This window comes from Silene latifolia, chromosome X (assembly GCF_048544455.1).
Source record: "Silene latifolia isolate original U9 population chromosome X, ASM4854445v1, whole genome shotgun sequence".
In the NCBI taxonomy this organism is placed as follows: Eukaryota; Viridiplantae; Streptophyta; class Magnoliopsida; order Caryophyllales; family Caryophyllaceae; genus Silene; species Silene latifolia.
In genome coordinates, this window is record NC_133537.1 from 345,216,598 (window position 1) to 345,287,290 (window position 70,693).

Below are 70,693 nucleotides of genomic sequence, written 5' to 3' on the forward strand. Positions count from 1 at the left end.
ACTTCACCCACTTCAATTCCTTCATAATAATGCTTTAACCTTTGCCCATTCACTTTCAAAACTTTCCCGGTCTTCAAACATTTGATTTCAATTGCTCCATGTGGGAAGACACGAACCACTTCATATGGTCCCATCCACCTAGATCTCAATTTCCCGGAGAAAAGTCTAAGTCGATTTTGGAAAAGTAAGACTTTCTCTCCCACTTGAAACACTCTTCTTGAAATCATATTGTCATGCCATGCTCTTGTTCTTGCCTTGTAAATGGAAGTATTCTCATAAGCATCATTCCGGATTTCTTCCAACTCTTGTAATTGAAGTTTCCTATGAAGACCCGCTTCATCCAATTGCAAATTGAACGACTTGACCGCCCAATAAGCTCGATGCTCAACCTCCACGGGTAGATGACATGATTTCCCAAAAAGTAAGCGGTAAGGTGACATCCCGATTGGCGTTTTGTAAGCCGTGCGATAGGCCCACAAGGCATCATCTAACCTCAAGCTCCAATCCTTGCGGTCGGGATTCACCGTCTTCTCAAGGATGGCCTTAATCTCCCTATTAGAAACCTCGGCTTGACCATTGGTTTGAGGGTGATAGGCGGTTGAGACCTTATGAAGTACCCCATACTTTTTGAGAAGAGCACCAATGGCTTTGTTGCAAAAGTGAGTGCCTCGGTCGCTTATCAAAGCTTTTGGAAAACCAAATCGAGAAAAGATGTTGGTTTTGATGAATTCTCCAACCACCTTTGCATCATCGGTCTTGGTGGCCTTAGCCTCCACCCACTTGGAGACATAATCCACCGCCAAAAGTATATAAACATTACCACAAGAAGCGGGAAATGGTCCCATGAAGTCAATACCCCACACATCAAATATTTCACAATAGATCATGGGTGTTTGGGGCATTTCTCCTCTTTTTGAAATATTACCAACTCTTTGGCATCTATCACAAGTCTTCACTATGGCATGAGCATCTCGGAATAGTGTGGGCCAAAAGAAACCGCTATCCAACACCTTTCTAGCCGTTTTCTTGGCTCCAAAATGTCCGCCACAAGCATACTCGTGACTAAACCGGAGAATTGACATGATTTCGGTGTCCGGCACACACCTCCTTATCACTTGATCGGCACAAAATTTCCACAAATAAGGATCATCCCACACATAGTACTTGGAATCACTCTTGATTTTGTCTTTTTGATGTCGAGTCAAACCCGGTGGAAATTTGCCCAAAACCAAGTAATTCACGATATGTGCATACCAAGGTTCGGTGGATATCAAGGCAAGGAGGGCTTCATCCGGGAAGGTCTCCTTTATTGAGCTTTGTGGTACCAAGGAGTCTTCTTGGATGATTCTACTAAGATGATCCGCCACCGTGTTGGTGGAGCCTTTCTTGTCCTTGAGTTCAACGCCAAACTCACTCAAGAGTAGTACCCATCTCATCAAGCGGGGCTTGGATTCTTTCTTTGAGACAAGATGCCTCAAAGCGGCATGATCCGTGAAGATGATGACCTTGGCTCCAAGGATATAAGATCGGAATTTCTCTAAGGCAAACACCACCGCAAGAAATTCTTTCTCGGTAGTTGTATAGTTCCTTTGAGCCTCATTCATCATTGTCGATGCATATTGAATAACATGAGGTGCTCTTCCCACCCTTTGGCCAAGTACCGCGCCAAGGGCATAATTGCTTGCATCCGACATAATTTCAAACGGTTCATTCCAATTGGGAGGTTGAATTATAGGTGCCGAAATAAGCTTCTCCTTGAGCATATCAAAAGCTCCCTTGCATTCTTCACTCATGACAAATTCACAATCCTTTTGAAGTAGCTTGCATAGAGGAGCGGCGATCTTTGAGAAATCCTTAATGAAACGCCGGTAGAACCCGGCATGACCTAGGAACGACCTCACTTCACGCACATTAGTAGGATAAGGCAAGGTGCGAATGGTATCGACCTTTGCCTTATCAACTTCAATTCCTCTAGAGGAAACAACATGTCCCAAGACTATTCCTTCATCAACCATGAAATGACATTTCTCATGGTTGAGAACGAGGTTGGTATCAATACACCTCTTTAAGACCCAAGTAAGATGACTCAAACAATCCTCAAAATATTGACCATGGACGGTGAAATCATCCATGAATACCTCAATAAAGTCCTCAACATGGTCCGAAAAGATACTCATCATACACCTTTGGAACGTCCCCGGGGCATTGCAAAGGCCAAAGGGCATCTTTCTATAGGCGAACGTTCCAAAGGGGCATGTAAAGGTTGTTTTTGTTTGGTCCTCGGGTGCGATTGGGATTTGAAAATACCCCGAGTAGCCATCCAAAAAGCAATAAAAGGCCTTTCCCGCTAACCTCTCCAACATTTGATCCATGAAGGGAAGCGGGAAATGATCTTTTCGGGTCACGGCATTGAGCCTACGGTAGTCGATACATACCCTCCACCCATTTTGAACTCGAGTGGGGGTCAAAACACCTTCATCATTCTCGACTACCGTTAGCCCGGATTTCTTTGGGACAAATTGGGTTGGACTAACCCATTGACTATCGGATATAGGATAGATCATACCTACATGAAGAAGTTTGAGTACCTCTTTCTTCACCACATCCATCATTGGAGGATTCAAACGTCTTTGAGGTTGTCGGACGGGCTTTGCTTCATCTTCAAGGAGAATTCGGTGCATGCATAAGGTGGGACTAATGCCTTTGATGTCGGCCATTGTCCACCCAATTGCTTCCTTGTGTTGCTTAAGAACCCGGATGAGAGCCTCTTCTTGCCCCTTAGTAAGCTTGCTTGAAATAATCACCGGTAAGGTTTCTTCATTTCCAAGAAATGCATACTTCAAATGACTTGGTAAGGGCTTCAATTCAACAGTAGGAGGCTTGACAATAGAGGGAACAGGTTTCTCCTTTGGAAGTTCTTCTAACAAACTGGAAGAAAGGAAGAAAATCTCCTGGACAGGGCATAACTCGCACGGTGCGAGTTTCCCATTCCCAGAACTCGCACGGTGCGAGTTCTCTGTTGTAGTCCGGGTTTCTTCCTTTTCTTCCCATTCTTCCATTGGGGGATTTTCCTCTAAGTCCTTGATTGTTTCCTGCACATCACAAGACAAAGCATACCCCATATCTTCTCCAACCAATCCATTAGTCAAAACAACATTTAATGGATCAACTTTGCACAATTCATACACGGTTTGCACAATTGGCTCAAAAATTCAAGAAAACACAAAGATGAAGTCTCGGATGGGTATTTCATGGCCTCATGTATGCTATACTCAATCTTTTCCCCCTCAAATTCCATTGTGAGGCGGCCACTAGATACATCAATCTTGGTGTTTGAAGTTCTCATGAAAGGCCTTCCCAAAAGAATGGGAGTGGAGCCTTTCTCGGGTTCCATTTCAATCACATAGAAGTCGGCGGGGAAAAGCATTCCCCCCACCTTCACCAAGACATCCTCCACAACCCCTTTAGGATAGATATTGGACCTATCGGCCAAAGAAATGACCGTACGAGTCGGTTTCAAAGGTCCTAACTTAAGTGACTCATAAAGGTAGTTGGGCAAGACATTAATGGATGCACCTAAATCAAGCATAGCATGTTGACAATCCAAATCACCAATTTTACAAGGGATGGTGAACATGCCCGGGTCACTACACTTTTGTGGCAACCGTTTTTGAAACATTGCCGACACATGTTCACTAGCCCTTACCTTTTTCATGCTCTTAGCCTTGTTGGTCCTCTTAGTAGTGCACAACTCTTTCAAAACTTTTGCATGCTTGGGCACACTACTAAGAAGATCAAGAAGAGGAATGTTTACCTCCACTTTACGAAAGATATCATAAAGGCTTGAAGTCTTCTTGTCAACTATCCTTGTATCATTCAAAGCACTTGGAAATGGAGCTTGTGGCTCATATTCCGGAAGAGGTTCATGTACCCTTACTTGTTGGGGTGAAGATGCTTCCCCTTGTTCCACTACCACTTCAATTTCATCTTCAACCACATCTTCCACTTCATGAACAATAGGAAGTGGTCTTGTCTTCTTAGGAGCTTTGGGTGCCTCTTCCAACTCTCTACCATTCCTCAAAGAGACCGCTTTTGCTTGTTCCTTGTTCGGTGGAGGGATGGTGTGAGAAGGGAGACTCCCTCCTTGGTTGGGTTGGGAATTGAGTGTAGTGAGGATTTGACCAACTTGGGTCTCAAGGTTAACAAACCTAGAGTCGGTGAGTCGGTTTTGTTGAAGCACGGCGGTTTGAAATTCCTTGGTATTTTGTTGCATTGCCATTTGATTCATGGTAAGTGTTTTCATCATTTCTTCCAAGGAATTTTGAGATTGGTTTTGGCTTTGATTTGGCTTTTGAAATGAAGAGTTTGAAGCCCCTTTTTTATTTTGATTTTGGTTTTGATTTTGGTTTCCACCCCACCCCATATTTGGATGAGATTTCCAACCTTCATTGTAAGTGTTAGAATAGGGGTCAAACTTCCTAAAACCAATAGCTTTCACCGCTTCAATTGCTTCCTCCGTTTGCAAAGATGGACACCCATCGGTGGGATGAGTTGGGTCATTACAAAGACCACAAAATTTCACATGAGAAGTACTCCCACCACCTTTTGTAAGTTCCTTCACCAAATTAGTGAGAAAGTCAACTTTCTCCTCCATATGGTTTGAACCTTGCCTTGAAGAGAATGTTCCACTTGTCTTCTTAATTCTCCTCCCAAAATTCCTAGAGCTTCCTACCAACCTTTCAATCAACTCATTTGCTTCTTGGACCGACATGTATTCAATTCCACCTTGGGTGGCGGCTTTAATCATCCTAGCATCATCCTCAAGTAAACCACCACAAAAGTTCAAGAGAAGGTCGTGGTCGGTATACCCATGGTATGGGCAACTAGCAAGAAGTTGTTTAAACCTCTCCCAATACTCATACAAGTTCTCTCCATCCAATTGCTCAACATTACTTATTTCTTTCTTCAATTGAGATGAGAGACTAGCGGGAAAATACTTTTCTAAGAAAGCCCTCTTCATTTGATTCCAAGTGGTGATGCTCCCGGTAGGGAGATAATAAAGCCAATCATTTGCCGCGTCCTTGAGTGAGAAAGGGAAGGCCCTTAGTTGAAGTTGCTCATCGGTAACCCCATTAGGCTTCATGCTTGAGCAAACAACATGAAATTTGTTGAGATGCTTGTTGGGATCTTCCGTGCTAAGCCCATGAAATTGGGGCAATTGGTGAATTAGCCCGGACTTCAACTCAAAGGTGGCATTTTCCGCCAAGGCCGGAAAGGAGATACACAAGGGCACTTGTGTGAGATCCGGGGCGGTAAGTTCCTTAATGGTTCTAGGCCTCGGTGGCCTCTCTCCATCATTATGTGGTTGTTCATCCATGATGATTTGAATGGGTATGGGTTCTTCAAAAGGGATGTTGTTATCTTTTCTTTGGTCTTGTTGAAAACCGGGATCAATTTCTTCAATAACCGGGTTGTCTCTTCTAATACCTCCTCCTATCCAAGCAAGTGATCTTTGAATCTCCGGATTGAATGGAAAAAGTGGTTCACTTGAATTCCTAGTATTGACCATAAACAATTCTACACAAGAGCACACAATCAAAAAGTTCACAAAAGTAAAGAACAAGACACTATCAACAAGAAACAAAGACTACTAACACAACTATCCTAAAAACACAAATAACAAACACTAGCAAAACCGTTACCTTCCCTAATCAACGGCGCCAAAATTTGACACGCCTAAAATGTCGCACTTAAAGACGGCCAAATTAACAATTTATATACCACTAAACACACTAATTAGCACTAATTATAAACTAGTATAATAGCAAGCTAGGGATCGAACCCAAGAGAAGATGGGTTTTGCCAAAGTGAAATTAAAAGAGTATCTAGAACAATTGTGACAACAATAACAACAAGTAAATAAAAGGGGGGGGGGGGGGTTTGAGTTGAGTTTTCAATTGTAACCAAAGCAAGGGAATTCAAACAAGAGTGTAGAACAAGCAAACAACCAAGAATTTAAGATGGAAATTAATCAATATTAGGGAAGACTTAACCCGACTCAAAGCTAGGCACTTTAGTTGACAAAATCCTTCAATTAATCCTCCAATTAAATATTATCACCCTATTGTGAAGATAAATCCTCTAAATCTCCTTAATAATGGCCAAATGACAAGGAAATCACACTTAATCAAATAACCCAACTTATCAATTCTACCAAGTAGAAATCACATACATTGGACAAATTAATAAGAAGATATGAGCACAAGAGATTCAATAGGGGTAATTAGACACAATGAAATCACAATTAATGCCCAATTACAAGTTAATCCTTTACTTGCTAATTAAGCCAAGAAGAAATCACATTCATTAACTTAATAACAAGGTGTTGCAAAGATGAAATTACAAGGAAAACACACTTAATAATCTCAACAACAATAAATTAAGGAACTTGATTAATTAAGCAACAAGGAAATCACACTTAATTACTCAACATAAACAAGGATTCCAAAATTCAATCAATAAACACAAAAGGATTAACAATGATAATTAAAATTAAAGAAGGATTAAAGGATCTTACAACCAAAGTTTAAGCCTTGAGCCGGATTAAGATTGGAGATTAGTTCTCCATAATTAAATCTAATACCCAAATTAAAGATGAAATTCCCAAATTACAAACTTGATTAATAAAAGTGACAAGATGATTAACCTAACTGAAAACATTGTATTTATAGTCCTCCGTAACCTAGCAATTAGTGGGCTTAATAAGAGAGAAGGCCCGTAACAAAAACGCTAACAAAACCATCAAACCCAGAAAAAACTACGCGCACCGTGCGAGTTGGGCTTGGGAAACTCGCACGGTGCGAGATTGCTCCTGTAGTCCGCCTTTCTTTCTTGATTCCTTTGCTCCCTTGGAAGGCCTCCTTAGTCATTCCTCTTCTAGCTTGTTCTTGATCTTCCTTGGTCATTCCTCTTCTATCTATTGGCTTCTTGATCTCCACTTTGAACCGTGCTAAATGGCAAAGCACTCGGAATTGGTCAAACAATGTAAAAATCGTCACAAACCACCCCTAAATGTTACCAAATGAGCTCAAATTAGTGCCAATATGTAGTAGAAATGGGAGCTCATCATTAATCTTATTAAAAATTGAATAATCTTATATACAAAATACAAATATTTAAACAATTACCCCTCTGACCTCTGTCCCAATGAATTGTTTAAATTTGCTTTATTTTGTAAAGGAAAAATAAAGTAAAGATATACTATTGACTAAGACGGAGTTCGGGGGAGTATAAATTATTTACTCAGTCAACCCTCAATAAAATGACATGGGAGCTGAGAAATTAATAAGTGTAGTAGGACGACCTAGTCATGGACGAGAGTTTCTCTAGGACCCAGTCTATGGTTGATACTAATGACGTAAGGTGGGTATCTTTAAGCCTAAGCAATTGACAATGTTATTAGTACCAAGTTTATCATGATCATATGTTTACCTTTGCATGTGTGACCCGAACCCCTTTTATATAATTTACATTACAACCTTTGTTAATCATTAAACAATCAAACCAAACTAAAAACGAAATCGACCTTGATAAAAATCTCTCCATAGCATTTCAACGTAATTCCCGTTTCCTTGTGGTTCGACCCCATTACTACATTTATTTGTGTTTAGGGGATTTATCTTTACATAGATACACGACAAGCCTATCAGAATTACATAATGAATTACAGAATAATTGAAATTAACATATTATCGGAATGAATTACATAACTAATAATAAAATTACATAATTACGAGAATAAATTACATTACACTACGGAAATGAATTACACATATTGGTAACGAAAACAATAAACTTATGAAATTAATTATTACAAACAATGTGAATAAATTACATAATTTATTAAACCAGATAAAACGATTTTTTTAAAACAAATAATCCTCTCAGATCTGGCGAGAAAGTTATATTCTCCTATACAACTCAAACCTTAACCAATCAACTTCTCAACTCGTTCACGCCCTCCAATGATACATTCTCTCAAAACCGGGTTCTCTTGAACAAGGGAACTATCCTGCGGAATAAAAGGAAGGTGTCCACATGGACTTTATTATAAGAAGAAAACGAACCTAAGATGAATCGGGAGAAAGAATTGAAAGGTAGTTACCAAGGCGAGAGAAGAGTAATTTGAAAGACGAATAAACAACGAGATTGGAAGACTAAGGTACGATTGCATTATCTACATTTATTGGAGAGCCATCTTACAAAAGAGAAAATCAATTAGTACCTAACAATTAGCAATCACAAACAGACTACCACATAAAATCCTAAATCTACCCATCCTACCCATCTCTCAAGTTTATTATTTAAAGGTCAAGTGATTTTAGGTGGGGTGCACAAACGTGCGTCGGGAGCAAATATGCTCTGATACCAACTGTGACACCCTTAAATAAACCGATAATTAAACGCGTAAATTCTACAGAAAAACTGACAGGATATGTTTGTAATTGGTTCAACTAGACAAAACCTGTAATTTTTAAAACTTTCCTAAACCAACCACAAACATTTCCAACATTCCCAAGAGGAGGGTGCCAAAACCTGCAATGCTAACAAACTAATTTACATGCCATAGCTAATCTATAAGAAAATATAATGATACAACCCAAAATAGAAAAGGGAGACATATGTCCCTTCAAATTATATACAAAACCAAAAGTTAAAAGGTTTACTATAAGAATAGCCAAACTAGGTCCAAGGTTCCTTATGCTCACACTAGCTGCCTCGTGACCCCATCTAAATCTTCAACCTGTCAATCGCATTTTATACAAACACGAAAGCCACAATTCAGTGGGGAGTAACTTCGAGTCCTCCCAGCCACGAAACGTCAAATTTAATGTAACATGTAATGAAACATGTAATGAAAATGAAAATTTAATCTAATTTCCAAGTATTCTAACATATGAATGCTAAATTGACTAATTTAAACTATCATGTGAAAAATATAACAAGTAGTAATCCAAACTCTATCAACCATAGCCGGCTTGCATCTCACCTTCTATGATTCATAGAATCATCAAACAAGAAAGGGCAATATATCAAAGACAGGCATAAGTTCTTAGTACCGTCAATAGTCACTCTGTAACTCGAGTCTATACCACGAGGTAGGGAAGGTAATCGAACCGGTATCTTGGCTCAGCGGTTAATATTAATAAAACATGGCCAAGACACAACACAACCCTAGCCTAAAATGTAATACCCCGTATTTTTATATAATAAATTAAACGGATATTATTGAATTAAACGGACATTATTAAACGGATATTATTATATATTAATTATTATACATTTTATATTACTAATTAAGGCGGGATAATTGCTGAGTCGATAATTACGTAAATTATTTTAATTAACCGCGTTGTATCGATATAAGTTAATTGTGACGGGTTTATATGGAATTCGAAATGTGAGTCTAACCTTTCTCGACCTATCATATTTTGACAACACATTCTACTTTTATTAAAATATATCTTTATTATATATATTATTATTATTCTAATATTATTATTACATCATTACTACAACACACCATGCTTCCTTTTTCTTTCTTCCTTTACTCCTTTTTCCTGCAAACTACTTTCCTCTTTCCTTCTTTACTCTTCTTCCCATGTGCTTGTCCCTCCCTTTTCATCAGCCCAAATCTCAACCCTCACGCATAAAGAGAGATAGAGAGGGAGCTTGGGTGGTGACGGTGCAGCAGGGAAGAGATATGAGCGGTTGGCGACGACCTAGGGTGGTCGTGGTGGCTGTTGTGGTGGCAGGAAGGTAAGCACTCAACCTCCCTCCTCTGTTTTTGTTTTTCTGTCGAGTTATTGGCGGCTGTTGTGTGTCTTAGGGAGGGGATAATGGTGGTTGGTGTCGGGGTAATAGAAATGGGTGTTAAGTGAGGAGTGTAAGGGTGGTGGTTAGGGTGGTTTAAGGTGGTGGTAGTGGCTGTGAAAGGCGGCTTTGACAGGGGTGTAGAAACGGGTTGTATACACGGGTTTTCAGACGGGTTTAGATGGGTAGCTTTGGGGTGGTGCCACCGTCGACTAGGGGGAGGTCGACAAGGCGGTGCTGGGTTGTCTGTGTTCGTGGGCTGACGGCGAGCAAGGGTGTGGTGGTTTGGCAGGGGTAAGGTTGTTGGTTGCGGTGGTGGAAAAAGGAAAACAGGGGGGTGTTGGTGAGCCGTGGTGGTGAACCAGGCCAAATGGCGGCCATGGTTGGACTCACCGGCGACGGTCGACCCTGGTGGGGGTGGTCGCTGGTGGCTGGGTCAAGTTGGGGGTTGGGACTGGCGGTTGTCACGGTGGTAAGGTGGAGTGTGGGAGTGCGTGTGAAGGGGCGAAGGGATGACGGGTTGTTTAGTGTTTGAAACGGGTTTTTGTCATAGTTAATCATTAGGATTCGTTAATTTATCGTATTCTAAATTAATTAATTCAATTTCCGAGTTGTTTAAATGATTAAAGACGGGTTTTTGAGTCGGGATGTTGGAGTTGTTTAAAGTTTGATTCGGGTATTTTCTTAATCGAATAATTCGTTTAATCTTTAATTATCATATTGGTTATTCAATTTAATTCCCGAGTCATTTAAATTAATTATTTAATTTAACTCCCGAGTCATTTAAATTAGTTATTTAAATTAATCCCCGAGCGCATTAAAATAATTAAAGACGGAATTTTGAGTCGGGTTTGTTAAAAGAGAAAAGTTACTATATCGGGAAAGTTTCCATTTTTAGGAAGTCCTATCATTAATAACCCTCTATGTTGGGAACGGGAATAGTTAAGTAATTGTTATCATTATTTATCTTTCAGAGAACGATTTTATGATGGAATATTATTGGACATCTGTCCATTGGACTGCTTAACTGCTTAATTGGATTGCTGGCACTTTGAGGTAGGGAAATACACTTGTCCTATTATCGTTATTGATCGAATTGTGTTAACTTGTTTCATGGTGGTTGAATTTCGTTATCATTTATATTCGGGAAGGTGATTGATTGATTGATTTGATCGTATTGAGTATGATATCACAACATCGGGTAACTGGCATGACTTTATGATTATCAGTTCAGTGATTTATATACATATTGCATTGCATAAATTACTGTTGAGCATTTCATATGCATTGGAGTTGGAGGATGATGTGGTGGTGACAATGTTGAGATACGATGTGATGTTGTGATAAGGCCCAGGCGGGTTCTGCAGGACTTGCCCTGGTGTCCTCGGTGTTGGTGGCAGATCGGCGGTCGATATATAGTCTACCGGGGATCGGTATGGCTGGGCGTTTCGGGGTATGAGATGTGTGTGATGAGTTGAGATGGAGATGGAGGTGACGGAGTATCATGCATATCATATTTTATTGTTTATTGTTTTCCCTACTCAACCTCGTGGTTGACCCTGTGTATTCGTGAACACCTGTGATGAACCGTTTTATGGGGAGCAGACTTGACTTGGAGTTTAAGAGATAGGACGGGAGCTGGATGGGCGTGAGACACTGGATCAGACGACTTAGTAACTAGATCATCATCTAGAAGACTTCACTTTTATCTATGTCAGTTCTTGTAATTTAATTTGAAAAGAGAATTTGTAATAATTAAGTTAAAATATTATATAAATTGCCTTGGAGTTTAATTTGTTATTCACTACCTCGGGAAACCGAAATGGTAACAGTCCGTTTTATTCAGGAATGTCTTGACGAGGACTTCTTTTATAAACCGGGGTGTTACATAAAATCTGCGCAGACCTAGACATGCGGATACACACCACCGCACCCAAGACCCACAATTTTTCTAAAACAAAGTGAGTACTCTAAGGAGTCCACCAAAGGGTTGGCTAGTACTTAAGCTGACCACTTACTATCAAAATAAGTAACGAGGTCATGCCCCAACTTGGATATAAATCCACTAGTCAGGAACACAAAGGCTATTAAGCAGTGAACATATACTCGTCAGAGACTATAAAGACCTATCTATGACAAACACAACAACAACCTGCAAGAGATATCCAATACCCATTCCAATTCTAGCAATTTTAACAATATTAAAGGCTTTAGGGGAAATCTAGGGCCATTTCTATAACATAAGATACTATTAAATTCAATCAACTATACATGTGAACTAAAACTTGATAAATGGCCCAAAACAAGAAAAAGGCCGATTATCCAATTCATATAAAATTTCATCCAACCGAATTTTTACCCGCAACCCCAGCCCTGCGACAGGTACGGGTTAAATTGCGGCTGACCAATCACTCAATTAACTGACATCGAATCAGTCAAAGGGACTAAGGCTCAGTTTTCGGCACAATCATCAAAACATTACAATTATAGCTATATAATTCATTTTGAGCCTAATTGTTACAATTTCATTTCATAATTTGCCCTAACATGTGCAACTACCAATATAAACCTAATTTTTACCATTAACATAATTTTTACTACTAATACGATTTAATTCAAAAGTGTACTCATATGTATTTCATACTAACTATAACAATAATGATTCTGAAATGACAAATATTGCATGAAAAACCGCGAAACAAGCAACGGGTGACCGGGCCACCGTGGCTGCGGTCGCTGCCGAACTCCGCCGCCACCCCCACACCTCCATTTTTCCATTTTTGTTCAGTATAAGACCGTCTGAAACATAATTAATCGTCCCCAATACTAACATATTAACTTAAACTATCCAAAGGACATGAATTAAACATGCATGCAATCATTTTAACATGTGAAATTAACTACTTAATTAAAAATCACAAAAACATACAAAAATCAAAGCATGTGACGATTATTCGTCGAGTAACTCGAAATATGTTACCTTAAGCTAGAAAATGAGCAATTAGCACCTTAAAACCCAAACCCCAACAAGCAACTAGCCGCTATCCTCGACAATATACGAGTCCTCAAACTCGTCCCCCAATTCTTCACCTAATTAAACAATAAAAACACAATATATAAGTATAAATACCGAAATTTGCCAAAATTCGTCTTAAAACAACTTCAAGAAAACTGAAATTAAAACATACTAGGTTGTAGATCTCGACGAGAGGATTCCGGAAATATAAATTATGCGAAAATCCGTCAAGAAATGCGAAAGTTATGATGATTTTTGGCTTAAAAGCTTAAGTTTTATTAAAAATGGTGTTTCTTTGGAATATGGAGGAAGATGATAGAGGAAAAATCAGAAAAAAGAAGGGAGGGGGAGAGGTGTCCGCGGGAAAGGGAAAGGAGGAAAGGAAGGAGCGGGTTTTTAGTCGGGATTTTACGAGTCGGTTTTGACTCGTTTCGATAATAATTAAATCCGCTTGTCAAACGTAAATTCCGACAAGACCAAAGTTTTCAAACATGAGATTACAAGAAAATTGAATACTCATACGACCCATTTCCAAACTCGTTTACCCAATGTTCAAAAGAATTGTCATTTTCCCCCCGATATGCCCTTATTTCAAAATAAAAAGTTTTTACACGGTTTAAACTATTTTTAAACATTTCGAAACTATCAAAATAAATACTTTTCTTCAAAATATAATAAAATTATATTTCTTTGAATTATTTTTACTTTAAATACATTAATATCAAATTTTATTTGATTAATAAATTACTTCCGAAATTTATTAACGGTCCTAAATTACGGGGCGTTACAGGCTGGATGTAAAATGAACGTGTTGAGCCTAATTACTAAGGTTGTAAGGCCAAAAATGATATCATGTGGCCCTTTTATGTTTGTTCGGGATTTATTTACATACGGTCCACGTAGTTTATAATTTGAAAAAGTACATTAAAATATATCAGTTACGGGCGAGAACGGGAAGAGAAAAAAGACAGCCGCGATTCTCTAAAAAAACGTGCTGGTAATGTTAATAATGACGTTTCTCAAACTATTATTAATTGTACACCAATAACCTCCAACGTGTCATGTATATATCTTTAATTAATTTTTTACATTTAATATTTATTAACTTCATGAAAGTCTTAATTTTTATTAAAAACGTTGTGTAGAACGTATATGTAGTCCGACCGATGTTGAGCGCTTAGTGAGAGATCTACGTGCTGAATATGGTGAAACTTTTAGTGAAGTGAATCCGTCTGTAAATCGAATTGAACAACTATCAAATAATTACAATAGAAATGTACAATCAAAATATTCATAAAAAAACATTCATCGTCCTAAATACATACCCGTGCATTTTTGCACGGGTTTAAAACTAGTAAATTTGATACTACGTGTAATCAAACCACTTAACTTATAAATGTAGCAAATCAACCCCATAAGTTTTTTTAATGTGAAATTAACCACATATCTTATTTTTAAGAATAAAATTTGTTAATTAAATATTTTACGATTATTAAAAATCAAAATTGTTGATTAGATTTCAATCCTAAAATTTTTTATTATTAAAAAACATGTTCAAATTTTATTTTTATTTTGGTGAAAAATATTCATAATATGAGAATTGTTAATGATGTTACAATGAACCAAAATTTTGTTTATACTAAAATTAGTTCGCATTTTTCTTGAATATGTAAATATTATATTTAATTAAATATATTTATAATAGAAAATAATAGGTTTTAGCTAAAAAAAATGGTAAAAAAACTTGATTTGTGCTTAATTGCACATTTTTGAAAAGTTAAAGAGCTAATTTGCTACAGGTGAAACTTAAGGGGCTGGGTTGCACATAGTTTATATTAAGTTGTTTTATAATATATTATTGTAGGACTATCAATTGTTTATTGAAATAAACATTTCTCCATACAATTTTATGTTAATATTTAGGTAGTGTAAGGTATTTAGTACATGACTGGTGAAATAACACCGAAATATATAGAAAATGAAATTTTATGTTTAATTGTCAAAAAATTCAGACACCTTTGTAAAACTAATAAAATACGAGGTATTTATCAAGAATAATTTATAGTTTATGAAATACATTAAGAAATATATCTACGTAATATAATGAAAAGATAAAAATAGATAGTTACTAACTTATTCATTAAACGAAAATAATACTACCTTGATTAGATATAATATAAAAGCTAAAATCTAGTGACTTGAGTTTGTTAGATAATGTTTATCATATAAGAAAATGACACCAAAATGATTGATTAGGCACGGTTTAGTGAACACCGTAAATTGTATCTCATTAAAAAAGGACAATGTTTAATTTTAGAATATTTTGTTTACCATGAGAACGATTGAACACATGACTAGCGTAGTTATTTACCTATAAATAATAAAATTCGCTAAAGATGAAACTATATTGTGAGATACTAATGCCTAGCATTGTCTTTCTCTCTTTCTCTTGTTTTCTTACCTCCATGTTAATATAATTTAGCACAAAAGTTATTGATAACATTCTTTAATGGCACAAACAATTCATTCACAATTTATAAGATTTTATTTATTGATCCTCGTTTATCTCGTGACAATTTTTCCTTTATCATCTTCATTAACAAATGAAGAAGCTTATTTAATTACTCGTCGTCAGCTTCACACGTTAAATGAAAATGGGCATAATCTCCTTGATGATTACGACCAAAAAGTCGATGTGCCATTTAAATTTGAGAATACAAGACTCCGTAAGGCATACATTGCCCTTAAAGCATGGAAATCAGCTATATACTCTGATCCTTTAGGAGAAACGAAAAATTGGGATGGGCCAAATGTTTGTGACTACAATGGAATTTTTTGTTCTCCGGCCACGGATGATGAGAAGGTCACTGTAGTCTCAGGTATAGACCTTAATCACAAGGACATTGCTGGTTATCTGCCTATGGAACTGGGTCTTATGACAGACTTAGCTCTATTTCATATTAACTCTAACCGATTTTGTGGAATTATTCCAAATAGTTTCTCAAATCTTAAACTCATGTATGAGTTTGATATGAGTAACAACCGCTTTGTGGGTTCTTTTCCAAATGTCGTGTTTGAAATGAAGGAACTCAAGTATCTAGACTTACGATTCAACAACTTTGAGGGTGGTTTGCCCCCTAAGCTTTTCAACATACATTATGATGCATTACTACTCAATGATAATAGATTTGAGTCCACAATACCAGAGACCCTTGGAAATTCAACTGTGTCACTTTTAGTTCTGGCAAACAACAAGTTTACTGGTTGCATTCCAAAGAGCATTGGCAACATGAATACAATAGAAGAGATTGTTTTCCATGGGAATAAATTGGGTGGATGTATACCTGAGGAAGTTGGTTTACTTCATAATTTAACAATTCTTGATTTGTCCAAAAACTTTTTTGTTGGCTATCTTCCAAAATCTATCTCTAATCTCCAAAAGGTGGAGTCCTTAGATGTTTCCGACAATAAGTTGATCGGATTTGTACAAGAAGAAATATGTAGGTTGCCCTCTTTAAGTCAAATTACATTATCCAGTAATTATTTTAAGGGTGTAGGTAAGGCTTGTGACCAGGTTGTGAGGAAAGATGTTGTGGTTGAGGATAAGAAAAATTGCTTGCCAAACAAACCCAATCAAAGATCACCAAAAGAGTGTTTTCCTATGATGGCGACCAAAGTTGAATGTGATAAGGTTATGTGTGGAGAATCAAGTTCTAATAACCAAAATTCACCGAAAGACAGTGAGGAACAAGACAAGCACAATGATGAAGAGCCACTGGCACCAAAACCAGATAAGAACCTTGAAGAGCATAAGCAAATTGCTCCACCGATTGATGACCACAAAAGATCACCACAAAGATCATCTTCACCTCCAAAACAAAATCCATCAACATTATCACCACCACCAGTATCAGATGAACATAAAAGATCACCCACTAGACCATTAAATCCGCCATCATCAACCACAACCTCTAAAAAATATGAAAACTCACCTCCCTTAAATGACGTATCGCCGTCCCCTAAGCCAGTTTCATCACCCCCACCTCCAACAAAATCACCTCCTCTTCCACCACCTACTTCGTTTTCACCTCCACCACCGGCCGTATTTTCACCACCACTACCACCACCACCACCACCTATCTTTTCATCTCCACCACCAATTTACTCATATCCACCTCCTAATAATTCTCCACCCCCAGTTTATTCTCCCCCACCACCTTCTGTTCAATCACCACCTCCACCTTATCCACCTCCATCCCCGGTACATCCTTCACCTCCTTTGTCGCATTCTCCACCTCCAGTTTATTCTCCCCCAACACCTTCTGTTCAATCATCACCTCCAACTTATCCACCTCCGTCCCCAGTACATCCTCCACCTCCTTTGTCGCATTCTCCACCCCCACTACTCATTCATCCACCACCCTTAAACCCGTCTCCTCCTCCAAGGTTCACCAACATTAATCTTCCACCTCATTTAGGTTTTCAATATTCATCGCCTCCTCCGCCAATATTTCCAGGATACTAATTAGTACACGTAGCCATATCATAGAATTACAATTATTGATGCGACATTTTCCCTCAACTAGATTCAAATTTTGACAATTTTGTATATCAAGAGAAAATATAAAAACATGCGCAGTTGTAGTTAGGCGTGTAGCATTGTACGTAGTTGTTAGTGTTTTTTATATCTAATACTTTTGATGTTCGCATGTGTACTAGCTCAATGATAGGGTGGTGTTATTAATGATCATAATAAGTCCATAGGTTTTAACTATGTTAAAAGATTTCGATGGAAAAGAAACGATACTTGCCATGACGGTTCTCCAGTGCCTGACATGTCTCTATAATATCTAGTTATCTACTTTTGTTTATGAGTTATGTGTATAATTTTTTGAAAATAATATGAATAAGCAGATGTTGAATGAATGCTGAAAACATGCTCTTTTACTATAAAAGCAAGTGAAAATAAAGGAACATCGTCTTACTCCCTCCTCTCCTATTTATTTGAGACCCTTACTCCTTTGGAAATTGAACTTGAATATGTTTTGTCTATAGAAAAAAATGTAAACTTTGAATTTAAAAAGTTATATTCCCTCCGTCTTATTTATTTGACATTAGTTATTGACATAAAGGTGAGGGAAAAGGAGGAGGTCAATTAGCCATTAATTAATAAGTCAAAGTGTCTTGTTTGTGACGGGTTAATCCCGTCACAAACTTGTGCTTCCCCACTAATTTTTTATGGGTATTTTGTGAGAGGAAACGGTATCCGCTTGTGACGGATATGGCCGTCTTCAATGACATTTTGCGTTAATAAGTAGTAGGAAATGTATGCAGCATCATCATCATTATCATTGTCATTTGTCAAGTATAGTATAGCCGTCAGCCAAAACCAATTTTGGTATCAATATTTGACACCAAACTCATTTACTACTCTTTATTTGTGTAATTGTCTACATTCTATGAATTAACTCTGTTATAAATAATCTGCATGTCACCCATTTTATTCGACACCAAACTCATTTACTAGGAAGATGGCGAAAATAGATCCAGCATATATCCAACCAATACAGCACAGGCCTACTCCCGTCAATGTCATCACACAAGTTCATCATGGAATTCCCACCATTGATCTCATCTCACTTTCCTCTTCCACAAATCATCACTCCAAATATTCTCCTCTCATAACATCCATACGCGACGCCTGCACCAATTGGGGATTTTTCCAAGTCACCAACCATGGTGTTCCCCTCAACACCCTTCACAATCTCAATCATGCTGCTCTCACCTTCTTCTCACTACCCGACGACGACAAGCGTAAGGTCAGTAGAGATGAGACCAACCCACTGGGATACTACGATTCTGAGCACACCAAGAATGTCAGAGATTGGAAACAAGTTTTCGACTTCACTGCCAAAGACCCCACTCTCATCCCTGTTTCTCCCGATGACCTCATTCCCAAGCAATTGATAAATCGGTGGCCTCGCTTTCCTCCTCACTTAAAAGAGGCAGCACAGACATATGCAATAGAGGTTGAAAAGCTGGCCTTTAAACTCATGGAGCTTATAGCGGTTAGCTTAGAACTAGAACCAAATAGGTTGAATGGGTTCTTTGAGGAGGATCATACAAGCTTTGTTCGACTCAATTATTACCCACCCTGTCCTTCTCCTCATCTTGTTCTAGGTGTAACTCGACACAAGGATGCAGGTGGGCTAACAATTCTAGCACAAGATGATGTTGGCGGACTCCAAGTCAGAAGGAAATCAGATGGTGAATGGGTGAGTATCAAACCTGACCCTGCTGCTTTAATCATCAACATTGGTGACGTCATACAGGTTTGGAGCAACGACAAGTATGAGAGTGTGGAGCACAGGGTTGTGGTCAACTCTCACAAGGAAAGGATTTCTATTCCCTTCTTCTTCAACCCAGCACACTATGTCATGATCAAACCCCTCGAAGAGTTGGTTGATGGTCATAACCCTGCAAAATACAGAGAGTATAATTATGGAGCCTTTTATGCCACGAAAAGGAATAGTAACTTGAAGAAGTTGAATGTGGACAATCTTCAGATTTCTCACTTCAAGATAACTGAATAACCACCCGGGCCCCTTCACACTTAACATACGGTATTATATTATATACTGTATTATTCTGTAGCAAATAAGGATGCTAGTATGCTACTTAATGTAATGACAAACAAATACTGATTAATTCAAACAAATACTCCGATATTGCCAAATGCAGGGACTTCTATTATTAAGGTTTTAGTTCTATTTACTGCATTTCCCCAACTTTTTTGGTGTATGTGTCTCAGCTTTTCACAGTATTTTAATCCCAGGCTCTCTTGCTTTGGCTACATGAAAAACAGCCAAGAAGCAAAAGTTACAGCAGCAGCAGCTTAGCTTTCACTCCACCTGAGTACATGAGCACAGCTAATAGTTGTGTTTCTGAATAGGCGTCAATACTAATATTGAGAGAAAAGGTTGCATATTCACGACCAAAGAAACGTCTGCAAGCTTTGTGTGCTACGTCTGCTTTGAATCTAATATTTATCGCCTTTGTCCTGTGCATGCTTTAATTTCTTGTGGAAGATGACACACGGTTAATTTCAATTGACAGGTAGAATTTCCCATCAAAGTGTGATTTACAGTTTTGGGACTTTACTGCTTCATCTGCTCAGTAGAAAACATATACCGCCCAGCCATGTAAATCTGTCTTTGTTTCGAATATCATATGTAATAGGAATATGTATAATAGTTGGGCCTCAACCATCACCTTAAGGTTTTGGTTGAGTTGGTTCATCTATCAATATGAACTTTTAGAGACCTCTTTCATATCGACATGCTTTTGCTGCAGGCTAACTAATTTGGTCCTCTATGTGCACTTAATCTTTAGATTTAATACCAAACCCGTAGGGATGCTCTTTTCACTGCTTTCTTTTCATTCTCGTTAATGAATTCTTCATACTACTTTGCATATTATTTGTATTTAGTGTCTGCTTTGTCAAGTTGTGTTTCACCAACATGAGTAGTAGAGGGTTTATTTGCCAAAATTACTTCTTATTGACCTCTACCAGGACTCATCATACGGTCAATTATAAGCTACTAGATGAACAAACAACCATGTCTTCCTATATTTTCGGATCTGATGTGCAACTTTTAGCTACTACATGAACTAAATAATATACTCCTACTTTCTATCTGTTAAAGATTTCTCTACTGCTATCAAATGTTACACCCAGGTATCCAACTGTTACCAAAATGCCAAAAAAATAAAAAAAATAAAAATAAAAAAAAAAAAAAAATAATAATGACCGCAAGAAACATGAAAACTAAGCCGACCTGAAAAACCGACCCAACTCGGAGTTGGAATCCAATGTAACTTGAAGAATTATTGACCGAGTTTGCCTACTAAACTTGACAACATCTACTGTAGTTATGAGCCTCCAAACATATGAATCACACTAAATATTTACTCAAATGTACAACTACTAAAAACTAGGTGACATTCAGAAACAAGACAGATATGGCATGGCATGGCATTAAAAATGATAGGAGAGAGTCGTGTTTAAGACGACAAAATCACAGATGGGATAGACATGTGCAATCAGAAACATCCAAAAAAGCTCACATTGAACAACCTTCCCCTGTCAGTTGTCACATTGGTAACAGAAAAAAAAAAAAAAAAAAAAACATGCAAAGACAGTCATAAATCATAATCATAGATTCATAAAGCATCTGAATTCTCAAATCAGGAAAAAAACAGAAAGATGATGGGAGATGTTAATCCAGACTTCATTCAACCAAGTGATGAGAGGCCAAGTCCCAGCATAAGCCTTGAAGACCAACAAATCCCAGTGGTTGACATCTCCTCCTCACTTAGTAATGAACTTACTATAAGAGAGATCAAAGAAGCATGTCAAAAGTGGGGCTTCTTTCAAGTTATCGGCCACGGGGTTTCCCTGGAGAAGAGACACAAAGTTGAGTTGGCGGCAAGGCAGTTCTTCGCCTTGCCTCCCGAGGAAAAGAATAAGGTGTGCAGAGATGAATGCAACCCGCTTGGGTATTATGATTCTGAGCATACCAAAAATGTTAGAGATTGGAAACAGATATTTGATTTCACTGTTTTAGACCCTACTTTGGTTCCTGCTTCCCATCTCCCTCAAGATGAGGAGATCACAGAATTGAGGAACCAGTGGCCTCTTTATCCTTCTCATTTTAGGTACTTTTTCATTCATTCATCCTTCTATTTTAGAATTGCATTTGATGAGCAATTTGATCATTCACCCTCAATTTGGACCACTTGTCATCTTATAATTATAATTAGTCATCTCCTCTTTCCTTGGTCTTTGAGCCAAAACCAAAGATTAACAATTGACCGGGAGAGAGGAAGTATCTTTGTTGCAAGGCCGACCTATATATTATTGTTTTTGTTTCAAATGTTTACATTGAAGCCCCTATTTATGATTATTGCATGGAAGTAGACTTGAGTTTGGGGTAGAAAAATGTTCTATTCATTTTGTATTGGTTTTTCAGTGAAAATGAGCATTGGGAAACTCTAGTTTTATTCCGTCATTCTCATTGAAAATGGCCACTATCCGTCCCAAGCTGAAGACGGATAGTGTCCTCTCACAAAATGCAAGTGGATGGATGGGCAAGTGGGGGTATCCATTTCCCCCCACTTGCACTATCCATTTGCATTTTGTGAGAGGGACACTATCCGTCTTCAGCTTATGACGGATAGTGTCCATATTCAATGGGAATTTGTGATTTTTGTTAGCGTTCCACTTTTTAGGCCCTTCCACTTGTTAGACCCCGGTTCTGAGAACTTAATGGAATTCCCTGCACGTCTGCTTTTTTGTTTGCCGACTGCGAAGTATTACTCTAAATTCCTAAGCTTAGAGTTGTTGTGATCAAGGATATGGTTTACATAATATTAGGTTAAAGTTCTAATCAACTTATTTATATCGTGCTTTGGCTCAGTTCATCATAGATTGATCATAGCTCTTGATAAACTCACGGTCACAGCTTGAGGATTTTTCACCAATACATATGTCTGCATTAACTAGTTGTTTTAGCCATTAATAGAATGCAATATTAGAGAAAGCATCAAACTGGACAGTCTCTTTTTTTTACTGCTTAAACCAGGGTGGCCTGTGAAGAGTACACCCAAGAAATGGTGGAATTGTCTTTCAAGCTGTTGGAGCTTATTGCATTAAGCCTAGGTCTGTCTGCAGACCGTCTTAGCGGATATTTCAAGGACCATGCTAGCTTTGTTCGCATCAACTACTATCCATCTTGTCCCTTTCCTCACTTGGCTCTTGGGGTTGGGCGACACAAAGACTCTGGGGCGCTAACCATCCTGGCACAAGATGATGTTGGAGGACTAGAAGTCAAACGGAAAATGGATGGGGAGTGGATCCCTGTGAAACCCATCCCGGATGCTTATATAATCAATGTTGGAGATGTTATTCAGGTTTGGAGCAATGACAGGTATGAGAGCGTGGAGCATAGAGTGAAAGTGAACCCTGTAAAGGAGAGACTGTCGATTCCATTCTTTTTTAATCCTTCATATTATGTGATGGTCAAACCTTTGGATGAGCTTCTCGATAAGGAGGAGAATGCCAAATACAAGGAGTATAACTATGGGAAGTTCTACAGTAGAAGAAGGCTCAGCGACTTTAAGAAGCTAAGTGCTGAAAATATCCAAATTCATCATTTTCGTATCCTAGAATAATCTAGGATACGAAAATGTAACTGTGAGAATGTGCAGTGTTTCTGAAATTGTCCCTATGGTATCAATTTTCTTACGGTAAATCCAGGCATCTTTTGAACGGAAACTTACACTGCGAATGCTCAAGCTTGTGTCTGAAGAATGTAGGTGAGGTCACGATTTCAGTTACGTAAGGATATGTTCCAATTTACGAATAACAAAAAATACTGTTACTAAAATTTGGAAGCATTTGATGTGTCTGGCTTTTGTTAAAGTTAGAGGATGTCTTAGTGTAATTTGTAAAACAAGGAGAAATTGTGAGAATAAAGGAGGAGCATGATTGTGCGTTGAGATGAGTAGCGGCAAGCAGAGGCGCCTTGTTATTGAATTGCGACAGTATGTTCAGAATCCGGTCCATTTGCAGTATCTCCCTCATAGACCCACTTGATGAAAGGGTGTTCATAATAGCCTATTACAGTACTAGCTTAATTATGCACCATCGGCCTTACTTGACAATCTTGAAGAGGTGCCTAATTAAGTAAAATACAACTTGGTATTAAAATTACAGACTTAATAATAGTATTCACTTAAAATTAGTCTTGTTAATGAGCTAGTAGTACTCCTATAATAATAGAGTATGAGGTGATTGCTTATAGGGTGAACTATTAAAGATTGATTAAGATCCTTCCAGAAAAGTGATCCTAACTTAAATAATGAATACCCAATATGACGACACTTTAGTTTTATAATCCAACTTAATACTAAAAGTACTAAAATAGTGTCGTCCAACCTTATCTCAGGTTCTCAACTCATAATATGAATAATGTAATACTAATAATACCATGTTGCTTATTATGTTTCCCACTAGTTGCACATAATACTACGAAGTACTTTATTTGTTGACTAGATCAACATATATACAGGATTACATACTTGTCCAAAACTCAGAAATATGCTAGCTAACATTTGAGAATGGGAGGACTGAAGAGGAGGAGGGTGAAATAAAGGTAAAGAGACGCAAAATGAAAAAATGAGTTTTTCCTATGTATTACCACGAATTATCGTTATGGGGTGCCAAATTTTAATTAAAGATAGACAAATTTTTCATTGTTCCTACTTATTTACTACTCAGTATTATTCTCTCTCGCTAGCTCTCTTTTGCTCTATCACTGTGTATTATACTGTTTGGGATTATATATTTACGTAATTTATTTTCGCAGTACAATTTTTACTCATCATAGTACTTTTGTCACCAAATTTTCCATTTATCTACCCCTAACTAAAAAACTTCAAACCTAATTCTCTCTACCTTAACCTCCTCCAACTTTTTTCAAATTCTTCAATTATGAATGACTATTCTAGTATATAGCATGTATTTAATTCATTAATCGATTATTACTAATTAAATTGACTCTTTATTACTTACTTTTTTTTTTATCTTTTTTAATTAGGGTTTATGTTAAAATTAATTGGTGTACTTTTCAAAAAAAAAAAAAATAATTGGTGTAGGATTGTGGGTGTATTGGTGTATTTGATGTCACCGTCGATATGGGTAGGCGTAGGCGGCGAGAAGGCCATCAAAGGTTATCGATCACCTGGCTGTTCGACAAAGCTACATTTTTTTGTAAAAAAATAGCACTCATCGTAGCGATGTCGTACGTAGTACAACAATTTAACAGTAGTGCTATATGTAGTAATGGCAGTAATGCTTACGCAATACAAGAATTAATAAACCCCTCCCCAATTAAATAACCTACTCGGTCGTCGAATCACGGCAACCACCTCCCCACAATGTCGACAATAATAGTCATAGGATGGTGTAATTTAGAGGAGAATGGGTGTGTAAATTTAGAAATAATAGATTAGAGAGGAATTAGAGAGGGAAAAAGGGAGGGGGAAATGAGAGGGGTATAATTATCAACAATTTACTGCGATGAGTAAAATGTGTACTGCGAAAATCAGGACCCTATATTTATTTACTTATATCCAAGTCCACATCGATTACATAAAAAATTTAGGAAAGGTTGCACTTAGTCAGCTGAGGAACATGGGGGGCCCGTTTGTACAAAAGTGCACACTTTATTATGTCAATTATTGGCACTTTAGTTGAGTTGAGTAGTTTTATAATAATAAAATATAATAATGAAATCTTATCAAGTACTACGTGTACAAGATTTTGGGTAAGATACGATGCGTTTTATGATCATAATTCATTGGTTGATGTTGATCAATATTTCAATATTCAATATACAGTGTGTGCAATAATTCATCTACGGAGTATAATAAAAATCAAAAGTATTTAAAAATGGTAGTATTATTAGTAGTAGTAAACTTGGATGCATGATGAATGGTTGTCCACTTGTCCAGTCCAGTTGTCCCGAGTCCCGACTAACATCACCATGCCACGCTTTTCAAATTTTATTAATCGTTCTTTTTCTACACCCTTAGACCATCCCCAAGCAAAAGGTCGACTTAATCGGGTCAATTGGAATTTTTCTCTTAATCACAACTTATTAATCTTGACCCACTTTCACCCTCCCAAGCAGAAGGTCACGACCTAGGTCAATAACCCAATCATTTTTCCACTTTCCAACATTTCCAATCATTTACCATATTCACTACCCCACCAAAACATTTCTCTTACTTCCACTTTATTTAGTTTTCTCTTTTTTGTTTTGTTTTAAATGTTCTAACCAATAAAAATGACACATGTATAAATCAATTGATGGGTCAATTTACTCTACCTTAGGTCACAAATTGACCTTCTCTATCTTAGGTCATCCTAATCCTCCTCTTAATTTGTAATTAACTTGACCCAAGCAAGGTCATGACCTACCAATTGACCTTGCTTGGGGATGGTCTTAGGCCTTAACTAATGCTTTATTTTATTTAATTTATCATTATTCAAATTTTCAAACTCTCTGTGTGTATGAGTTTATGACTATGTAGCTAGCAGCTACATACCTGGGTGTTTACACCTGAGCTTACTTTCATGGTTAAGTCTTTAAGATACCAACGTAACTAGTAGGTAGTAACTAGTAACTACTCCCTTCCTCATGCTCATTTTATTTACCTTTTATATTTTTCATTAAAAATATCTTAATTCAAGATAAATAAATGATTAAGACAAAAATCCCATAGTTGGTAACTTCTGAGCAAAATAACGTACTACGTACTTAGACCATCACCAAGCAAGGTCACCGACTGGGTCGTGACCTTGTTGGGTCATGCTAATGACTCCTTAAACAAGGATTAGGAAGACTTAGTTGGTGACCTTGAATAAGAAAAGTCAATTTGTGACCTTGAATAAGAAAGGTCAATTTGTTGGCCACCTTATATGTGGCACCCTCTAATTGCTTGGATGTTAGTAAATAATAATTGTAAAAGTAAGATGAAGGTTTTGGTGGGGTTGTGAATGTGGTAAATGATTGAAAATGTTAAAAAGTGGAAAAATAATTGGGTTGGTGACTTAGGTCGTGACCTTCTGCTTGGGAGGGTGAAAGAGGGTCAAGATTAATAAGGTGTAATTAAGAGTAAAAATTTTGATGACCCGATTATATCGACTTTCTGCTTGGGGATGGTCTTAGATAACTTCAAGTCCAGTTACCAGAACATGTGAGAGAGTGAGAGGGTGAAAAGGTGGAACCAACCAAGTCCAAACCTCAGACTCTGAGAGCCGAGACATACAAGCTAAGCTGAGAAAGATACATAGAAGAGAGGTTTCAAGTTTGCGATTGCACATTGTAATAAGATGAAAAATGGAAATGATGCCCTAAATAAATAGGGAGCAAATATTATTTCTCCCGGCCAATAAGTTAGATTGGCGCTCTTTGTAGACTGATTTTTATGCCAAAAAATACAAGCGGGATGGGAATTCTCCATGTAGCTAGTGAAACAAGTAGGTCTAAAAAAGGAGCGTGAATTATTGGTTGATGCGAACAAATAAAAGCGAAAAAGCAATAAGTAAATGAAGCAATAAAGAGTGGAGAAGATGAGAAAAGGAAGTGGAACGTGTTAAATACTCATCATTTAAAACTAGACAAAAGGAGTACGTGATCCACCATATCCATGTATGGAGGATGTAAGTTTACAAGGAGTGATCCATAAAGTAGCAAAGAAAAAGAAACAAAATTGTGTGGGGCCCGGCAACAAAGTGGCAAGCTAAGATGGGAAACAAAAAGAAACAAGTAGTACTAGTTACTATACAATAATAGTGCCTGGTACGCATTAATTTACACAGGAGCTGAATATGATGAATCTAATACTCATAATGAATGAATCAAGGGAGAAGGCCGGGGTAGGGGAAAGGAACTTGGTAATTGTATAATGAATTACAATTACGTATATTTGTGTCGAGCTGATGTTGTGTTGGTGTTAAGTTGCGGTGCATCGCCGTCTTTATTGCCTGTGCAAATACCTGCACTAATTCCACACCCAATTTCACCATCTCTATGCATATTTCCACTTTGTTTACCACCATTTTTTTACTTTTTATTTTCTCTCTTTCTTTCTTTCTTTTGGTTGCTTAAAGTAGCAGACAGAGTACTCCGTATTAAATAGATAAACAAGGAAGATGTTTTTGTTTTAGGATGAGAATAGGGGTATTAAGCTGGACTATATATAGGGAGACCCCCTTAGCTTGTATTTTAAATGGCTACGCGTACAAGTAATATGGTAGGTAGGGATTACTGGATAGAGTTTGAATGATTGTGACTTGGTACTTTATGCCTCTTCTCTCTTCCCAAACGCCATTTTTCTCTTCTTATTCCGACCCTTCTCCCCTTATTTTACTCCCTATATGGCTATATCACATCTATTCATCCTTCCGCCATTTGGCTCTCTTCATCACCTTAGATTTCCGACTATCTCTTGCTTAAAATCGTCTTCATTTAAAAAAAGTCTCATAACCTCATGTGAAATTTTGTTTCAATTGTCTTAAGCCCTGTTCTTTTGGGATGAAACTGAACTGAACTTACTAGAGCTGAATTTGACTGAATTGAACTGAATTAAAAGTTAATTTGTGAAGAGAAGAGCTAAACTGAACTGAATTGAATTGAATGAAGATGAACTAAACTGAAACGAGCTGAAATTAAGTTTAAAGGAATAGGGTCTTACTAAGTACATTGTGAATATTAATTTTTTATAATTTTTTGGTTACTATTAGAGGAAATACTATATAGCTCTATTTTTGGTTACTATTTATAAAAATAGGACAATTAATTTGAAATATCAAAAGTTAAAAAAAAAAAAAAAAAAAAAAAAAAAAAAAAAAAAAAAAAAAGATGAAATATCATTTCACCGTTCCGCTCTTTTAAGTTAGGGAATTGAGGCCAAGGCCCAAGCGTAAACCTATAAAATGCCCCTGGACCTGGCACCATTCAAATAGGATCTTACTTTAGGCCCGCGTCAATTTCTGTTTGTATGGCCCATGCCTCAAGGCACCTTATAACGGGCTGTCTACACCAACTAGGGATATCACGGAAGCGTATACAAGCTTCACTGAATAACTGGATATGGTAGGGTCGTTATCCGAATTTGTCTCACTCAAGTATGACCCGTAATTCAAATTGACCAGCCCAGACCTGGATCTTGATTGACCCGACCCAAAACCAGTCATCCGTAATTGAGCCAAACCGAAATGATCTGAAGTGAGCTAAAACTAGGTTATAACCCGTGAAATTCACGGGTCTGCTTTTATGATTTTAGATGTATACGCTTAATAATAACAAAGATATACATATAGTACAAAGCTATTATTTTCGAATTATTAACTATACATGAACTATGTATACATATATTGTGTTTATTAGTATAATCACGACTTTGAAATTTCAAGATAATGATTTGTAGATGACGATGAGCGACTGCGAGTGACGGTTTAGAAGTGGTTTGGAAGGGTGACTGGCTGGTGAGGGACTCATGGTGGTTTGGAGCTTAGGGGAGCTTTGATCCGTCTTGTTCTCAATCTTATTTCCTGCTTAATTTTGATGACGATTTGACGGGGTCTATCCAATTGCTGCGTCATTGCGTTGCTTAATTAGTGTAGTTGGAAGTATCTTCCTCCTTGACTTCAAGTTCAACTCAGATCTCTCCCGATCATTTGAATGTTTGATTGTTCAATTAATCGGCTTCGGTTTTTTGTTTGATTAATATTTGTCAACATTTACTACACAATTTGGTTAAGTTTAAGTTTAGTCTACTTATAAAAGTTGGTTGAATTGAAGTTAAACTATTGACTACTAAATGTAAAACTAGATTAAACTAAGTTAACAGCCAAATGCAATCTAACAAGATGGTTCAATCTTCTGAGTGTAAGATACACTTTTGTTTGAAGATGTGTTATATAAATCCGTACATACGTTTTACATTACATCGAGTTATTTTAGGAGAATTGAGAAAATTATTATTTTGGTTACAAAATTAAAGAAATGGGTTTGAAATTAGTTGAAGCCTTGACTTTTAAGCAATCCCTTAACTCATTCTTACCAGGCGGAATTCAAAATGAGATGGTCGTTAGAGCCCTTAGAGGGATTGATCCTAATTTAAGTGATTGATTAATTAAAGAGTGAAAGGCCAACTGTGGTGTTTTTATAGGAAAAGAAAAAAAAAAAAGAGAAAAGAAAAGAAAAGGAAGCGGGGAGGAAGAGGGACCGTAGGATGAAGGGATTGGACATTTGAAATTGAAGTAATCCCGAGTTCCAGTCCCCACCAGTCACCAGTCACCACCCAGTTGTTTTTTCAAATTTCTCAAACTTGAAACTTCAAACGTTCACAAACAAAAACACAACAGCAAAACAGCATTAGAGTATGCTGTTCTAGATTCAAAGTTTTAGAGAGAGAGAGAGAGTGAGCGAGCGCAGTGATTGTGATTGTGGTATGTTACTTGATACATACATTGCTTCTTCTTCTTCTTCTTCTTCTTCTTCTTCTTCATCCCACCATTTCAGCCTCCGCCAATCTTAAGCTACTTCCTCCTTGTTGTGTCTTCCTTTTCAGGTATATCTATCTATCTATCTATCTATCTATCTCCCACTCCTTGTTTTACTTTATTCATTTTACTACATTTTGGATTTCAATTCTCACCAACCCCTATCATTGGCTGTGCTTGCTAATTCAAATTAGGATGATGCGCTCTGATTCCGACGAAATTGAGAATGTACCCTTCAACCCTAACCACCACCCTCCTACTACTAATACTACTACTAATACTAATACTAAACAACCCCCTAAGATTGATAAAACCCCTCTTAAATCTAGACCTATACCTCCTTCTTTCCTTCTTCGTACCCCTGAAAGGCAGGCCTTCAGTAATGCACCCAAGAATAGATTCGGTTTTTCTACTCTCAATGAATCCCGTGACGACCATTCCTCCCGTAATAATCACTCAGCTTCTCTCAACTTGACACCTAGGGTTAGTGGGAGGACTACTTCCACTGCCACTTACAGTGACGTTACTTCCAACCAGACTACTCCTACTAAGAGCGTCACCAAGCCCCCTAACCCTGCTTACTTGTACACCACCTCTCGCAACCCCGCTCATGCCTCCGCTCGCCCTGCTTCCCATTCCAGACCCTTTTCCTCCTCTTCTACTCCCCATCCCTCTCTTGTTAATACTGTCGACGTCTCCCACTTTGATCTCAAGGAGGATCCTTCTTTTTGGATGGATCATAATGTACAGGTATTTATTTATCCTTCTCTTTTTCACATACTATAGCTTCAGCAACCACTGCAATTTCCAATTCTCATTACTTTCTTATATATACAGGTTATAATAAGGGTGAGGCCTCTCAACGGAAATGAGAAGACTATGTACGGATACAACAGGTGTGTCAAGCAAGATAGTGCACACTGCATTACTTGGATTCCCCAACCTGAAACCAGATTTACATTCGATCATGTTGCATGTGAAACCGTCGACCAGGTACTTTTCCTATCTCCTCTAACTCTACTCCATTACCTCAACACCACACACTTTATAATATGGCCTCTCAAAGTTTTTCGACTTTGCAGGAGATGCTTTTTAGGATGGCTGGTTTACCCATGGTAGAGAACTGTTTATCTGGATACAATAGCTGCATGTTTGCTTATGGCCAGGTCAATTGCTTATGCCCCGTCATCCGAATTTCTCATTATAAAAAATTATAAACAATTCAATCTATTGCTCTTTTCTGTTGACTATACTTATCTTATTGCATCATGTTTGTTTTCCTTTGCATTTTAGACTGGAAGTGGTAAGACGTACACAATGCTTGGCGAAATGGAGGATGTTGAATTTACTCCCAGTCCCCATCGTGGAATGACTCCAAGGATTTTTGAATTCTTGTTTGCTCGTATCAGAGCGGTAAGCATATTTTCACAGTTAATTGCACTTCTCAGATGAATTCTTTTTTTTTTTTTTTTTTTTTTTTTTTTTTGTCACAGAATCCAAGAGTTTGATCCTTATGTTTGTTCAATTCAGGAAGAGGAAAGTCGAAGGGATGAGAAACTCAAGTACAGCTGCAAGTGCTCTTTCTTAGAGATTTATAATGAGCAAATCACTGATCTCCTTGACCCATCATCCACAAACTTGCTTGTATGTAATCTTGATTTTGAATAGTAATGCTCCAACTTTGTGTACGCCAACCCCAATGCCCATTCTTATCACTTGCAGAAGCCCTCAAGCCATTGGGCAATGCTGTTGCAACACTACAAAGTTCTTTATTCTCATGACTTTCTAATACAATGTTATTTGTTTCCAAATAGCTGCGTGAAGATGTTAAGAAGGGTGTTTATGTTGAGAACCTTTCCGAATTTGAGGTGCATACAGTCGGAGATATCCTAGGACTTTTGATCCAGGTTTGTGTTTCACTGTATCACAAGTTCACAACAATTAAGAACATAAAGCAATCAATCCTTTCGCCTGAGCTGGCCTCTTTTTACTCCATCTATGGTATACTATAATCCTCATCTATTCGACAACAGGGATCCTCTAATAGGAAAGTCGCGGCTACAAACATGAATCGAGAGAGCAGCAGGTCACATTGTGTATTCATATGCATCATTGAGAGCAAGTGGGAGAGGGATTCGGTTACCAACTACAGATTTGCCAGATTAAATCTCGTTGACCTTGCTGGTTCAGAAAGGTAATACATAGTCATTGAGCACTCAGGTTTTTGTTTCATAGCTTTTCTAGCACCTGTTTAGTAAGTTTCCATCTTGCTGTTTCTTCTGTCTGTCTTACACAGGCAGAAATCATCTGGTGCTGAGGGTGATCGATTGAAAGAAGCTGCAAATATAAATAAATCCTTGTCGACATTGGGGTAATTTAACTGATACTGTCTTTCTCTTGGGTAATTCGTGCAATTTCTCTTCCGTATGACCGCAGGACTGATCCTTCATTATATGATAAACATACTGCAGTCATGTAATAATGCTTTTAGTAGATATTGCTCACGGAAAGCCCAGGCATATTCCTTACAGAGATTCAAGGCTAACTTTTCTTCTTCAGGTTTTATACGTCAGCTTTTTCACTGGTTAGTTTCATCCTTGTTTATATTCTATCTAAGCTTAAGACATTATTCTTTCCAGGACTCGCTTGGAGGTAATTCAAAAACAATGATAATTGCAAATGTCAGCCCTTCTATCTGGTAAAGAATTTCACATTTAAAAAAGTCGTTTCCAGGAAGCTATATCACTATTTTTGTGCTTAACCTTGAAATGGCTATCTTCTTGTTCAGTTGTGCTGCTGAAACACTAAATACACTGAAATTCGCCCAGAGAGCAAAACTTATTCAAAATAATGTACGTATCTGACTTCTCTGGCTATCTTCATTTGTTATTTCATATTTTATTTTTCTTAATCGTACCTTTTGTGTAGGCTGTAGTGAACGAAGATTCTTCTGGGGATGTTGCTGTGCTACAGCACCAAATATGGCTTCTAAAAGTATGATTTGTAATATGGGTGGTAGTAATATTCAAAGTATTATTTTTGCCGTTTTTGTAAAAATAAATATTTAATTATTTTGTTCCAGGAAGAACTTTCTGCTTTGAAATGCCAAAATGTCTCGAGAACTTTGGCATTTGATCAATCAACTAGCATCAGTAGTCAGGTGAACAGTGAAGAAGAAATGAGATCAGAAAATGATCAGGTGAATGCTTCTGAAGACTTGGTTGAATCTGAATCAAAGGGCGGTGTACGAGTTTCTTCCAAACAGGTATACAACCTTATGATGAAGTAATAAAATAAACCGCATTTTTACAATGATATGATTCATATCATTAAATAACACAAAACACGTGCTTGCAATGCTTTGATACCATGTTTTTGTTGTTGTTCAGAACTTGAGTTATGTCAACTTTTTTTAAATGATATGTTTGATTATGATAGTTTAAATCCTTGGAAATGATGCTTGCCGGAGCCTTGAGAAGGGAGCAGATGGCAGAAACTTCCTTGAAACAGCTTGAAGCTGAAATTGAGCAGTTAAACCGCTTGGTATTTTTTCTATGCCATGAGCATCAAGCTGCAAAAGAACACAGTTCAGTTTTACTTGGTTTTGTGAACTTGAATACTGTATTAACTTAATGCACTTTCAGGTACGTCAAAGAGAAGAGGATACCAGATGTACAAAAATGAAGCTGAAGTTCCGTGAAGACAAAATTCAGAGACTGGAGTCCCTTCTTGGAGAAATGAAGCCAGTTGATGCTTATTTACTTGAAGAGAATGCCACTCTATGTGAAGAGATTCAAATGCTGCAATCTAAAGTTGATAGGAATCCAGAAGTCACCCGGTTTGCTGTGGAGAATATTAGACTACTGGAAGAACTTAGAAGGTGCCTGCTTTTAGAAAGAAACTTTGCTTAGCCTTAACATTGCTAATTAACTAGGTTTTTATTTGTATATCTTTTGGTCATTTATAGGTTTCAAGATTTTTATGAGGAAGGGGAGAGAGACCTTCTAATGAATGAAGTATCTGAGCTTCGTGCCCAGGTTTGTGCTACATGTTTCAAGAGTTTTATGAGGAAATTCCTTTGCAGTAGTTCCTTTTAATTAGCATTCTTGTGAGATATTAATCAAGTTAATTGTTTATCGTACAGTTAATCCGCTTTCATGATGATAGTATGCAGCAGCATATTGTTTCTAATATAGCTCAGGTATGTGTGCTTATTCTGTTGTCTTTTCGGCTACTTAAATAGACTAAATTTTTTGTCCCGTGTTCTGATTCTCTTCACTATAACAAATTATGTCCTACGAGTAGTTATTTATGAAGAATTTCATATAAACCAATGTTAGCTTGAGATGGTTACTTATTGATACAAAGCTTGAGATGGCTGTTAGTCTGTTACTCAAAGTTTGGATCAGAACAGACAAATAGTAAGACAATATTTACTGTTTTCAATCTCTTACGAGTGTTTCGGACACTGTTTATGTAGGATGCAGCAATAGACAGGAAAGAACACGAATCTCTCACTTTTAAGGTTTCATTTCCTGTTCCAGCTTTTATTGTTTTGGTCTTTAGGTTCATTTCTTACTATATAGTATCTATTTACCATTTTCCTGTTTTCTGGTAGTTGACCAATACGACAAATGAACTAGCACAGTGTCAAACTAAGCTAAAGTCTTGCCTGGAAACAAATTCAAAGTTAAGCAGGTAATGGTTTTGTGTTTAATCCAGAACACTTCTAATTCTGTGAACTGTAATTACTTTTCCTTCTAGTTGACTGTGCAGTTATAGGAACGTGTTTCTTGCTTCTTTCTTTTCATTTTGCTTTTCAATTTTCATGTATTGCAGAGAAATTGAGGAATTACATGCTCAGTTAAGAAACAAAGACTCAGAGCTTATTGCTTGCCACAACATTCTTGATGCAATGAAGGTATATTTTTGCATATTGTAAAGTTAGAACATGAAAATTTTATTTCTTGTTTTAGCCACAAAGAGTGCTAACCTGACATGTCTGCTAAATTATAAATATTGCTTCCACTGTTAAATGTTATGCAATATTTTGTTATATGAATAACAGGATCTACAAGTGCCAAAAATTCCTTCTCAAGCACATGGCAGAGTTGTGGATGAGAATAGAATTAAGCATGGAGATTTGGTGAGTGCGGAAGAACTAGTGAACTTGGAGTTGGAGCTGGATATATTAAAGATTATTCTGAAAGAAGAGAAGCAATCACGTTGGGAAATGGAAGAGCTGGCATCTTCCTTGACTAGAGATGTTCAGTCGGCAGAGCAGCAAGTAGCTTGCATAAGCAAGCAACTTAAAGATGCTGAAGTGGATTTAGCTGAAACAAAGTCTGTGATTCAAGCACTCGAGTCTCAACAGCTTCTATCCACCGCTGAAATAGAGGATCTTAAAAACCATAATTTGGAGCTTTTACGTAAGCAGGAGGTTCAGATCTCTGCACTAAAGGAGCAAGCTTCTTGTCAAGAATCTAGCTCGTGCCTAAAGAACTCTGACTCTGAATGTACAGACTCACCGTTGCAAGAGCAATTGAAGAGAATGCAAGCTTCACTTGATAAGGCCAAACGTCTTAATATGTGGTACCAGAGTGATCATGCTTATCAACGATCCAACGAGGAAGAAATGGATGAAATACGCAGACAAGCTGAGGCAGAAACAGCTGAAGTCATTGTCTGCTTGCAAGAAGAGCTTTCCGTTCTTCAAGAGCGTGTGCATGAGAGTGATTTGAGAGAGAAAGAGGCAGAAAATAAGCTGCTCATTCTTGAGACAGAAATGAAGGAGATGCATGAAGCTTTTGACAGGCTGTCTTCTGACAACCAAGTTTTATGTCAAAATCTTCAGCAGAAAGAGATGCAGATAAAATTGCTTGCAGATGATTGGGCACTTTTGAGCTGTGAGATTGAAGCAGCTCTGATTGAGGGGCATGAAGCCTTAAGAAGTGCATCTGATGAACTTGATTCTGCTTCTACTTCCAGCCAAAGGGCATTAATTTCTGAACGAGTGGGTAAAATGATCAGACATATATCTGACCAAGAATTACTGATACAAGAACTCAACACCTATCTAGAGGAGGCAAACATTAAAACAAGTGACTTGGAACACATGTTAATGTCCCTTAAAGGTGCAACAATTGTAATGTCAGAGGCTCATCAAAAAGAGTTTTCGGAGAAGGAGAAAGAAATATTGCAGCTGAAGTCAGAACTACAGGCTAGCTTCTTCACTGAGAAGGAAGAGATGTATATGTCTGAAAAGAATCGTCTCGAAAGCATGCACATTGTGGAAGTTGGAGTGCTCAGCCTACAAGCGGCTTTCACTGATTTTGAAAGACAGTGTCAAAGTAAATTCCTGGCTATGAATCATAAACTGAAGACGCTTGAAGAACATGCCAAAGAAGCCAAACACTCCTGGCTTCAAACAAAAGAGGTATCTCATGCTTCAGAAATGTGGGTTAAGGTTTATTCCGATTTCTAGTCGATGGTTTTGTATCTTAATACACCTTCTCATGCAAAAGCTCATGGCTTGAAAAGTGGATAATGCACATGGCCGCCCATACTCTGTGCTTAAATTTTTACTTGTGAGAATAACAGACTCTTAGGATTTGACCTTGAGGTCAATGAGCCTCTGTTAACCATCTCAACCTTACCAAAAGCCAAAGCTTGTGGTTGAGTCCCAATCAATACCTTTATACTTGTGAACAAAACACGTTTTGTTAATAGCTAGAAGTTCTTCACTATCTTTATTCATATGATCTCATAAATCTTAGTTAGCAAATACTTCAGAAGTCTTCTTGTTCATCATTTGGCCTTTTTGCATACTCCCTCTGTCCCGGTCATTTGTTGTCCTATTCCATTTTGGGGTGTCTCAGTTAATTGTTGTCCTTTCTATTTTAGTAATACATTTGATGAGCAATTTGATCCTTCACACTCAATTTGATCCACTTGTCATTTAATAATTGGCTCCCTCCTCTTTCCTTGGTCTTTGTGCCAAAACCAAAGGACAACAATTGACCGGGACGGAGGGAGTATTTGATAGCAGGGCATTCTAGAAGATTCTCTAAAAAATTAGTTATTGCATATTTGCATTCGCATATGTTGTTGGTGACTTTGTGGCAATAGAAGTATAGAACTATCGCATTGTGTGATTATTTGTTAACATTTGGATGTAATCATTCTATACTTGTTAAAATTAGTTGAATGTAATCATTCTATACTTGTTAACATTCCCTCCGTTCTGTTTGCAGTTGCTTGAGTATGAACTTTTGGATTCCAAGGCAGCTACAGCTCAAAAAGCAATGGAGGCTTCATGCCTTCTTGTTCGATTTGAGGAGGTTCAGGACACTATGAAAGAGGCTGATTTGATGATCAATGGACTAATGATAGCAAATGAAACAATGAAACTTGAAATTGAAGACCTTAGGAATATGGATGTCATGCTAAATGGTGAGATAGAGCGTTTAATGATGGAAGTACAGACACTACAATCTGCCAATGTTTTGAAAGATCAAAGATGCAATTATCTTGAAAATCAGCTTGCGTTGGAAGCTTCCTCAACTGCTAGTCTTATTGAGGAGCTTCAGTGTCTTGTTTCAGCTACACAACATGCTTCTGAAGAGGCTGTTACGTCTTTAACCCATGATTTCTACAGTGTTATATCTCAGGTTAAAGATGCTCTGAATATGACGCGTGCATCACTCGAGGAAATCTGGTCAGAGAATGTTTTGAGGGACTGTACTCTTTCTGTGATACATCTCTGTCATATTGGCATTTTGTCAGATGCAGTATCAGTGATAAATTTTGAGAACGACCTTCACCATGATATATGTGAATCAAAGACGCTGATTAGTTCTTTGAGGGAGCAGAATACGAAATTAAGACAAGAAATGGAGATATGTCGACAAGTCAATGAGAGGCTACTGTCTGATCTCAAAAGCAGTCTCAATCATATTTCAAACAAAGATGGTGAAATTAGCGAACTCCACCTAAAGCTAGACAGCTTTAAAGAAAATCTAGTAGCTCTTCAGCGTCAGGAAGAGTTGATGCTGGAAACGTGCAACTTTATGGGTTCTAAGCTCACTATGTTAGAAGATGAGTCGAATCAGAGTAACTTGACTGTGGCCGCATCTCTTGTGGAGCAAGAGAAATTGCTCAAGAACAATGCCAAATTAATTGAATCTCAGGCCGAGGTGTTTTCAGTAGAATTATATGCAAAAGACCTCGAAGTTTCACTTATGACATCAGAGATTCAGCAATTGGCTCAATTCAGCAATTATAAGCTCACTATGCTAGAAGACGAGTTGACTCGGAGTAACTTAGCTGTTGCTGCGTCTCTTGTGGAGCAAGAGAAGTTGCACAAGAATAATGCCAAATTAATTGAATTTCAAGCCGAGGTGTTTTCAGTAGAATTATATGCAAAAGACCTCGAAGTTTCACTTATGACATCAGAGATTCAGCAATTGGCTCAATTCAGCAATTATAAGCTCACTATGCTAGAAGACGAGTTGACTCGGAGTAACTTAGCTGTTGCTGCATCTCTTGTGGAGCAAGAGAAGCTGCACGAGAACAATGCCAAATTACTTGAATCTCAGGCCGAGGTGTTTTCAGTAGAATTATATGCCAAAGACCTTGAAGTTTCACTGTTGACGTCAGAGATTCAGCAATTGGCTCAATTCAGCAATTATAAGCTCACTACTTTAGAAGATGAGTTGACTCGGAGTAACTTAACTGTGACTGCATCTCTTATGGAGCAAGAGAAATTGCACGAGAACAATGCCAAATTAATTGAATCTCAGATCGAGGTGTTTTCAGTAGAATTATATGCCAAAGACCTCGAAATTTCACTTATGACATTAGAGATTCAGCAATTGGCTCAATTCAGCAACTATAAGTTCACTACGTTAGAAGATGAGTTGACTCAGAGTAACTTAACTGTGGCTGCATCTCTTGTGGAGCAAGAAAAGTTGCACAAGAGCAATGTCAAATTAATTGAATCTCAGGCCGAGGTTTTTTCAGTAGAATTATATGCCAAAGACCTCGAAGTTTCACTTTTGACATCAGAGATTCAGGAATTGGCTCAATTCAGCAATTATAAGCTCACTACGTTAGAAGATGAGCTGACTCAGAATAACTTAACTCTGGCTGCATCTCTTGTAGAGCAAGAGAAGTTGAACGAGAACAATGCCAAATTAATTGAATCTCAGGCCGAGGTGTTTTCAATAGAATTACATGCTAAAGACCTCGAAGTTTCACGTATGACATCAGAGATTCAGCAATTGGCTCAACGCAATTCTGACATGGATAAACAGCATCTACTCTGTTGCACTGCTTTGGATTCATTGGTCACTGAGATTGTCACACTGAAGATTTTTGCAGATTTGAGAGAAGAACTCTTGTTTGAAAAAGAATCAGAGGTTGATTGTTTGCACACAACAATTAAGAAAGCCATGGATAGTGAGTCTAGAGTCTTTACCCAACTCCAAGCACTCAGCACTTTAAGTTCCAAAGTTGCGAAATGTGCCTATTCAGTGGAAACGACTGAACTCCAGAGTTGCAGCACGCTCAATCAGCTACAACAAAATCTCGTCTTAGTTTTGGATCAGATATCTGAAGACAGCTGTCAGAACTTGGAGTCAGTGTCAAAGTTTCTGGAAGAGTTGGACTGTGTAGACTTTATGGCTAAAGAAATTTTAACTCAGAACCTTTCCCTGAATGAAATGCTGGTCAGGAAGGATGAGATTGTAAAGGGATTGCTCTTTGATCTACGTCTATTGCAGGAGTCTGCTTCCGACAGTAAGATTCAACAGGATCAGATAGATGAAATGGAAGGTATATTGCACTCTACAGAATGTGAGTTAGCTACAAAATCACATGATCTTGACGAGGCTATTGCTTTTGTCAAAGTACTTGAAGCGAAGGTGGAGAAACAACGCGACATCTTATCTGCAACAACAATGGAATTGGAAAACGCCAACCTATCCTTTAAAATCCTACTTGATGAAAATGAAGAGCTGAAGTCTCGTGTGGAGGAAATCATGGCAGCTAAAACTTCTTTTGAGAGAGAAACGTGTGAGAAGAGGAGTGCTATTGACAGCTTGGAAAATGAACTACTTGAAATGGGCAACACTTTGGGGCAAATGAATAATTTGGTGGAATCTCTTAAGAGCAACTTGGCTGATGTTAACAGTGAAAAGGACCATCTCCAGAAGGAGTTATTGATTTTGGAAGGAAAACTGGAAACCGCTCATGCTCTTGCTGGGGAAAATGAAGCTATTGCTGTAGAAGCTCAACAGGTATTTATTTGATATAAGTTTGGTCCTTTGTCCCCTGAATTCTCCTTTTCTTGTTTCATAAAATGTGACTGTTATTCTTCTCTCAAAATAAAGATAGCTGAATCAAGAAGGATTTATGCGGAAGAGAAGGAAGAAGAGGTGCAGCTATTAGAGCGATCTGTGCAAGAATTAGATTCTACCATTAGTGTTTTGGAGAACAAGGTGCCTTTAAACTTGCACTAGATGTTCATTTGTTTTTCCAATGCAATGCTCCGTACTTAACTAAGCTTTTGCCTCGTGAAGGTGGATGTTCTGAAAGGAGAAACTGAGAGGCAAAGGTTGCAGCGAGAGGAGCTAGAAGTGGAGCTCCATTCTTTCAAAAATCAGATGCAATCTGTTGAATTTGCTGATTCGGAGATCAAAAGGTCTGTTAGGGCCATGCCTATCTTGCAACTTCACATTTAATTGTCAATTGCGTAGTAATACTAACAGGATGTGTTGATCTCAGGCATTTAGATGAGAAAACAAGAAACCTCCAAGAAGCTCTAATGCTTATTAAAGTTCTTGAGAAGGATTTGGCACATAGAGATACAGAGGTCTGTTATTTGTTCCCCTTTTCCGAGTACTGGACTGAAACATTCGGCTTTGATCTAATGTAAATGTTACTGACTTCTTTTGTTTAGATTGCTCAATGCAGAGCACATATCTCTGAGTTGTCTCTTCATGCGGAGTCTCAGGCTTGTGAGTACAAACAGAAGGTGAGGTTTTTCTGTCCTCTCATATGTGAGATGCTCATTATGTTACTCCATAAACTGAATGCTTTCACTGAAAATAAACATGCAGTTCAAGGAATTGGAAGCAATGTTGGAACAGTTTCGAGCAGAAGCAGTCACGAACCATGAACGGAATGCTTCATGCAACAAGTTAGAGAAAAATCCATCGAAAGCAAGGGGTTCTGCTTCCCCTTTCAAAGCAAAGGGTTCAAGTTCGCCCTTCAAAGGTAGAGGTTCTGGTTCTCCTTTCAAGTGCATTGGGTTGGGATTTGTGAACCAACTCAAATCCGAGAAGGATGAGGATATAAATGCTGAAAAACTTAGGATTGGAGAGCTCGAAGCCCTAGCCGATAGTAGACAAAAAGAAGTAAGTTGTTGAGACCTGTACGGTTAGTGTTGAATCTCAGTATTTTGTCATATACTTTATCGTGTTAATTCATCTGTACAATTGTTGTGCCTGCCCAGATATTCATGTTAAACGCGCGGTTGGCTGCTACAGAAAGCATGACCCACGATGTAATTCGGGATTTGCTGGGTGTAAAATTGGACATGAACAACTGCGCTGTAAGTTTTTGAAAAGCACAGACAGCATTTGTCTTAACTATTAATTACTCCTCACTGTTTCTTTAGTATTGCTCTTGATTGTTCTTTTGTATCTTCGCTTGGTATTTGCTGTTGCAATAGAACCTGTTAGATAAGCAGCAAGTAAAAAGGTTAATGGAGATGGGTCATGTAGACATTGCGGAATCCCAGGTCAGTCATTCTTTTGATTAGGATAATTTCTGACGTATGCAAATCTTATTGCTATAGTTATGAGTTTCATTTTTGATACAGGACCATAAAGTGATCAACCTAAAGAAACAAATCAATGAGTTTATTGTAGAGAGAAAAGGGTAAGTATTACTACGTGAAGGAAAAAGCTATATCCTGTGTTTGGAAATTGGAATTATATATAGATAGCATGACTGACTAGCTTGGTTGTGATTGGAACTTTCAGATGGCTAGAGGAAATTGATAGAAGAGAGACCGAGCTTGTGGCTGCGCAGATTGCATTAGAGGAGCTCCGTGAGCAAGTGTTGTTCCTCTCCACGGAAAACAGTGTATTGAAGGTCAGATTTTACTGTTTAAGTAGTAGTACTACTACTACTACTAAGTAGTCTCTTTCCCTCCGGGTTGGTGGCACTGACAATTTTTTCCTACTACTTTATTGATTCTAGAGAGATCTAACAAACCACAAAAGGCAAGTGGCCGAGTTGGAAGAGGAAGTGAAGAAGTTGTCAGGTCAACAAAACCTCCAACAGCGGATACACCATCATGCTAAAATTAAGGCATGTTCACTTAAAATTAAGTCGGGCAATGTTGCTGTACTGGCAGTGATTTTTGAAACGTTATTTATCATGAGTTGAAAATGTAACAGGAGGAGAACAATATTCTGAAAATGCAAAACAAAGAACTGAGCGCAAAAGTGCGACAGGCAGAGGCATATCGCAAAACGGTCAAGAAAGGTATAGATAATTTGCGTGCTAGCAATGGGATGGAGGATAGTCGGCAAACTTCGAGGAGGATGTCGAATGCATCTTTTTTCTCTGCAATTGATCGATAAGAGCTAAAAAGTAGTCCGTAAGTGTGTGTATATTGTATAATAATAGTGCATTGTTAGCTCTCAGCTAAATCTTTTGGCCTGCTTGTATAGATGTATGTATCAATGGCAACAAAAGCTGGTTTTTGTTGATCCATTCTATTTCTACGGAGTATTTTGTTCTATTTAACTATCAATCTTGTAGGACTTCGCCATGCGGATCCCTCAACCATGCGGATTACGTAGTATATCGCATAAGAGGGTTGATTTTCAAAAGTATATAAATTTATAATAATAATAAAAATAATAATAATAAATTTGGTAAATGTGCCGCTCAAATGTGAGATGTGTGTATGAATTCAATTGGTCTCCCTTGTGACGGGTTATCATTTGTGACGGATATTTTGTGAGATAAAATGGTAACAAAATGGGTTAGTGGAGAAAGGGGACCACAAGAATAGTGTTGCAGAGAGAGAAAAAGTGGGTACATTGTGAGGTAAAATGGTATCCGTCTTCAGCTTGTGACGGATATGTCATGTCTTCAATGAGAATTTGTGGTATGAATTACCCATCAACAACAACGACTACAACACCAGAGTCTTAATCCCAAAATGATTTTGATTTGGGGTCGGCTGACATGAATCATCCTTTAAAACCGTCAATGGGTAAACCCATCATAATAAAAAAGAAGGTAAACTTAAGGTTTTAAAATCGAAGTTCGGATTTCTTTTATAAAACTTAAAATTTATATCCAGAATAAAGATTATATCGATTTTGAAAACCTAAGTAAAACTTAAAGGTCCAAAAAACCTTAAAAGTAAACCAAGTATTAATATATAGGAAAGTTGTTGGTAAAAAGGTGTAATACAAAATCTCATTGAAGACGGCACGTATCCGTCACTTTGGAGTGACGGATACCATTTTCTCTCACAAATGACCCAAATAGAAGAGAGAGGAAAGCACATGGGGGTGCCCCCACCTTGTCCCCCATATCCGTTTTGTGAGTGACATTACCCGTCACTTGCTCCGACCCGTCTTCAGCAAGACTAACTGAAGGTGTAATAAAACCGAAAAAAACAAATACATTTTTAAAAATTAAATAAAAAACATTATATATTTCAAAAAACGTCAAATACTAAAAATCCACATATATCATTTCCCTCCATTGTGCCCTCTCCGACGTCTCCGTCATCATTCCCTCATCAAACCCGAGAAATCTCATATCGTGCTCTATCACTCTCAACCATGTCTGTTTTGATATTTCTATACCCCTAGCAACCTTTTCTGTTGCCTATGATTCAAGCCTCCTAACTGGTGCGTCCATTAGGGCTGAGCAAAAAATCCGATTATCCAAACTGATCCGATATCTGATCCGGATCCGATCCGAATTTTTGGATATCCGATCCGAAAGTTAAGTTTGGTTTGGATATCTGATCCGAAATCTTTGGTTTTGGTTTGGATATGGATACTAGAATTAAAACATTTGGATATCCGATCCGATCCGAAACTATGTTTTTCTAGTATAATTTCGAGAAAATAAAATTTTATTTGATACAACAACTTAATTAATGTTTAAAATATTCGAGAAATAATTAAGTGGTATTAAATTTTATGTCGAGAACATTGGATTAAGAATACTAAAGAAAATCATCATGTAAGACTATAAATATAATCGTGTTTTAAACTTAATTTTAATGTAAATTCAAAAGTATGGATATCCGATGGATATCCGCATCCGATCCGATTATTTTGGATACCCGAACATTGGATATCCGATATATTTGGTTTGGATATTGGATATCTAATTTCACGATTTTTAATATGGATATCTGATCCGAACTAGCACTTTGGATCGGATACCCGATCCGTACTCTGCCCTAGCGTCCATAGGTCTCCCTCTCACATGGTCAAACCATCTTAGTCGGTTTTCCATCATCTTGTCCTTTATTAGCGCCACTTTCACCTTTTCCCTAATCACCTCATTCTTAATCGATCTTTCCTTGTATTGTCGCACATCCACCTCAACATACGCATCTCCGCCACACTCATCTTTTGAATGTGACAATGTTTCACGGCCCAACATTCGGAAGAAAAGTAAGGCATGCCTAATTGTCCCGCTTTAATTCTGTAAGCCACATCTCCATCTAACTCCCCATCTCTATAAATAATAGATCCTAGATATTTGAAGAAATCTGACCCCTCAACAACATTTCAATCGAAAATAATACTCTCCACCTCTGTCGATCTCGACCTCGTCACGTTACTGAACTGACACCTCAAATACTTAGTCTTACTCCTACTTAGCCTAAACCGCGAGTCTCCAAAGTATGCCTCAACAATTTCAACTTTCTCGCAACCCCCTCTTTCGTCTCATCAATCAACACAATATCATCCGTAAACATCATACACCAAGGACGTCCTGGATATCCCTTGTCAACTCATCCATAACTATAGTGATGGTATCAAGCTATACCTCGCAAGTGCACGATTTTATCGTTGTACACTATTAAGGGTCGATCCCACAAGGAGCTAGGAAGACTACTAATCGTTTTAACTCTATGGTTTAGCTAAGTCGACAATAATGGGAGAAAGTTATACTAGAACTACTAATAATAAGGTAGAACAACTAAGCAAGAAATAAGAGAAAAAGCAAGGTAGAATGAAGGGTTGTAAATCAAATGGATTAAAAACCTAAGACTCGGTTCTTCCCAAACAATTCGTAATTCCACACAATCAAATCTCTAGGCTAATCACAAGGGTAGTTAGGTGAGGAGGTGACGACTCTAATTCGCCTAAGACCCCCCTCTCGGGTTCGAAATAGGACACTAGTACTACCCACCAACCCCCCTCTCGGGTTCGAAGGTCGGAATCCCTAACTCAATACCCGACTACCCCAAAAACATGCATTTTCCCAAGGTAGTCCAATATTTGCTAAGGTCATTAAGCCCCATCAATTTCCGGGTCATCCCACTCCCTCTCTCGAGGGTCGATTTCAAACGCTAGTTTAGAGGTGTCCTACCCCGGTTCTCCCTTTCGGTCTCAACCAAGGTTAACAATAGGGTCAAGTCTCGGGTGTCCAAATCACAACCTAACCAACTCTCGTTGGTGGTCAAGGGTGGTAAGTCAACACTACCCAAAAGTCAACCCATAAACCATGTCATTCCTCTAAACTACCCTCACCAATTTCCCCAAATAATTAGCCTTTATGAAATTCAATTAGTGAAATTACTCATGTTGGGTCAAACCGAGCCCTAGTGGAAGACTACTCACTAATCATGGTCCTAATCGCAAAATAAACAATAAAGATGGAATCTTTAAACATAAACATGGGTGGAAGATGAGTTCTACTTCTAAACATTCAACAATCCAACAATAATTAAGAGGAAAGATGGTTTAATCTAATAACAAGGTTGATTAAACTAAAAGACACAATCTTTAACCAAATCAACTCAAAGATTAAGTCTTTGAGGACAACTATCCAAGGATGAACAAATGAAAGAGAAACAAAGGAAAGATGAACAATGAAAAGATGAACAATGGTGAAAACAACAACAATCAAACAACAAAGATGCAAATTTAACATAAACAATCAAACAAACTTGAAGGAAGAACAAATGCAAACAAATGAAATTAAAGAGAGAAAGAGAAATTGAAATATACCAACAACAAGAACAATTGAGAAAACAAGGAATTTGGTGAAAGAAAGCTTGAATCTTGTAAATTGTTTGAAGGATTGTCACAAATTACAAGGGTTTTTTCTATTTCTCTCACTAAGAGTTGTTATATGATGATAATCCCAGAAAACTCAAGTTTCTTTGCTTATATACTAGGTTACAAATCAAGTAAAAACGACTTAAAACAATGTCGTTCAAGCTAATAAGAGTATTGCGCGAACGGAGATGCGCACGTTGAGTTGAGATACGCACGGTTAGATGCGCACGGCCGTGCTTTCTGTAAGAGATGCGCATCTTGGAGATGAGGAAGGCACTTTGTTGGATGCGCACGGTTTATGCCTTCTGTAAGAGATGCGCATCTTGCTTCGGATACGCGCTAGACTCAGCCTTTTGCTCTCTTAAGCCTTTTATTCCGTCTTGGGTTGGGCTTGTGGTCATGTGTATCACATATGGGCCTCCCTTAGTGGGTGTAGTATTGCTAAATCATCATCTTTCCTAAAAAAAACGGATAAACACAACCAAAACCGAAACAAACTTTCAAAAGGACGGGATTTGAGCATTATATGGAATTAAAACCTTGAAATGCACATAAAATACATTCAAGTGAGCTATAAGCAAAGGTTCTTAGGCATAGAAAGAGCGTAAATAACGAAGTTATCAAATCTCCCCACACTTAAACCTTACTCGTCCTCGAGTAAGCTCATTAAATTAGACTAAGACCCTTAATATATAAGACTAGCTAAACTAATAATATCCGATGAGAGGCAATTAACGGGCCTTCTCCGTCCCTTCAACTCACACCAAAACACAATGAGGTATGCATTCCGATGCAAGGCAAGTAGGGGCTTGCGGAAAATTTTCGATACATCCGACATTTAAGCACGAATCAACATATAAGATGCATCACAAAAAGTCAAACCACTTTCCTCATCTAAGCGGCCGTTTTTCTTCCAAAAACCGAACAAAAAGAGTCATTAGTGGAGGATGTCGTCTCCGGGTCTTACCAAGGTGTCGACTCCCTAATTCTAGCTCAAGTAACCTACATTGACAACACGAGGTGCCTTAGAAACAAATTCTAGGCGGGAAAGAGGAAGTACTTCGCTAAACTCACAAGAATGACACGACACACGCAAGATTCGACTCCATATCAAACCCTTGACCAAAAGGAGACCCAAGTCCGACTCTCACGGGTTTCACTAGTCACTCAAATGAAAGAACGGGGTGATTTTTGTGACAAAAAGTAACCAAAATCACTCTCCTAACTCGACTTGCGAAGCATGCCCGCAATCTAATATGGTACTATATCCAATATCCGCAAGAGAAATGTAAAATGATGCACATAAGAGAGACAACCGGGTTGTAATGGGGCTTGGGTTAGGTGAAAAGGGGTTGGTACAAGCACCGTTTTAAGACATGTGAGGCTATCGGTTAAGTAGTCATCACATCTATCCAATCCACTAAACTCAACCCATGCAAATGAATTCTTTCACAAATTATGGCAAGATTGCCATTCTCAAAAATCATTCAATCCTCTTCTTCAAAACAAACTCAATTTGCAAATCACCAACCCTTTATTTGAGACAAAAATATACATTCTTTTCTTTTTTTTGTTTTTCATTTCATTTTTCTCTTTTTCTATTTGTTTTTCTTCTTCATTTTTTTTTTCTTTTCTATTTGATTTTCTTTCTTGCATCTTTCACGACTTGTTCACCTCTTATTAAACAAAAGTAGCCAAAGTTGCATTTCACTCATGTGGCATTAAGATCATACACCTCAAGGTGAGTCAAAATTTCAACCAAATATACTCCACAAAAGAACCACAATGACGAACTACTCAACCAAGGTGAGTTGTTTATGGGATGTAGTTATTTTTTTGGCAATAGAAATGATAAGGCTTAGGCTCAAAATGGGTTAACAAAAGGAAACAATTGACTCAAGGGTAGAACAAAAGCTTATTTGGCTATTGTGAGGTTACTTTATTTGAACAAAATTGTCTCAATATGCACACCGACACTTCTACGGTAAGGAATGAGCACCATACTTATGCGTTTTGACATGACATACCACGTAAGGAGAACTACTCTCATGACCTAAACGGGACCGGTTTGATGGACCGGCCATATGGAGGCTCTATCCTCACATTTTAGTAGCTATGTCGGACCTAAGTCAAGTCTCGGGCCTAATACGGTCTCACAAGGTGGTCGTAACTTGGTTGTTAAGCTAGACTTCCGGATTTTCGCAAGCAAAAACCTTAACATGTGTCATCAAATGGCACGAGCTATCAAGAGGGAAATGACACGGGCAAAACAAATTATCATCATTGGCAACATATGCCCTCCACATTTAGACTCCTTATGCAAATATTTACATACGAGATGCAACGTGTATGGAATGCAACTAAACATATGAACAAGCTACGTGAATGCAAGAGTGAACACATATATACATGTCTAATCTAAATGCATAGAAGTTGTAGTCTTAACAACACACCAACAACACAACCATATCCAAAAAGGTTCCCAAAAGGAACACCCACATCACATATCACATCCTCCTCCATGCTTATATATACAAAAAGAAAAGGAAGGATAAGGAGAAAGAATTGGAAGAATTTTACCAAGCGTCTTCTCCGATGATTCATGTGTTGCCTATCAAGATGGTTAGGACAAATGCAATATATATATAATATAAACAATGCAAATTTTTGAAATTTTTCAATTTTTTAATTTTTAGGCATTTTGTATTTTTCTCAAATTAACAAGCAAATATATACAATTATAAACAATATGCACAAAGTGGATATTTCCCTCCCCACACTTGAAATTTACATTGTCCTCAATGGAACAAAGCATAGGGAGAGAATAGGAAAAATAAATAACATATTTTTGTTGGTTTTTGAATTTTCCAAAATGAAAGAACATGTTTTTGGATTTTTTGAATATTTGAAAATAAATAACATGTTTTTGGTATTTTTAAATGATGGAATTTCCTCCCCACACTTATTTATTTACATATTTCAAATGGAAATAAATGTGTGGAGGAAATTTCGAAATAAAATACATGTTTTTGAAGAATTTTTTAATTTTTCAAATTTTTAGTGGTTTTTGGTTAATGAATGTAATGCATGAACTATTCTATATGCTAAATTTAAAGAACAATGCCAACTACACTACATGAATGCAAAGAGAGCTAATTTAGATTAACTCCTATTCGGTTAAGTAACCTAAATGCAAATGCAAGCAAAACATAAATAAATGAAGCAAAGGAAGAGAATTTATACTACGCGATGGTTCTTAAGGGACTCCACCAAACCTCTCATCCAAAATTTTGTTGCTTGAATTCTTTGGTGATGCAATCCATGTCACACAAGGCACGTAGTAACCGGTCAAAAACTTTAGCAAAAGCCTCAAACAAGCACAAGTAGCACCAAGCTATAGCACACCACAACCAACTTCTTTTCCAACACTTCTTTTCATAGTTCCTCTTACCCTCCTTAGCTTCCTTTCTTGGGTCTTTTTGATAGTTAGAACCCTTAAAATTGGAATGGTAGTTAGGTGGTAGGAGGAATGGAATCTCATAAGTTTCACTAGTTGTACAACCCTCTTCTTGGTCACCAAGGTAAGGAAATTGGTTGGAAGTAGTAGGTGGAGTAGTCAACTTCTCAACATTGAGGTTCATGATATTGTCATTTTTATCCCAATTTTCTTGACTTTCCTCTTGACCCGAACTATTTCCATTGAGAGCCGCTTCCAAGGCATCAATTTGAGCTTCCCAATCACTTGAAGAATTATCCGACCAAGGTGCATCTTCTAAAGGGCTTAGATTAAATGAATCCGGGGAGTTCAAGAATGATTCAATCTCATTATTAATTTGGTCTTCAAATTCATCTTCTCTTGAGTCATTTTCACCCAAATGTCCTTTAACATCAACTCTCAATACAAGATTACCTCTATTTCCCTCCTTGTTTGTTGAACAAACTTCCAATGGATCCAAGTGTGAAGGCTCAATATTATCCTCATTCAAACAATCCTCCAACACATCCACTCTACAACAAGAGTCACTCATAGAAGGAGACTTCATGGAATTTTCCAACGAGAATTCTATCTTGTCATCACCAACTTGAAGAGATAGTTTGCCATTTTTCACATCAATCAAGACACCCCCCGTAGCAAGGCAAGGGCGTCCTAGGATGATTGGAATTTTGGAATCCTCGGGAATATCCATCACATAGAAGTCGCAAGGTATCACAAGCTTTCCCACTTTGAGTGGTACATCTTCCACAAGGCCAATTGGATACCTCACCGATCTATCCGCAAGTTGCAATGATACTCTTGTAGGTGAAAGTTCAAAACCCTTCAATTTCTTGAAGATATTGAGAGGCATGAGGCTAATGCTTGCTCCCAAGTCACACAAGGCTCTCTCAATATGAACGGTCCCAATTGTGCATGGTATGGAAAAACTACCCGGATCTTCAAGCTTTGGTGGCATCTTGTGCAATAGGATAGCACTACATTCTTGTGATAAATTGACCATGGTACTTGGACCCAATGAATTTTTGTTGGAAATCAACTCCTTCAAGAATTTTCCATAAGCGGGTATCTCCTTGATGGCATCAATAAAAGGCATGGTGATGTTCACACCTTTCATCATGTGCATGAATTTCCCATATTTTTGCTCAAGCTTTGCCCGTGCCAACCTTTGGGGAAAAGGAATTGGTGGCACATATGCTCTCACAACTTGTTCCTTGGGTTTTTCAACAGTTTTGGTAGGTTCATCAACTACCATGGGAGTTTCCACAACAACCTCTACAAGATCATCTTCAACCACTTTTGGTGGCTCAACCACAACTTCTGGTTTGCGACTCTTTTTCCTCTTTACGAACACTCGGTCTTCCAACTCTCTACCACTCCTCAAATGTATTGCATTAATGGTCTTTGGGTTCTCCTCGGTTTTACCCGGAAACTTTCTATTTGAGGCTTGAAATTGACTTATTTGAGAAGCCAATTGAGAGATTTGATTATCCGTCACTCTTTGGGAGGCTTGCATTTGAGTCCTTAGTTGGTTGATAGAGGATGTTGTCTCCTCTTGTTTTTGGTTGGAATGAGTGATGAATTGGGTTTGAGTGTTGACGAGTTGGTTTTGAGAATTCATCAATTGCTCCATCATGAGCTCCATGTTTGATTTGGGTTGGGTTGATTGTGGAAAGGGTTGAGAGTTTTGTTGAAATGGTTGAGAATTTTGTTGAAATGGTGGTCTTGGTTGAAAGGTGGGATTTTGCTTTTGGGCTTGGAAATTTGGTGTAAATTGTGGATTTTGTTGGAAAGTGGGGTTTTGGGCATTTTGTGAGCCATTGGAAAAATTTGGATGGGCTCTCATTCCGGGATGGTATTGATTGTTGTTGAATGCTTGTCTAGCCGGAATTGATTCCCACACTCCATTCACTTGCTCCATACAATTTGCCTCTCCCATCATCAAAGGACATTCATTTGGTGGATGCCCTTGATCTCCACAAATCCCACAACAATACACTTGAGACTTACTTGATGAAGAGTTTCTTGAGGTGTTACTAGAGTTCAACAAAGCAATTTGTTGCTTGAGTTCTTCTATCAACCCTTTAACCTCAACATTGTTGGCCGACTCAACGGTTGTCTTTCCCTTCCTCTTGTGCCTATCATTATTCCAATGAAAAGTTCGGGAAGCCATTTCCTCAATAAGCTCCTTGGCCGTCTTGTGATCAATTTTGTCTAATGCCCCCTTTCCCGAGCCGGAATCTAGGTTCATTTTCATTTCATTGCTCAACCCCTCATAAAAGTTGTTGATCAACTCATCATCTCCAATCCCGTGATGAGGACACAACCTTTGGAGTCCCTTATACCTTTCCCACGCCTCATAAAGGGTCTCGTCATCATGTTGGGTGAACCCTTGAAGCTCACTCTTGATTCTTGCGGTCCTTTGTGGTGGAAAGTACTTGTTCAAGAAGGCCTTGGAGACATCATTCCAAGTTCTAAATGAATCGGGCTCACAACTCTTCAACCATTCCTTAGCACTCCCCCTCAAGGAATAAGGAAAGAGTCTAAGGCGGATTGCATCCTCCGACACTCCATTTGCCTTAAACATGTCACAACTATCCAAGAAATCATTAAGGTGTTCATTGGGGTTTTCGGTAGCTCCCCCTCCGAATTGGTTCCCTTGGACTAGTTGCAATAAAGTAGCCTTCACATCAAAATTATTTGCTTGTATAGGTGGCTTGACAATACTAGGATTCACCACCTTCTTTGGAGCTAACTTGTCTCTCATAGGAACCGCGGCCATTGTTGCTTCTTCGGGAATTCCAAATGGAATCTCAAAGAACTCAAGATTACCCGGTTCTTCTAAAACACCTTCCACTACTCAAGAAAGGGATTAGTAACAAAGAAAGACCTAGTCTAAACTAGAATAAAACGATTAATATCTAGCCTTTGCTCCCCGGCAACGGCGCCAAAAACTTGATGGTATCAAGCTATACCTCGCAAGTGCACGATTTTATCGTTGTACACTATTAAGGGTCGATCCCACAAGGAGCTAGGAAGACTACTAATCGTTTTAACTCTATGGTTTAGCTAAGTCGACAATAATGGGAGAAAGTTATACTAGAACTACTAATAATAAGGTAGAACAACTAAGCAAGAAATAAGAGAAAAAGCAAGGTAGAATGAAGGGTTGTAAATCAAATGGATTAAAAACCTAAGACTCGGTTCTTCCCAAACAATTCGTAATTCCACACAATCAAATCTCTAGGCTAATCACAAGGGTAGTTAGGTGAGGAGGTGACGACTCTAATTCGCCTAAGACCCCCCTCTCGGGTTCGAAATAGGACACTAGTACTACCCACCAACCCCCCTCTCGGGTTCGAAGGTCGGAATCCCTAACTCAATACCCGACTACCCCAAAAACATGCATTTTCCCAAGGTAGTCCAATATTTGCTAAGGTCATTAAGCCCCATCAATTTCCGGGTCATCCCACTCCCTCTCTCGAGGGTCGATTTCAAACGCTAGTTTAGAGGTGTCCTACCCGGTTCTCCTTTCGGTCTCAACCAAGGTTAACAATAGGGTCAAGTCTCGGGTGTCCAAATCACAACCTAACCAACTCTCGTTGGTGGTCAAGGGTGGTAAGTCAACACTACCCAAAAGTCAACCCATAAACCATGTCATTCCTCTAAACTACCCTCACCAATTTCCCCAAATAATTAGCCTTTATGAAATTCAATTAGTGAAATTACTCATGTTGGGTCAAACCGAGCCCTAGTGGAAGACTACTCACTAATCATGGTCCTAATCGCAAAATAAACAATAAAGATGGAATCTTTAAACATAAACATGGGTGGAAGATGAGTTCTACTTCTAAACATTCAACAATCCAACAATAATTAAGAGGAAAGATGGTTTAATCTAATAACAAGGTTGATTAAACTAAAAGACACAATCTTTAACCAAATCAACTCAAAGATTAAGTCTTTGAGGACAACTATCCAAGGATGAACAAATGAAAGAGAAACAAAGGAAAGATGAACAATGAAAAGATGAACAATGGTGAAAACAACAACAATCAAACAACAAAGATGCAAATTTAACATAAACAATCAAACAAACTTGAAGGAAGAACAAATGCAAACAAATGAAATTAAAGAGAGAAAGAGAAATTGAAATATACCAACAACAAGAACAATTGAGAAAACAAGGAATTTGGTGAAAGAAAGCTTGAATCTTGTAAATTGTTTGAAGGATTGTCACAAATTACAAGGGTTTTTTCTATTTCTCTCACTAAGAGTTGTTATATGATGATAATCCCAGAAAACTCAAGTTTCTTTGCTTATATACTAGGTTACAAATCAAGTAAAAACGACTTAAAACAATGTCGTTCAAGCTAATAAGAGTATTGCGCGAACGGAGATGCGCTTTGTTGAGTTGAGATACGCACGGTTAGATGCGCACGGCCTGTGCTTTCCTGTAAGAGATGCGCATCTTGGAGATGAGGAAGGCACTGTTGGATGCGCACGGTTTATGCCTTCCTGTAAGAGATGCGCATCTTGCTTCTGGATACGCGCTAGACTCAGCCTTTTGCTCTCTTAAGCCTTTTATTCCGTCTTGGGTTGGGCTTGTGGTCATGTGTATCACATATGGGCCTCCCTTAGTGGGTGTAGTATTGCTAAATCATCATCTTTCCTAAAAAAAACGGATAAACACAACCAAAACCGAAACAAACTTTCAAAAGGACGGGATTTGAGCATTATATGGAATTAAAACCTTGAAATGCACATAAAATACATTCAAGTGAGCTATAAGCAAAGGTTCTTAGGCATAGAAAGAGCGTAAATAACGAAGTTATCATATAGCAAAGAGAAAAGGACTAAGCGCGGAACCTTGATGCACCACAATGGTAATGGGAAATTATTCCGTTCTCCCAACATTAGTGCGAACACTTGCATTAGCCCCCTCATACATGTCCTTTATGAGGTCAATATATTTTCGAGACACACCCTTTCTCGCCAAAGCCTACCAAAGTACTTCTCTCGGTACCCTAACATATGCCTTTTCCAAGTCAATAAAAACCATATACAAGTGTTTCCTTTTGTCCCGATGGTGTTCCGTCAACTGTCTCATAATAAAAATCGCATCCATTGTCGATCTCCCATGCATAAATCCAAATTGGTTATCCGAGATGTCTACACATTTCCTAAGCCTTTGCTCGATTATCCGCTCCCATAACTTCATTGTATGACTCATAAGTTTAATTACCCGATAATTGGAACACTCTTGAACATCACCTTTATTCTTATATAAATGGACAAGAGTGATTTTCTTCCAAGCTGATGGCATCTTGTTGCTCCTCCAAATCTTGTTGAAGAGCATGGTTACCCATTCGATTCCTATCTCCCCTAAGCACATCCAAACTTCTATGGGTATACAATCCGGTCCCTCTACTTTCTTCGACCCCATCTTCCCTAACGCCTTTCTAACTTCACTCTTTTGTATTCTACGCACAAATTCCCGATTGACCATGCTTGGTGCTATTTGTACATCCTCAAAACCTTGCTCCTGATGTCCATTGAATAAGAACTCCATCTAGCCTTTATTTCGTTATCCTGAACCAAAACCTCGTCGTCCATATCTTTCACATACCTAACTCTCCCAATATCTTTCGTCTTTCGGTCTCTTATGCGGGCCAGTTTATAGATATCCTTCTCTCCCTCTCTCGTGTCCAACCTAGCGTACACTTCTTGGTTAACTTTTACCCTCGCATTACGCACTGCCTTTTTAGCGGCTCATTTAGCTTCCTGTACTTTTCAAAGTTCTCACCACTCATGCATTTCCCCAAAACCTTATAACATTCACGTTGTCTTTATCGCTTGTCTCACCTCATCGTTCTACCAAGATGTGTCCTTACTTGATGGTTTATTTCCTTTAGATTTCCTTAACACCTCCGTCGCCAAATCCTTTACAACATGCTCCAATTTATCCCATGTTGCATTTATATCTTTCTCCTTGCAATCCGACCAAATATTGCTACTTCCGACCTTATCTAAAAACGCTTGTTGGTTTTCCCCTTGTAGCTTCCATCGCTTTATTCTTACCTCACCGGTTACCTTTATCTTCTTCAAGTCTCTCCTACCCCGAAAATCAAGCACCACTAGTCTATGCTGTGTTGCGGTACTTTCACCGGGTATGACCTTGCAATCGACGTACTCTTTCCTCTACACATTTCTTACCAAAAGGAAGTCAATTTGACTAACATTTCCTCCACTCCTTTAAGTCACCAAATGAGAATGCCTTTTCTCGAACAAGTTTTCATTATACCCAAGTCATGCCAAAGCAAAATCTAATATGTCACTTCTTGTTTCATTTCTTTCCCCGAAACCAAAATCTCCATGAATGCTCTCGAAGCCAACTCGACTAGTACCCACATGCTCATTGAGGTCACCGCCAATGATCAGTTTATTTCAAATAGGGACTCGTTCTACCATCTCTACCAGATCTTCCCAGAAGGCTCGTCGAGAAGAAGCATCCAATCCTACTTGAGGTGCGTAAGCACTTATAACAGTCGGCACCTCATCCCCGATTATAAGCTTAATGCTTATAATCCTATCACTCTTTCTCGATACTTCTAGCACATCATCGATGTAATCGTTATCAATGACAATACCCACTCCATTATGACTTTTGTCTTTACCCGTGTACCAAAGCTTAGAACCCCAAGGCGCTACCACCCTTGCTTTATCTTCGACCCACTTTGTCTCTTGTAGACACATTATATGCACCCTCTGTAACACCCCCTCATACAAGCTACCTTACCAAGGACTACACTAGCATAAAAGGCTGTTACCATCTTAGTTGCCCGAGGTTAGTATATCAAAAGCAACAATCCAAAACACATTTATTAAAGTACGAAAGAGTAAAGTTTATATCGTCTCAAAGAAATCCCAAAACTAAGGTACTGTTATAAAAACGACAACTATAAAAGACTACTAAAGCTCTTGACAGTGGAAGCTAAACTTGTGTGGTGACTCCTCATTAATGCCCCAATGTTAACGACTGCATCACCTGTCACAATCTGCTCACCATCTCCGAATAGATCACCACAGAATTACAAAACAACAACGGGTTCAGTTACTGAATAATTAAAGTAAGACAAGTACAACAAGGTAATCAACTGATCAACATCCACCTCCGCCCGATCACACACAATCACTGACTACACACCGAGGTGTGTAGCCCTGCTAGATTATCCATCGCAACAGATAATCCTCGCCGCCAATGGGGGACCGCAGCCAATCCCAACCTAAACCCCGCTCATCAACGAGCGATAACCCTGTCCATTAATGTGCACATCCCCTCCCGTGGCGGGTTCCACGGAGGGCGAAATTAGGGCTTGAAGCCACTCCCGCAAGTGACTCCACTCAGCCGAGGACGCACCTCGCGAACCATCATCATCATCAATCGTCACAACACCACCACCAACTCCAATACTCCAACAACGACAGATAATCACAACAACAATTACCACAATCTCAATACAAACTTAAATCAATTAAACATGAATTGAGTAGAGAAACCCTACCTTAGCACAACTGCAAGAAACACAAGCATACGATCTAGAATGGCTCCTCTACGAAGTCTTCGCCTAACAACAATCACATAACAACAATTACTATATGCAAAACCTCATTTTCTCCAACTCAAAATTAAAGCCAAACCCTAAAATATGAACCAATGAATTATAGAAACAAGGACTTACCGACAATGAAACAAAGGATGAATGCACTTGCTAACGATCACATACACTCTAGGGAGAGATTTGGAGAGGATTAGAGCGTCGTTGAGTGATTAGGTTTTGTAAAAGTGTAATTAGAAACTGATTTACGTTTTTATATAACTCTAATCATTTCCAAATCAACCCGCGGAAATAACACTCGACGGACCGGATACTCGGTCGAGTATAGAGTATACTCGACCGAGTACCCTCTACTCGGTCGAGTTTTCCACATACTCGGCCGAGTGTTCCTGGGCAGTAGCCAATCCAGGAAACACGACACACTTTACTCGACCGAGTAGGCCATACTCGGCCGAGTACCAACCTAGGAAAACCGTAGTATTACACCCTCCTCCTTTTCATAACCTCCTCTACCTCAGCTAATCTCTCAGTCAAAGAGCCAATATTCCAGGTACCAAAACGTAACCTACTACCCTTCCTAAAGTCATGCTCTGATTTCTTTACCCGCTCTTGACCATGCTTCCTGAATCCAAACCCCATACTTCGAGGTGGAGCGCCGCTTTTAGGCGACGACCTAACAACCCTTGCATAATTTTTTCACTACACTCGGGCCTAGAAGATGTAGCGCACCCTTACCTATTTGACACCACCCCCAGGTGTAAAGATGACGCGTTGCTTATGGGCGACGACCTAACAACCCTCACATACTTTTCACTACACCCCGTGCCTAAGAAGTGCAGCGCGTCGCTTATGAGGAGATGTCCCAACAGTGTTCAAATTCCGATTCATGTCCATAAAATGTGACTAAGTTTTTATGCTGGCTACCACATACCTACCGTAACCCTCCACCTTTATCCAAACTTGGGACCGACGGTGAATACCCTAAAACACTCACAAGCGGAGTTACAGCGGCATCAATAAAAAACTTTCCTTCTAATTACTTAGATGAAAGGAAGCATGGAAAAAGAGTAGCATAAGACAATCATAATAAGGTTTTACTAAACGGGGAATATTTGTTAATACAAGAATAATTATAATTAAATCAAATAAGAGTTATTTATAAATAAACGAGGACACATTAATATGATCGAATACATGAAGAAAATGGGATAAAAGAGAAGAAATATTGATAATAAATAAACATAGTTGCTAGACACAAATTCTCAGATCATTCCTAAGGTTAAGTTAAGTGAGATATATGGCAATTACATGATCTAAAAAAATGCCAAAAAGTTTCATCTTTATTTATCAGACTGGGTTAGTATTGGACCCGTTTTAAGATGGATGAATAATAAGTAAATACTCCCTCTTATTCTAAATAAGTGGCCCATTTTCTTATTCATCTAATCACAATAATGTCTTATTTGGTAAACTTTTATACTTAATTTAATCACCTCAATTAGCAACACTACCCCACAATAACGTATTTTATACTTAATTTAATCTCATTACAACAATAGTTATTGATGGGGCATATTCTGCACCCGCTGACCAGTCAACATATTGAGCAAGGTCAAAGATATCCACAATTTAACCTAAGAATCACTATTCATCTGGTAATATCTTCCTTATCTCTCTACAATATATACTTCACCAAGTAACAACAACTTATCTTTCTAAGTTTACTGACTTGAGCGTCGGAGTGAGTTCGCTCGGCCCAAAGCCGAGCCCTCAGTTTGCTCATTGTTTCAGGAGACCGCAAGGAGGAGTTAACAAAAGACGTCATTCTACAAGCACGGGTGGTAACGTATAACTGCTCTGGAATTACACCCGGAACAATTGGCGCCGTCTGTGGGAAAAGATACTAGAAACTAGTCACATTCATTCCCAAACAAAAAAAAATACCAAAACAAAAACCCACCCAAAAAGCTAAGAAGATGTCAAAACAACAAGAAGTATTCGTAACTGACGAAACCGAGTTCTGCCAAGATGATACCGTCCACAATTCTGGAGTTGCGCAGCCCTCCACCGGCCGGGTAATTCAACCGGAGTACGGGATGCCAATAGTACCAGATACGCCGTTGCCCGCCAACCAGGTCACCATCATGGGACATGTGGTTGATGTAGCAAAACTGAAGCTACTCCTGGACCTCATTAGTAGTACGTCGGCTCACACTGTCACACCGACAAGAGCGGCGGAACCCGTCCAGGAGACCAGGGTCCAGAATGTGACTCCAAGAGACTTAAATGGAGCCTTTGGAAGAGGCCGGCCTGTGTCAAGACGCCGGAGGAGCCCAGAATGCTAGTGGTAGACCTGAATCCTTCCCGCACTCGCGGGAGGACGGCGTCGCCGCAGCATCGACGAGGCACCCCCCAAAGGAGTGAAAGAAGTCCGACTCGCCAGAGTCGAAGAAGAAGCCCGACTCACCAGAGTCGGAGGAGAAGCCCGACTCACCAAAGTCGGAGAAGAAGCCCCTCCCGCCACGGGGAGAGGAGCCGGACCAGGAATGCGAGGAGCCGATCGCCGCGTGTCGTCCGACACGTGGTCAGACAGCCCCTCAATGCCTACGTCCTTGAAACCGCCGTGCCAACCAAGCTAAAGTTGTCGGCGTTCACATACAAAGGGGATAGCGACCCCACCGACCATGCCGAGGCCTTTGAGTCGTACATGTCGGTGTGGGAGCAACCCGACGAAGTCTGGTGCCGAGTCTTCCCAACAACCTTGCATGGGATGGCTCAGAGTTGGTACAAGGGGCTGCCCGACGGCTCGGTATACTGTTACGCCGACCTAAGGGACGCCTTCTTAGCTCAGTACTCTTGCAATAAAAGGAGGGCCGTGGAGACATCGGACCTCCTGACTATCAAGCAGGAGGGAGGCGAGTCTCTCCGAAGCTATGTAAAGAGATTCGACGCCAAGGTTCAGCAGATTCGTGAGCTGAACAATGAGTGGCGACCTTCGCGGCGATGAAAGGCCTCCCAAGGGGAGACTTAAAAAACGAGCTCATCAAGTGCGGCGGCTTGGGCTTAGACGCCGCTAGGAAGATGGCCGACCAGGCCATCAAGGTGGAAGACTATCACAAGACCTGGGTAGGCCACAGCGAGGCTGGGCACTCAGAGAAGAAGAGCGACCGGGAGGACAACCCGGATGAAAGACGCCGTGACAATAATAGGTCACGATCTGATAGATCCGCCGGGAAGCGAGCTCGGCGGCGCCGGGGAGTTCGGGAACGTACCACCAAAGGCGGTACGGTGATCACACCCCTTGGTTGTATCCGCCGCCGAGGTCTTCGCCCCGAGCAAGGGCGAGGGCCGAAATGGGAAAGGCCCCCAAGCCAAAGGGAGACGGTGACACGAGCCAGTACTGTGAGTACCACGGCCACACCGGTCACCTTACTGACAACTGCCGACATCTGAAGAATGCCATTGAAGAGCTAATCCGGAAGGGGAGCCTCGACAAGTATGTTGCCAAAGGCCAAAAGACTGAATCCGGCGGTTCAAATAAGAAATCCGTCTTTGAACGGATAGGAGTAATCCACGTTGTCATCGGGGGCAACGAGAACGGTGGGTCCGCTCATGGGCACAAACGGCACCTGAACGAGCTGTATCAGGCCATCAACTTTGTGCCCAAAACAGCGGTCCCCGCTTCCAACATCCCCGACATGACTATTGGGAAGAAGGACTACGAGGGAGTCATCGCCCCTCACAGCGACCCACTTGTAGTCCACTTGGACATATCCAACCACCTGGTCAAGAGGTGCCTGATTGACACAGGCGCCTATACGAACATCATGTTCAGGGAGTGCTTTCTCAACCTCGGTCTGAAGGTTGAAGACTTGAGCCCCTGCACCAATCCGTTGTATAGCTTTTCCGGGGCCGGCCTGGTACCCCTGGGGTTGATCAAACTGCCGGTGATGTTCGGCGAGGGGAATGCGGCGAAGAATGTCCTATCTGAGTTCGTAGTCATTGACGGCTCGTCCGCCTACAACGTCCTCATAGGCCGCGTCACTCTGAGCGAGGCTGATGCAGTAATGTCAATCCGGGCCCTGACACTGATGTATGTCTCGGACCGGGGGGAAGCGCATAAGCTCGTCTCCAAGGACGAGAAGGACGAGGTGGTCAACACCCAGATATCCGCCAGAGGGTGCAACATGCAATCCCTCAAAGTGGCAAAGAAGTCAGGGAAGGGGAAGAACCCATCCTTGCAGCAGGAGGGCGACCCGATGAATACCGACGTCGGCATGGTTGAAGGAACCCCGACCAACCAAGAAGAGCCGCATCCCGGCGTATGGGAAATAACTACTGACGGGCCCCCTACGGCGAACAGCTCAGGAGCCGGCATCCTTATCACCAGCCCAAACGGGGACGTGTTCAAGCACGCCTTGAAATCTACCTTCTCGGCCTCAGACAACGGATCCGAATACGAGGCGGTGATAAAGGGAGTCGAGTTAGCTAGGGCTGCCGGGGCGGAGCACGTCGGGGTAAAAACATGCTCACTTTTGGTGGCCAACCAAATCAGTGGAGAGTATGAGGCTCGAGATGACGGGATGGTAAGATACCTGGAAAGGGTGAAAGCCGACACCGCCAAATTAAAGTCCTTCCAGATACAGTACATTCCCAGGTCCGACGCTCTCTCAAGACACACCGGCTGACAGACGTGGAGGATGCGCCTTTGATAAGCCATTGGGGCGGACAATCTCGGGAAAAATTTTGTATAGCGACGGAGGTGCCCCCGACGCATGTTTATTTCTAATGAAGAATGGTCCCAAGTTTTCCATCAAAGTGTTCATTTCCCCCATAGTCACTGTCAAGAAGCAGGCGCCGTCGCAGTCACCCCAAGAAGTAGACGCTACGGCAGTCACCCCAAGAGGTAGACGCCGCAGCAGTCACTCCAAGTGGTAGACGCCACGGCAGTCACTATCAAGAAGTTGATACTCGCAAAAGCGATCAGCATGCCTCAGGAACGTTAAACACAGTTGAGATACGCATTCTAACTGCCTCGGCCATACCGAGGTAGAAATAAAAGAAGCGCTCAATTAATAACGTAAGAAGACAACTCAGACGAAGACAAGAAAAGACCTCGGCCAAGCCAGAGGCAAAATAAGCAAGCTCTTATTAAAAATTATAACAAAGTTACAAGGAGAATACGGACGACGGCCGTCCCCATAAGGATAAGCCAAAACACAACCTACCAAAGTTGTACAAAATACAAGGAAAAGAAAGGCAAAAGGTTACAGACATATCATTTAAGCGCCAAAAGATGGCAGGGGGGAAAGGCTTAATAATTGGCCCCCGAACAGCTAAAGCTATCCGAGACGCCGGGCGAGCCTGGTGACGACCGCCCGTCTCCCTATGCCTGTTGCTGCTTGCCATCAGCAGCGTTAGCAGCATCGTCCTTAATGGGCGACCCAGAAGCTGTCTCAGCAGTCTCAGCTTCCTCAGCAGCCTCAGCAGCCTCAGCTGCCTTCATCCTCTCGGCTTCCTCTTTGGCCGCCTTAGCCTCCTCATCAAGGGCCGCCTTCTCCGCGGCCGCCTCTTCCTCCTTCTTCACCCTTACCTCCTCCTTGGCCTTTTCCTTCGCGGCTTCCTCCTTAGCTTCGAGCTTGTCATCAAACAGCTCGTCAAATCTGTCCCACGGAAAGGAGCCATCAAGAGGGAAGAGCTCCTCAATCACTTCCCTGGCAGCTTCTTCGGCCAGGTCCCGGTATTGGGCGCACATGTTAGGGAGAAGAACGGTTTGGAGTCTCTCAATGTCCTCCTCCCTTTGGGCAATGATAGCATCCTTGTTCCGGACCACCTTCCCCTGGACCTGGAACAAGTCCCTAAATTCGTTCCTCTGTGTAAGGTAAAGGTCGGCGTGCTTCTGAACGAGGACTTCCTTTTCAGCGTCCTCCCTGAGTTTTCTCTCAGCACCGACTGCCTCTTCAGCCTCAGCCTTGGCCCTCTTAGCCTCCTTGTTCGCCACGTTAAGTTCCAGCCTTAGCCGCTCGAGCTGTGGGGCAGCCTCAGCCATGGTCCTCTCTTGCTCCATAATGTGGGAGCCGGCTAGCTGAGTCCATTTCGCCAGCCTCTTGCCTATTCTCATCCCCTCTGCCACAAGCTCGATGGGGGAAACCTTCTGAGGTAGGGGATCGACGGTGACATTTCTATCACCCGCCTTCTCAGGCTGCTTCTCCAATTGCCGCACAGTGAGAACGGCGGCTGCCGACGGTTGATCTGCAAAAAGTCAATTAAAACATCCGTGTCAGTATACATGGACATATCGGAAAGCCTCTCATCAGGAACGCCCAATGAACCGGCTAAGTTTGAGCCATAGGATAGATCGGTACCAGGCTTGGACTTCTTTGTCGGAGGGCCCATTTCCTTGCCGCCCCTAGCAAAGAAGCGGCGGCAACAAGCAGCAGCAGCAGCGGGGTGGACCTTTTCCTCTTAAGGACAAGGGGAGATCCCTCCGCATCGGAGTCCTCCCCATTGGTGATATCAACGATCACCACCGTCTCCTTTCGGATCGAAGGGATGGAAGGTGGAACGGATGTCGACGCCGTCGCCGCCGAAGATTTTGTTTTCCGCGTTCGGCGCGGCATGTTACTAGCAACCCTCGTCTGAGCCGCCTCCACATTCGGGCCTTTCACCGCGATCCATCGATCATTCGGCGACGTCCTGCGATCACGGGCGAGCCCTAGGGTGCAAATCAAGAACGGTCTTATCCTTGTGCAGCCCCCATCCTCCGAAGGATATCCTCGACAGTCCGGTCCAAAGTGGTCGCAAAGGAAGCAAAGCAAGAGTTAAGTAGAAGTAAATCGAAATTCAAGAAACAGAAACGTTGAGAGCAGAGGTGGGCCTCACGCCGACCCCACTCACCCTGCGCTAGGGCCGGTATGAGGCCGACATGGCAGAGCAGCTCATCCTGAAGGATGATCTGCGTCGGGGGGATCCATCTTTTCGACACCCCACTCTTGTCCGTCTCAAAGAGCCTCATCGCCAGCCTCTCATCCTCATTAAGAGGGACCTTGTCGGCGTCCATCTTAAGCTTTTTCCGTTTGACCCATCTGTCATGCTCCGCCTCAGTCTCGCACCGCAAATTAACTTGGTGCTGGAAGGACCGGGGCAGCGGATAGTCATCCGGCACCTCAACGTACACCCACCGATCTTTCCAATCCTTGCAGGAGGAAAGCTTGTCAACGGAGATGTAACCCGGCTCCACTTGCACGCTGTACCATCCGACACGACCGGGAAACGACGGCCGAAGGTGGTGAAGCCGACGGAATAAATTAACCGTTGGGACCTCCCCCTTGAAGAGACAGAGCCAGACAAAGCCGACTATGGTCCTAATAACTGTTGGAGTTTTGGTTGCTCCAAAGCTTAAGTAAAACAACACTTATCCCACATTGGAAGAATAGTGGGGGAGTGTTGTATTTATATATGGAAGAGAGTTAACTAGAGTTAACTAGACTATAATGGGTAGACTATAGTCTCCCCACGCGCGCGCCGCCGCCGTCCGGCTCGGCTCGTGCTCGTGACACGTGTGCGGTGTGGTGGGGCCCCCTTTTTGCTACTGGTCTGAATTTTCTCCTCGGATTCTTTTTTATAGCTGTTGAGATTTTATTCCGCAATCAATACAATTCATTACACGATTTATGACAATTAAATTGCAGAATCAATGGCATTCACTTTTCGACTGTTGGAGGAGCCTCTTGGCTACTATATAAATCCTCTTCCTCCTCAGTTTTATACACACAGAAAACTAAAAAATTCTCCTTCTCTATTTCGTCCTTTTCTATACTATTAATACTGAGAACAGTTCCCGCTTCCGCCCTTGGTGTGCAACATTGTGCGGAAGGAGGCGTTAACCCTGGAATCGGTGACCACGGAACCCAAGGAGCCCCTGTGTGGGGGTCTAACTGATTTAGGGCAGTGTCTTACACGGCGTCTCGATTAAGGGTTGTTTCGGATCAGCTAAGTTCATTTTCTTTCAATCTAAATCAGTTAGCGAACTTCTCTGATCTTTGTTTTTGTCTACTGTTTTATTCTTTTTAAACAATGACAAACCCATCCGGAAATTCTGACGATTCTAATGTGAACCGAGAAATTGTTTCGGTTACCCCTAATGTTCCTGTTAACAATTTCACAATGCCACACAGAATTGTCCCTGACCTTAGTAAGATGGAACCGTTAGATGGAAAAAATTATAGGAGATGGTCTGAAAAAATTCTGTTTTATTTCTCGTAATATGAGATTGACTATGTGTTATTTCAAGAACCACAGTCTACTGAAGAGTCTAGTTCGTCTGAAGTTGTCAAACCTGATCCTAAATTTGCTAAAGACAATAAAACTGTTAAAGGTGTCATGTTACATTATATGGTTGATAATTTGTTTGACATCTACTGCAAAACTAAGACTGCTAAAGGGATTTGGGATGCTTTGGAAACTAAGTATGGTACTGATGATTTCGGTACTAAGAAGTATGCAGTAGCAAGATGGTTAAAATTTCAGATTACCGATAGCAAACCTATAATGGATCAAATACATGAGTACGAAAATATGGTTTCTGAAATTATTGGTGAAGGGATGGTGTTGTGCGAGTATATGCAGGCTAATGTTCTGATTGAGAAATTGCCTTCTCCTGGTTGGGATGAGTATAAGAAACATCTGAGGCATAAGAAGAAAGACATGAAGTTGCAGGAGCTGATTGGTCATATCAAAATTGAGGATGCCACAAGGAGCCAGGATCGTGCCAGGACTAATGCTACTAACACCGTTAAGGCTAATGTTGTTGAATACAGGAACACAGGTACAAACAAGAGGAGCTATGATCAATACAACAAATCACAGAATTCTGATAAACCAATAAAGACAATGACAGGAAATTGCTGGTGGTGTGATAAGCCCGGTCATCCCGCTTTCAAGTGCAAGGCCAAGAAAGCTTATGAAGAAAGGCAACAAAATCAAGGGAATCGCAACAATGCACATGGTGGAAAATTCCAAAAGAAAGACAACAATCAACGTGGTGGCTACAAAAATTACAAATCCAACAAGCCACAAGCTAATGTTGTTGAAGGCTCAAGTGAAGGTGATGATATAATTGCTGCAATGGTATCCGAGATTAATCTGGTCGGAAGCTTGGTGGAGTGGATTGTTGACACAGGAGCTACACGCCATATTTGCACCAACAAGGATCTTTACAAGGAGCTCAAAGATGTTGATGAGAAAGAGGTAGTGTATGTTGGCAACTCCAGCAAGGTTCCAGTCCTCGGCATTGGCAAAGTGCACCTGAAACTCACGGCAAAGTTTTAGCTCTTGAAAATGTGCTCTATGTGCACGATATGCGTAGAAATTTAATTTACGGTGCTTTACTTAATAAGGCTGGTCTTAAACTTACTTTTGAGTCTGATAAGTTAGTCATGTCTAAGAATGGTCAATTTGTTGGCAAAGGTTTTTGTAATGGTGGTCTGTTTGTTCTTGATGTTGAAATGAATGCATCTACTTCTTCTGCTTATATCGTTGAGTCCATTGATATTTGGCATTCTAGACTTGGGCATGTTAACACTAAATCCATTAAATGCATGAAAACAATGAATCTGTTGCCTAATTTGATTTCTTATGACATGGATAAATGTCAAGTATGCGTGGAAGCAAAGCACTCTAAGAAACCTTTTAAGGAAGTGACCAAAAGGCAAACCGAATTGTTAGAACTTATACACACCGACTTGGCTGATTATAAAAATTGTGAAAGTAAGGGAGGTAAAAGATATTATATAACCTTTGTGGATGATTGTTCTAGATATACTAAGGTTTATTTGTTAAGGAATAAGAATGAGGCAGAGGATATGTTTATTATTTATAAGGCTGAGGTTGAAAATCAACTTGATAGGAAGATTAAGCGTGTAAGGTCTGATCATGGTGGAGAATACAAATCTGATTTTTTGGTGGATTTTTGTCAGGAAAATGGTATTATACATGAGTTTTCAGCCCCGTATACCCCCGAACAAAATGGTGTAGCAGAGAGGAAAAATAGAACATTAAAGGATATGATGAATGCTATGCTACTATCTTCTGGGTTATCTGATTTTATGTGGGGGGAAGCTATCCTATCTGCATGTCATGTTTTAAACCGTGTACCTCATAAGAAACTTGATGTGACACCTTATGAGATTTGGAAGGGTTATCCACCTAATTTGAGGTTTCTGAAAGTTTGGGGATGTCTAGCCAAAGTTGCCTTACCTGCTTTTAAAAGAGACAAAATAGGGCCTGAAACCATTGACTCAATTTTTGTGGGTTATGCTTCTAATAGTGCAGCCTATAGGTTCATGACCAAAGATGCGAGTTCGGGTTTTTATGGTAATATTATTGAATCTAGAGATCTTTGTTTTCTTTGAGGATCTTTTTCCTTTGAAACCTTCTTTAGGGCAGGACTTGACCTTTGATGATTCTTCCCATGAGGATAATGATGGTAGCTCCCCAACCAATGTTGACATATCTAGTGAACCATCAATAGAACCGAGAAGGAGTAAGAGACCAAGAGTAGAGAAATCCTTTGGGCCTGATTTTCTTATGGAGGAGGATGGTAGATATTTAGATGATAAGTTGGTTGACATGTATATTGTGGAGGAGGATCCTAAGACCTATGATGAGGCTATGAGATCAGTTGATGCTTCCTTGTGGAAAGAAGCTATTGATAGTGAGATTGAGTCTATTATGTCTAACCATACTTGGGAAATTGTAGACCTGCCTCGTGGATGTAAGCCTATAGGGTGTAAATGGGTGTTCAGGAAGAAACTCAAAGCTGATGGGACTATTGATAAATTTAAAGCCAGGTTGGTGGCTAAGGGTTTCACCCAAAAGTCTGGTTTAGACTATTTTGACACCTATTCCCCGGTCACTAAGATTGCTTCCATTAGAGTGATGTTTGCTATTGCTTCCATGTATAACTTGCTTGTTCATCAGATGGATGTGAAAACTGCGTTTTTAAATGGTGATCTCGATGAAGAGATTTATATGGAACAGCCTGATGGTTTTATAGTGCCTGGTCAAGAACATAAAGTTTGTAAACTTGTTAAATCTTTGTATGGACTTAAGCAGGCACCGAAACAATGGTATGAAAAGTTTCATAGTGTGATTGTTTCTCTTGGTTTTAGAGCTAGTGATGTTGATACATGTATCTATGTGAAATCCAATGCTAGTGGTAGTGTTATTATAACACTTTATGTGGATGATTTACTTATCTTTGGGACTTCTGATGTGGAGTGTCGTTGGGGCTCTCAATCAAACACAATTTATAATACTCAACATACAACTAGTTAGAGGTAAGTCGAGGTCGATCCATGGGACGGTGTGCTTTGGATTCTAAGTCTATCTATCTCAATTTATGCTAGTGTCACGATTTGTTTGGGTTTGTAGTTGTGTCTAAACTAATGTGAGCAATATAGTAAAACAAACAATAAAAGGAAGGATGTAAACAAATGGTTAAAAGTGCTAGGATGTTATGGGGTCATAGGGGATTCATGGTGTTGATCATACAAACATGTTTACAAGGTTGCAAGCGATTAATGTTGTGGAGGAACCGAGTTGGGTTATATCTTACGGTTCTTAGGAAGAGTTGGGTCCCGGAGCCGAATCGATTAGATTGTACAACACCTACAAGTCGACTTACTTTCCTCCTAATCAACTTCTATGCATGGTCTAACAAGACTCGAGTTGGTTTATATCTTACAAGTCAAGTTGAGTAGATAAGAGATGGTAAAAATGCAAGGATTCATAGGCTTAGCATTTCATCAAACATAACATGTGCATAAAGTTGACATCACAACAAGCAAGCAATTTAATCATGTGAACATATTAGATTAAGCATGAATCAATCCCATGTTGGTTTCCCCTAATTATCCACTAATCCTAGCAAGAGACTACTCACTCATTATCATGGGAAACATGCCATTAATGGTGTCAATCATCACAACAAGTATAAACATGATAATAGAATGAGGAAATGAACAATAAAGATTAAAGAGTAAAGGAATTATACCAACTTAAGATGATCCAAATAATAAAGCAAAGAATAATAGAAGAACTTGATGATTGAGGGAAGGTTGTCAATCTTCCAATAATAACCCAATAATCTTCAATTACCCAATAATAAACTTGAATGATAAACTTGAACAATAATTAAGGAGAGATTAATGTGTAATTTGTGGAAAGATTAAAGAGTAAGCTATTCTAATCTACTCCTAATCTAATCTAAAGAAGGATTTTCTACCCAAAAACAACATCCTCACTCCTTTGTTTGATTATTACAAATGGGGTATTTATAGTGGAAATTAGGTGGATGCATTAGGGTTAACTAAGGGCTAAACTAGTAATTACACTTTTTAGTTTTGAGCAAGGAGACTCCGGTATTTTTCGAAGGAAGGGAGTCTTTCATTGAAGCTTGGAGAAGACGAAACTATGCTGTGAAGAAATCCGTGCGTATTGGAGTCGGGACGGACGAAATCTGGCAAAAGAATCCGAGCGGATTCAGGGGAATCCGGACGGATTATAGTGAGGCAATCCGAGCGGATTAGAGAGAAGGACGCTCAGATTGTTTGTGGAGACGGGCGGATTTAAGACAATCCGCTCGGATTGTTCTTCAGCCGTGGTTCTTCTTCTTTTCTTCCCCTTTTTGCTCATTCCTATTTTTATTTTTGCGAGATTGGTCTTTAGTCCTTGCTTCCTCTTCATACTAGTCCATCTATTATCATCAATAAGCTTCCAAATGTGCACGAAAGACGGGAATTTCCGCCTTATCATCTCCTTTTCTACAAAACATATGAAATGCGATAGAAAAGCAAATAGGAAGGTTTTGACGGATAAAATGGCCATAGAATGTTATAATAGTATGCAAAATAGGCTCAATTAGGGGACTAAATGTGCGCAAATAGTGTTCACATCAACTTCATTAGATGTTATTGATTCTACTAAAAGCATGCTTAAAACTTCTTTTGAAATGAAAGACATGGGTGAGGTTGATGTCATTCTTGGTTTAAGAGTATTAAAGACTAGTAAAGGTTATTGTCTTAGTCAAGCTCACTATGTTGAGAAAATTTTAAAGAAGTTTGGTTATTTTGATGTTGAGCCTGCTAGAACCCCTTTTGATGCTAGTGTGCACTTAAAAAAGAATTTATCTGAAAGTGTGGATCAAGCTGGTTA

The 70,693-nt window shown here is 39.5% G+C and overlaps 5 protein-coding genes and 1 non-coding gene across 7 annotated transcripts; 5 read left to right on the forward strand and 1 right to left on the reverse strand.

The window, feature by feature from the left end:
• The first annotated feature begins 15,299 nt into the window (after positions 1-15,299).
• On the forward strand, positions 15,300-17,690 carry LOC141619798 (pollen-specific leucine-rich repeat extensin-like protein 3). Its single transcript, XM_074436819.1, has one exon. The coding sequence runs from the start codon at positions 15,399-15,401 to the stop codon at positions 17,412-17,414; it is 2,016 nt and encodes a 671-aa protein (XP_074292920.1). The 5' UTR covers positions 15,300-15,398; the 3' UTR covers positions 17,415-17,690.
• A 571-nt stretch (positions 17,691-18,261) lies between these two features.
• On the forward strand, positions 18,262-19,625 carry LOC141619800 (protein LATERAL BRANCHING OXIDOREDUCTASE 1-like). The gene has a single exon (XM_074436820.1). The coding sequence runs from the start codon at positions 18,421-18,423 to the stop codon at positions 19,480-19,482; it is 1,062 nt and encodes a 353-aa protein (XP_074292921.1). The 5' UTR covers positions 18,262-18,420; the 3' UTR covers positions 19,483-19,625.
• A 1,206-nt stretch (positions 19,626-20,831) lies between these two features.
• On the forward strand, positions 20,832-23,449 carry LOC141619801 (protein LATERAL BRANCHING OXIDOREDUCTASE 1-like). The gene is made up of 2 exons (XM_074436821.1): positions 20,832-21,607; positions 22,534-23,449. Exons 1-2 carry the CDS (start codon positions 21,156-21,158, stop codon positions 23,120-23,122), a joined length of 1,041 nt encoding a protein of 346 aa, XP_074292922.1. The 5' UTR covers positions 20,832-21,155; the 3' UTR covers positions 23,123-23,449.
• Positions 23,450-29,838: 6,389 nt separating this feature from the next.
• LOC141619802 (kinesin-like protein KIN-12D) lies at positions 29,839-42,812 on the forward strand. Of its 2 annotated transcripts, XM_074436823.1 has the most exons (35): positions 29,848-30,094; positions 30,221-30,776; positions 30,864-31,019; positions 31,109-31,192; positions 31,320-31,439; positions 31,557-31,670; positions 31,841-31,933; positions 32,060-32,220; positions 32,323-32,397; positions 32,498-32,585; positions 32,666-32,724; positions 32,815-32,878; positions 32,955-33,020; positions 33,109-33,291; positions 33,465-33,569; positions 33,671-33,906; positions 33,994-34,063; positions 34,171-34,227; positions 34,507-34,551; positions 34,645-34,724; positions 34,866-34,947; positions 35,095-36,462; positions 37,280-39,860; positions 39,936-40,324; positions 40,418-40,525; positions 40,607-40,728; positions 40,812-40,899; positions 40,987-41,061; positions 41,147-41,443; positions 41,542-41,640; positions 41,761-41,829; positions 41,911-41,969; positions 42,074-42,185; positions 42,294-42,404; positions 42,494-42,812. In XM_074436823.1, the coding sequence occupies exons 2-35, from the start codon at positions 30,222-30,224 to the stop codon at positions 42,677-42,679; spliced, it is 8,157 nt and encodes a 2,718-aa protein (XP_074292924.1). In that variant the 5' UTR covers positions 29,848-30,094; position 30,221; the 3' UTR covers positions 42,680-42,812. The 2 variants fall into 2 exon arrangements, with proteins under 2 accessions (XP_074292923.1, XP_074292924.1); XM_074436822.1 differs by having other exon boundaries at positions 29,839-30,094; positions 37,280-40,324.
• Positions 42,813-52,165: 9,353 nt separating this feature from the next.
• LOC141625173 (small nucleolar RNA R71) lies at positions 52,166-52,272 on the forward strand. Its single transcript, XR_012534968.1, has one exon. It is a non-coding gene; the product is annotated as a small nucleolar RNA R71 (small nucleolar RNA).
• A 4,034-nt stretch (positions 52,273-56,306) lies between these two features.
• On the reverse strand, positions 56,307-56,615 carry LOC141621099 (uncharacterized). The gene has a single exon (XM_074437807.1). The coding sequence runs from the start codon at positions 56,613-56,615 to the stop codon at positions 56,307-56,309; it is 309 nt and encodes a 102-aa protein (XP_074293908.1).
• Between the last annotated feature and the right edge of the window lie 14,078 nt (positions 56,616-70,693).

Bases quoted from the DNA above. Each gene is read 5' to 3' on its own strand.
- LOC141619798 (XM_074436819.1), top strand. From the start codon at position 15,399: ATGGCACAAACAATTCATTCACAATTTATAAGATTTTATTTATTGATC.
- LOC141619800 (XM_074436820.1), top strand. From the start codon at position 18,421: ATGGCGAAAATAGATCCAGCATATATCCAACCAATACAGCACAGGCCT.
- LOC141619801 (XM_074436821.1), top strand. From the start codon at position 21,156: ATGATGGGAGATGTTAATCCAGACTTCATTCAACCAAGTGATGAGAGG. The intron at 21,608-22,533 runs GTACTTTTTCAT...TGCTTAAACCAG, and splicing joins CTTTATCCTTCTCATTTTAG to GGTGGCCTGTGAAGAGTACA.
- LOC141619802 (XM_074436822.1), top strand. From the start codon at position 30,222: ATGATGCGCTCTGATTCCGACGAAATTGAGAATGTACCCTTCAACCCT. The intron at 32,221-32,322 runs GTAATACATAGT...TGTCTTACACAG, and splicing joins GACCTTGCTGGTTCAGAAAG to GCAGAAATCATCTGGTGCTG. The intron at 32,398-32,497 runs GTAATTTAACTG...AACATACTGCAG, and splicing joins AAATCCTTGTCGACATTGGG to TCATGTAATAATGCTTTTAG.
- LOC141621099 (XM_074437807.1), bottom strand. From the start codon at position 56,615: ATGTGTCTACAAGAGACAAAGTGGGTCGAAGATAAAGCAAGGGTGGTA.